Below are 72089 nucleotides of genomic sequence, written 5' to 3' on the forward strand. Positions count from 1 at the left end.
GCTGCCATGGGAAACAAAGAGAGAGAAAAAATATATCAGAGCAAAATATGGGCAGAGGTAAAAGTCTGAATTTGTTGAACTCCAGAGTTGAGTCCAGAAGGCTATAAAATGCCTAAGCGAATGATGAGGTGCTGTTCCTCGAGCTTGCGTTGAGCCTCATTGGAACAGTGTAGGAGTCCGAGGGTGGGGAGGTCAGAGTGGGAGTGGAGTGGAGAATTAAAGTGACAGGTGACCGGAAGCTCGGGATCACGCTTACGGACTGCATGGAGGTGTTCACTTTCCAATGTCAGAAGCTGAAGCCTTTGTGATCTGGAAGAAACTTTTGAGCTGTATGTAGATTAGAAGTGTTTGCAGTGAACTCGCTATTCACTGTCACCTCTTTGGAGCAACTTCTCTCACCATTGATAGATTGCTTCTGACTTCTCAACCTTACCTGTCATCTATTCCAGCATCATCAGTGCCCTTAAAAAAATCTCAGCTTGGCCCTTAGAATCCCAACGCGATCAACCCCAACACCAATGCCACCAGGCACACAAACATAGAAACATAGAAAATAGGTGCAGGAGTAGGCCATTCGGCCCTTTGAGCCTGTAGATGGAAGTGACCAGGACCCAGGAGAGGCGTGAGTTTGGGGCTCAGAAGAGGCAAGGGTCTCTTCAATGAGTTCATGGCTGAAAATGCAACTTCAGTACCCCATTCCTGCTTTCTCGCCATACCCCTTGATCCCCCTAGTAGTAAGGACTACATCTAACTCCTTTTTGAATATATTTAGTTAATTGGCCTCAACAACTTTCTGTGGTAGAGAATTCCACAGGTTCACCATTCTCTGGGTGAAGAAGTTTCTCCTCATCTCGGTCCTAAATGGCTTACCCCTTATCCTTAGACTGTGACCCCTGGTTCTGGACTTCCCCAACATTGGGAACATTCTTCCTGCATCTAACCTGTCTAAACCTGTCAGAATTTTAAACATTTCTATGAGATCCCCTCTCATTCTTCTGAACTCCAGTGAATACAAGCCCAGTTGATCCAGTCTTTCTTGATATGTCAGTCCCGCCATCCCGGGAATCAGTCTGGTGAACCTTTGCTGCACTCCCTCAATAGCAAGAATGTCCTTCCTCAAGTTAGGAGACCAAAACTGTGCACAATACTCCAGGTGTGGCCTCACCAAGGCTCTGTACAACTGTAGTAACACCTCCCTGCCCTTGTACTCAAATCCCCTTGCTATGAAGGCCAACATGCCATTTGCTTTCTTAACCGCCTGCTGTACCTGCATGCCAACCTTCAATGACTGATGTACCATGACACCCAGGTCTCATTGCACCTCCCCTTTTCCTAATCTATCACCATTCAGATAATAGTCCGTGTCTCTGTTTTTACCACCAAAGTGGATAACCTCACATTTATCCACATTATACTTCATCTGCCATGCATTTGCCCACTCACCTAACCTATCCAAGTCACTCTGCAGCCTCATAGCATCCTCCTCGCAGCTCACACTGCCACCCAACTTAGTGTCATCCGCAAATTTGGGGATACTACATTTAATCCCCTCGTCTAAATCATTCATGTACAATGTAAACAGCTGGGGCCCCAGCACAGAACCTTGCGGTACCCCACTAGTCACTGCCTGCCATTCTGAAAAGTACCCATTTACTCCTACTCTTTGCTTCCTGTCTGCCAACCAGTTCTCAATCCACGTCAGCACACTACCCCCAATCCCATGTGCTTTAAGTTTGCACATTAATCTCTTGTGTGGGACCTTGTCGAAAGCCTTCTGAAAGTCCAAATACACCACATCAACTGGTTCTCCCTTGTCCACTCTACTGGAAACATCCTCAAAAAATTCCAGAAGATTTGTCAAGCTCAAAAAATTCCAGAAGATTTGTCAAGCATCACCAACAACAACACCAACCTTCTCTGCAATCACCTGATGTTGCACAGTACACAGGGCAATTAGCACCCGACCACATTGTTGCCCAGGAGGTCAGGAATGGCCTCACCATGGCCACATTTACTTCACTTCACGCAGTACACCCTGACTGCCACATGATGCGCCAGATTGGCACCACTCCACACCAGCTCCGTTAAGCATCCCAGCAATGCCTAAGCCATTCCTTTCACACTCATCACCATTGTGGGGGTCGACTTATTTCTCATCATTCACTACAACTCACTAAGCCACTTCCACAGGTGCCCACAAATCTGTCCAAGAACGCAACGTGCTGAAAATAAAGATTTCAATGTTTGTCAACACATCAATATAAACTTTACATGAACATTGGAAAAAACACCTTAGTGCCTACTTTTGTGTGTTGTTAGTTGGTATGATTGGACAAGGATGAAGGTGAGTGTGAGGGGTGGCTAGTGAGATAGGGAAGTGATAATGTAGATAGAGATGGATGGGTGGAGGTGCAAGGTAAGTTGGTGTAAGGATGTGCAGGAGTAGAGTAGGGAATGCAGAGTGATGGGGGTTGTGATGAGTGGCACAGCAGGATGAGGTTGAGTGTGGGCTTTGCAGTAACATTGCAGTAACATTTCGTGATCTACTGAGATTATTGAAAGGTTTGCACCACTGCAGCCTGGTCCTCCTGCTTGTGGCCTCCTGGAGAGTCTGGAGGGAGTGATGCGAGAGCCTGGATGCAGCCGTGCACCTCTGTGCAGTGCTTGTCACTGCTTGCAGCAGCTCAATGCAAGGGTTAATGGCGCACCACATTAACCACATCCATTTTCCGGGCTTATTCAGTTTAACCCGGGATGTGTATTGTGTGTCAAGGGAAGGATGCAATGGTCCAATAAATGCTGACCGACTTGCTGAGTGCTTCCCGCATGTTCTGTTTTTGTTTCAGATATCCAGTGTCTGCAGTATTTTGCGATTTATTAAGATTGATTTTCTCTTTGGAGGCTTTAATTACATCGGGGAGCAGACATGAGAATCCAATTAAAGCTTAATCTTGTGTTGCTTGGTTAAGTTATTTACATTTGTGAGCTCTTTTTATCTCTAGATAGCCCCATTATAAGAAGTAATCCCAAGTGGGTTTGTTCAGATTAATGGAGAAGAATGCCATATTTTATAGCTCCCTATTCTACTGTGTCATCACATGGGTTGCATACCAATATGAACACTGTATGGTTCATTTTTCACTACTTCTCATCCAGAGTCAAAGCCCAAGTGTGAGCAGACGCTGGAAAGAGTGAGTAAAATGCCAACAGACAGGATTAATAGATGGTGGGCGTGGGAGGGGGTGCAGAGAAAATTTATCACAGAGTCTGAAAGTGGGATGATTTTTTTTTCCAATAATTTGAGAGTCTGTGGTGTCACATAGTTAGCAGTGACCAGTCAGCTATGAAAGAGGTTCATTAATATTTAAATTTTACAATCTTACATCTTTCAATATGCTATTACAGACACAAAACTTTTAATAATGTAACTGATTGTTAATGGGAGACATTAGAAGCATTTGGTTATTAATACAGTAAAAAGGAATAGATTCTGCCCTGTTGATTTACTGATATTCTTTGAGGAAGTGACTAAATTAGCATCTGACAACTATCCCATGGAGATAAGTTACTCCTATTTTCCAAAAACATTTGATAAATTTCTGCATTTGTGGCATTTGAAGATGATTTCAGCTCATAAAATTAATGAACAATATAAAGTAAAAGGCACTGATAAAGGATTTTGTCTGGAATATGGTAATTAGTGGAGCTCTCCAGGGTTCCAGTAGCATTCATGATTCATAAAGAAGCAGGAACAGGAAAGAGAAATACAACTTAAGGGGTGAGGCTTTAAATGGAGTAAGGACACCTTGGTGTGCAAACATAGGCCATTAAAGATGGCATTACAAGATAAGAACCCTTAGTTCTGTATCTAAAGAAAGAAGGACTTGCATTTAGATAGTGCCTTTCATGACCACTGGACATCTCAAAGTGCTTTACAGCCAATGAAGTACTTTTGAAGTGTAGTCATGTAGGAAACGTGGCAGCTAATTTGCGCACAGCAAGCGCCCACAAACAGCAATGTGATAATGACCAGATGAACTGTTTTTGTTATGTTGATTGTGGGATAAATATTGGCTAGGACGTCAGGGATAATTCCCCTGCTTGTCTTCAAAATAGTGCCATGAGATCCTTTATGTCCATCTGAGAGGGCAGACGGGAACTTGGTTTAACATCTCTTCCAAAAGACAGCAACTCTGACAGTGCAGCACTCACTCAATACTGCACTGGAGTGTCAGCTTAGATTGTTATGTGCTCAAGGCCCTGCAGTGGGATATCTAGAGGATAGAGCAAGGACATATTAGCCCGGATATTGCTCAGCGGCAGACGAATAGCACCAGCCATTCATTACACTGATCGTGACGGAGGTTTAGCGAATGTTTGGTGCGGAGGTGCGGCGGGAGATCGTGGCAGAGGTGCGGCGAGTGTTTTTGTGGCAGAGGAGCGGTGAGGAATCGTGGCAGAGGCGCGGCGAATGTTTGTGGTGGAGGAGCGGCGAGAGATCGTGGCGGAGGTACGGTGAATGAGGGTACGGGGCCCAGATGACCCAGGGGCAGCACGGGCCAGCCCACACTGCGATATGTGTGCACAATAGATTCGTGCAGCAGAGCAGGTCTCCAGTCATCCTGGTTCAACCCTTACCACTGGATAAAGGCCGAGCTCTGTCAAGCCCGTGTGGTGGCTGATGTGCAATTGTCACCAGACGTTCAAAAAATCCACGCACAGGTATCTTCCACCCTCTCAATTGGAGTTCAGGACTGGAACATCGAGTCCTTCATTGAAACATCTGTAAACTCTTGTGGAAGCAAGTCATCCTCATTCGAGGGACCGCCCATGATGATGATGATGATGACACTTACACTAGCCCACAGACTTTCTGTTGGATTTTCAATGCCGAGTCTCTCGACGAGATACCAATGTAGTGCAGTTTCTGGAGGAGCAGAGCAACTCAGACAGCAACTTCCCGATTTCTGCATTTAACTATTCACATGTACGGTCACTGGAAGTTGCTGTCCGATTTGCATTTTGATAACTGCAACTGCTGATGGCCTCACCGCTATTTCTACTGCAAAATACGGGCCAATATTAAAGCTGTGCAACAACAACAAGAACAACTTACATTTATATAGTGCCCTTCACGTTTTTTTTTACGTCATTGGGGGCGGAACCTGCCAGGTGCGCTATTTCTGACCATTTAAGCGAATTTGGCCAAGTACGATTTTTTTCTGAAACTGCGAACTGCACCCTTGTGAAAAACCTTCCCTACACTGAAGGAAATCGGTGCAGAGAAGAGAAAATGTTTTAGCTGAGCTGAAGACACGGCACCGGGTTGGCGGGGGGGCGCCTTTCGGCCTGGGATTGCAGCTGCACCGGGAGCAGGGGGGGCCATTAGGCCTAGGATAAGAACAGCACCGGGGGAGGGGGGCGGCATTCGGCCAGCAATCCTGCCGGCCGGCGCTCTGTGCCTCGAGCCCAGTGAGCATCAGAGAGGTGAGAAAACCAGTTTGTTGCAGAGCTAACAATAAATCTTGAATATTGCCCCCAGTCTTCATGTTATGTATTTTGTGCTGTATGTGCCCCAAATCTCTGCTTTGAGCGTCGGGTCACCATAGAAACCAAGCCTACTGATGCGCATGCGCAGACCAGGGTGTGGTCCATGGACTAGGGCGTCAACCTTCTGCAGGGAGAGGAAAAAGGTGTGAGTACTTTGTGAAAGTAGTTTCTGTCATGTATGTAACCAGCATACTACTGTAACCCTTATACAATTGTAATCCTCATGTAACCACTACATACTGTACATACTTACTAGAAATGCACACCTTGACCACAGGGATGTACTTGTGGGAGACACTCCTTACCTGGAGATTCAGGTATATAAGGGGAGGTCCCTCGCAGGGCCAGCACTCCTTGGTCCAGGTAATAAAGGTGAAGGCCACAGAGTGACTGGGTCTGCAGTACGTGTCTCGTGTGATTATGTTTAAGACTTAAGGACTCAACAGTTTCATTTCATTTGCAACAAAGAAAAAACAATGGGGGCGATCCAAGCAATGCCTTGTATCGTAAGAGTGTTTTGCTTCATGGTTATGCAAAGGAGAAGATTAATAAGACAACAATATACAGAGTGGTGTGTATGAATAAAGAGTCTGACTGGATACTGTGAGCTCAAAGTACAGTGTGACCTTAGTCTTTTATTGCAGGTCTCCAGAGTGCCTCTCCAGCCTGTGAGGCGTCCTTAAGTACCTGTGCTCCCAAGGGATTGTGGGATCTCTTAGGACTCCAGGGGATGAGCCCTCTGGTGGCTATACAAGGTATATACAGGTTTACATATATAATACACTCCGCCCCCAAAGTCAACAGTGTAACTATTTACAAGGTGAGTCGATCTGGGATCTTTCTTGCCCTGGTTGATCGGCTCGTTGCAAATGCTAGTTTTGGTGAATCGTTTGTTGAACCCTCGCTGGGCTGCTGTGCAGCTGGCCTTGCTGGGCTGCCTGGTGTGGTGAGTCCTGCCGGGCTGCTGCGGGCGATGGGTTCTGCTTCATGGCCAACCACGATATCGGTTGCCACTGGTACATATGTTGGGGGATCAAAGAAGGTAGGATCCAAAGTGGGTTGCTCTGGATAGTCCGTGAATCAGAATTTGATTTGGTCCAAGTGTTTCCAGTGAATGAGTCCATTTGAAAGTTTGACCCGAAACACCCTGCTCCCCTCTTTGGCCACGACAGTGCCGGGAAGCCACTTGGGACCTTGCCCATAATTCAACACAAATACAGGATCATTGATTTCAATTTCACGTGACACATTTGCGCTATCATGATACGTACTTTGTTGAAGCCGCCTGCTCTCTACCTGTTCATGTAGATCAGGGTGAACTAACGAGAACCTTGTCTTAAGTGCCCTTTTCATGAGCAGTTCAGTGGATGGGATCCTCGTGCAGTAGCTAAGCAGGACTCAGGATAGGCGAGTCTGCAGTGAACCTTCACTTACCATCTTCAAGCCCTGCTTGATAGTTTGCACTGCTCTCTCTGCCTGACCATTGGATGCTGATTTGAACGGGGTAGATGTAACATGTTTGATCCCATTATGGGTCATGAACTCTTTGAACTCGGCACTGGTGAATCATGGCCCGTTGTTGCTCACAAGGACATCAGGCAGTCCGTGCATGGCAAACATGGCCCATAGGCTTTCAATGGTGGCAGTGGACGTGCTTGCCGACATTATCTCACATTCAATCCATTTGGAGTACGCATCTACAACCACAAGGAGCATTTTACCCAAAAACGGGCCTGCATAGTCAACATGGACCCTGAATCACGGTTTGGAAAGCCAAGACCATAAACTTAGTGGCGCCTCCCTGGGTGCATTGCTTAACTGTGAGCATGTGTTATATCTGTGCACACAGAACTCTACGTCCGCATCTATACCGGGCCATCACACATGGGATCTGGCTATTGCTTTCATCATTACAATGCCTGGGTGGGTACTGTTGAGATCACTAATGAAAGTATCCTTGCCCTTCTTGGGGACCACTACCCGATTACCCCACAGAAGGCAGTCTGCCTGTATAGGCATTTCATCTTGGCGCCGCTGGTACGGCTTTATCTCTTCCTGCATTTCCACTGGGACATTGGACAAGCTCACATGAAGCACACAATTTTTTACGAGGGACAGTAAGTGGTCCTGGCTCGTCCAGGTTCTAATCTTTCGGGTTGTGACGGGTGATAGCTCACTCTCAAAAGCTTCCATAACCATGGCTAAATCTGCGGGCTGTGTCATTTCTACCCCTGTGATGGGTAATGGCAGCCTACTGAGAGCATCGGCACAGTTTTCTGTGTCTGGCCTGAGGCGGATGACGTAATTGTATGCGGACAACGTGAGCACCCATCTCCGGATGCGGGCCGAAGCATTTCTATTTATCCCCTTACTTTCGGAAAACAGGGATGTTAGTGACCTATGGTCAGTTTCCAATTCAAATTTGAGCCCAAACAGATATTGATGCATTTTCTTTACCCCACAAACACACAATAACACTTCTTTTTCAATCATGCTGTAGGCTCTCTCAGCCTTAGACAGACTTCTGGATACATAAGCCACCGGTTGCAATTTCCCAGATTCATTAGCTTGTTGCAATACACACCCGACACCATACAATGACACATCACATGCTAGTACCAAATGCTTACATGGATCATACAACACAAGCAATTTGTTTGAGCATAACAATTTTCTAGCTTTTACAAAGGCATTTTCTTGGCCTTTGCCCCATTCCCATTCATCTCCTTTACGCAGTAAAGCGTGCAGTGGTTCTAACAGTGTGCTGAGACCTGGTAAGAAGTTACCAAAATAGTTCAGGTGTCCTAGAAACGACCACAGCTCTGTCACATTCTGTGACCTCAGTGCATTCTCGATTGCCTCCGTCTTCGAATCGGTGGGCCTGATGCTGTCCGTCGCGATTCTTCTCCCCAGGAACTCCACTTCAGGCACCAGGAAAATGCACTTCAAGCATTTTAACCTGAGCCCCACGCGGTTGAGTCAACTAAGAACCTCCTCTAGGTTCTGCAGATGCTCAATTGTGTCCCAACCAGTAACCAAGATGTCGTCCTGGAAGACCACCATGCACGGGACCGACTTCAGTAAGCTTTCCATGTTTCTCTGGAATATCGCCGTGGCTGATGAAATTCCAAACGGTCATCTGTTATAAATGAAGAGACCTTTGTGTGTGTTGATGCAGATGAGGCCCTTCGATGATTCCTCCAGATCCTGCGTCATGTAGGGCCGAGGTCAAGTCCAGCTTTGTGAATGTCTTTCCTCCCGCCAGCGTAGCAAAAAGGTCATCAGCTTTTGGTAGTGGGTATTGATCGTGCAGGGAGAAACGATTGATAGTTACTTTGTAATCATCACAGATTCTGACGGCGCCATCACCCTTGAGGACTGGAACAATCGGATTGGCCCAGTCATTGAATTCGATTGGTGAAATGATGCCCTCTCCTTGCAGCCGGTCTAGCTCGATCTCTACCCTTTCTCTCATCATGTACGGTATTGCTCTTGCCTTGTGATGGATGGGTCGCGCCCCCGGAATTAGGTGGATCTGCACTTTTGCTCCTTGGAACTTCCCGATGCCTGGTTTGAACTGCAAAGGGAACTTGTTTAAGACCTGGGCACACGAAGTGTCATCAGCTGACAAGAGCGCTCGGACGTCGTCCCAGTTCCAGCATATCTTTCCCAGCCAGCTCCTGCACGTCTCAGAGTCCACCATCAAGGGTGATGAATGCAAGACCATTAACACCTTGTTGGCGCTGCGGGGGTGATCATCGTTTCCATTCATGCTGCTTCAAAAGGTACGTTTGCAAGGGCTGTGGAACAGTGGGACACCTCCAATGTATGTGCAGGCAAGCTGCAAACCTTGTTAATCCTGCAAACCACCATGTTGCAGATCCACGGCGGATCACGATGAACCAGAGCCTCAGACCGAGGAGCATGGGACCATCGCCCAGTACCACCCAGAGTGGTAGCTTGTGCACCGCTCCATCATAGGTGACCTTTACAGTAGCACTGCTGATTACGGAAATCAGTTCCTTTGTGTAAGTTCTCAGTTCGTGCGAATGGGGGTCAAGACTGGCCTTGAGGCCTTGCTGCACCACAATTTTTCGAAAGTCTTTTTGCTCATAATGGACTGGTGCGCCTATGTCCAGCTCCATTTACACCGGGTGTCCATTTAATTCAACCTTCAGCATTATTGGGGGACACTTTGTGGTAAATGTGTGCACCCCATATACCTCTGCCTCTTCGGTCTGAGGCTCTGGTTCGTCGTGATCCGCCGTGGATCTGCAACATGGTGGTTTGCAGGATTAACAAGGTTTGCAGCTTGCCTGCACATACATTGGAGGTGTCCCATTGTTCCACAGCCCTTGCAAATGTACCCTTTGAAGCAGCATGAATGGAAATGATGATCACCCCCGCAGCGCCAACAAGGTGTTAATGGTCTTGCATTCATCACCCTTGATGGTGGACTCTGAGACATCTGCAGACGTGCAGCTGCAGGCATGTGGGGCCTGCCCTCGACATTGCGATTTGAAAAGAACATCACTTTGTTCACAGTAATTGTAGCAGCACTCGTGTGCTGAGTGATTTGCTTAGTATTGTCACTGGTGGCAATGAATGCCTGGGCTATCGCTATGGCCTTACTCAAGGTTGGGGTCTCTACAGTCAAAGGTTTGTGAAGTATCATTTCATGGCCAATGCCAAGTATGAAAAAGTCTCTGAGCATGTGCTTCAAACGTCTTTCAAAATCACAATGTCCTGCAAGGCGACATAACTCACCACTTCCTGGCCTTCAGACCTTTTGTATGTGTAGAACCGGTACTGCACCATCAGAACACTTTCCTTCCGGTTCAGATGCTCCCGGACCAGTGTGCACAAATCATCGTATGATCTCCCTGTGGCTTTCGCTGGAGAAAGCAGATTTTTCATGAGGACATACATTGGTGCCCCGCAGAGGCTGAGGAGAATTGCCCTTCATTTGGCAGTGTTCGCTTTTCTTTCCAGCTCGTTGGCCACATAGCATTGGTCGAGTCGCTCCACAAAAGTTTCCCAATCATCTCCCTCCAAGAATTTCTCCAGGATGCCCACTGTTCTCTGCATCGTTGGGTTCGTCATCTGTATCTCGTCGCCGGTTGTTTTGTATGACTAAAGAGTCTGATTGGATACTGTAAGCTCAAAGTAAAATGTGACCTTAGTCTTTTATTGCAGCTCTCCAGAGTGCCTTTCGAACCCGTGAGGCCTCTTTAAGTACCTGTGCTCCCAAAGGATTGTGGGATCCCTTGGGACTCCAGGGGATGAGACCTCTGGTGGCTATACAAGGTATATACAGGTTTACACATATAACACAGAGAGCTTGAAGAATGATGGTGAGGAGGCCTTACCCGGATCGGGTGTTCAGGGAGAAGCGCTTATTCCTGCATTCTGAGGCAGACTGCATTTGCAGGCTGCGCTTTCGGAAGGAGGTGATCACCGAGATCTGCCAACTGATCAGGGCAGACCTGCAGCCTAGAAGCGGAAGGAGAACTGCACTACCCATAGAGGCTATGGTGACTGCAGCACTTGCCTTCTATGCCTCTGGCTCGCTCCAGGCTTCAACTGGGTATGTATGTTGCATCTCGCAGCATGTGACACATAGCTGCATTCGACAGGTCATGACTGCACTGTATGCCCGCAGGGACAACTATAACAAGTTCCCCATGATTGCCCAGGCAATGTGTGACAGGGCTGTGGGCTTTTCAAGGATTGCTGGCTTCCCCAAGGTGCAGGGTGCAATAGACTGTACCCATATCGCCTTGCAAGCACCTTTGAACGTTTCAGAGATTTACAGGAACAGGGAAGGGTTCCACTCACTAAATGTGCAGCTGGTCTGCAATGACATGCATCGCATCATGGCAGTTGATGCCAGATACCCAAGAAGCACCCATGATGCATTCATCTTTCGCGAGAGCCAGAAGGGCAGAGCCGGCTGCTGGGGTACAAGGGTTATGAGCTCGCCACCTGGCTCATGACCCCCGCTACGCAACACCTGGACAGAAGCCGAGCGACGGTACATGTCTCACATAACCACACGCAGCGTCATTGAAAGGAAAACTGGAATACTAAAGCAGCGTTTCAGATGCCTAGACTATTCTGGAGGCTACCTGCAATATGCCCCTGAGATGGTCGGTCAGTTCACTGTCGTGTGCTGCATGCTGCACAACTTAGCCGATCATGAGGCACTGGAAGTTAAAGAGCAACCTCAGGCGAGAGGGGATGAGGAGGACGACGAGCAGGCTGATGAGGAGGAGAAGGAGGAGGGGGAGGAGGAGGAGCAGCAGCAGCAGGAGGAAGCCATGCCACCACTTCAACCTGCAGGACGACGGTGGATGAGGCGGGGCCCTCGTGCACCTATAGCCATTGCAAGAGCCTTGTGTCAATTGCTAATCCTTGAACACTTTGCTGCATGAAGGCTGATCAGCACGTTTGATCATTCACCAGGTTGGCTGACTGTTTGTTACATTAAATTAATGTTCATGATTCTGGTTTAACTGAAAAAGAATTACGTTTATTAAACATTTTTCCACTTGTATTTAACTTAACTTTAATAATTTTTGCTTTTCAATTTACATGACTTAAAAACTTTAAACTTTTCAATTAAGATCAGTTAAATAACAAAAACCTAAGAACAACAGTAATAACAACAACAGCAAACAAACTTTAGCTGCAGCCATCTCTCCTTCCCCTTATTCTAAGACCTCCCGCCACGCTTGCCCATGTTGTCTCTACACTTGGCCAGTGACGCAGGCCTTCTCCCGCTCAAACCAAGTTGCTTTTTTCGAGCATCCCATGGACAACGATGTTCTTGTTGGCGGGCGTGGGCCCTAGAGAAAGCATTGTGGAAGGCCCCGCTCGGGCCCCTCAGCCTCTTCCTTGGACTGCGGATGCACCACCTGAGGTTGGTCTGGGGATTGGAGTGTGAGAGTCTCCAGTTGAATCTGTCATTCGCCACTGGCCAATGAGAGCCTGGGTATGTTCCCTTATTGCAGCAGCTACCTCCGACATTCCCTCCCTAATCTGCCCGACAGTGCATCAGCTACCTCCGACATTCCCTCTCTAATTTGTTGCGACAGTGTTCCCATTTCTCCAGAGAGTGTCGTTACTTCTGACGGCAATCCCGCCATCTCATGACCCACCCCACCCATGGTGTCCAGGAGTGATTGGGTGAGCTCAATGCTCTTCCCATTCATTGCCATGAGCTGAACCACGTCTGATGGATCCTGCATTTCAGGAGAGCACTCTCGAGCTTCCCCTTCTCACCCTGGGTGCAACCCACTGGGACCTGCAACCTCGGACTGTGGGGCACCATGAAATTTCTCCTCAATCGCAGCAGTCTGGAAAGGGGTTGGCACATCCACCTCCTCCAGATTCAGTGTCACAGTCTCAACATTGGGGCCTTGCCGCTCCCCTTGATCCTTCTGCTGATCTTCCTGTGGAAGTCCTGCAAGAAAGACTTCAACCTGGTCAGGCTCCTCTGTGAATGATTGTTCTTCTGCGGCAGGAGCTTGTGATTCCTCAGGGATGGGCGCAACTTCTATAAAATGTAACAGAGCAGGCGATCAGTTAGCTCAGGGGAGGCGGCATGAGTAGCCTCACACAGCGCAGGCTCATTTGAAGAACCGCGATAAATGATAGCACATTGCATAACCGCAGCGTGGCTGACAGATACATCCCATAAACCGAAGCGTGGCTAGCCTATGCAGTACTTAACATTTAGCCAAGCCGGACTGTGCAATTTGCAGGACTTACCCTCTCTCTGTAAGCTTGTGCTTACAGAGGCCCAGCTTGTGCACCGGTTGTTGACCTTCTCAAGCCAGCAGCATCATACCAGCGATCCTCGCTTCCAGGGGTGTCAGTGAGTGCGCACTTACAGAACCTTTTCGCTCTCTGTTGTTGTGCACCTCCTTCCCCTGCAAAGATGAAAATAGAACTTTTTAAGAGAAGGGGTCTGCTGTGGTGGCCACACACAGGTGGTCACATTTACAATTGTAATTCCAGTGCATAAATGAAAATATTACTTACACAAACTACTTGACCAAGGTCCTGCCACTTCTTTTTGCACTGCCTGCTGGTCCTCGGGGTGGTTACCATTGCAGAGAAATCATCTCCAACTTTGTCCCAACGATTGTTCATTTCTTTGGGCTTTACTTTAACTGGACCTTTGTTCTGAAGCTCCTGCCATCTGCTCTCAATAATGGAAACCAGGGCTTCAGTTTCATCTGCTTAAAATTTCCTGGTCTTTGCCCCATGATCCGTATTGCAGCAGCTCTGATTTTTATACTCACAAGCAGTTCTGAAATTGCGCAGCACAACACACCCATCACGTGCAAAACGGGCATTTTTCTTTTGGTCGGTACCTCTCGGCCCGGGATAGGAGTGACACCGGCTGGGTGGCGGGCCTTTCGGCCTGGGATAGGAGTGACACTGGCTGGGTGGAGGGCCTTTCGGCCCGGGATAGGAGTGACGCCGGCTGGGTGGCGGGCCTTTCGGCCTGGGATAGGAGCGGCACCGGCTGGGTGGCGGGCCTTTCGGCCTGGGATAGGAGCGGCACTGGCTGGGTGGAGGGCCTTTCGGCCTGGGACAGGAGCATCACCGGCTGGGGTGGAGGGCCTCTCGGCCCGGGATAGGAGTGACACCGGCTGGGTGGAGGGCCTTTCGGCCTGGGACAGGAGCATCACCGGCTGGGGTGGAGGGCTTTTCGGCCTGGGATGGGAGCAGCATCATTTTCCGTTTCCAGTCCAGCCTCAGCCCTTCGTCCGCAGTTTCCAGCCTCAGCCCTTGGTCAGTTTCCAGCCTCAGCCCTTCAGAGGGTCCCTCATTACCCTGGCAACATCAGTTTTTGGGGCAGGCCTTAAGCTCCACCCACAAAGTTTAAGGCCAATGTGCGCCCCGCCAAATTCAATGTTAAAACCGGCGAAAATCAGTCGGGCCACCAAAAAAATCGGACGTACCTCTTCAAATACGCCCAAAATCGCCCATGTGGAAAATTGAGCCCCGTGTTTCTAATGTGTGCTAGCTGGCCAATGTTAAAATGTAGCTTCACACTAGGCTGGTGTTAAATTACACATTGTACATTGTGTCGCTATTTGTTTGAGGTAGCCTCACACATTGACCAATATTCTCAGGAGTCAGTTCGGGATCTAACTCAAGTTAAACTGCCAGTTTGGCATTATTGCACTTTGCACTGACATGGAAATGGCGTGTGACATCAGCCTATATCGACAATTCTTCATTAAAAAAATCTAAGTGGCATGTGACTATGTCCCTGCACACCTGCCTGCAGCTGCAAAGTTCCATTGTCCTTGGACAGAGTGAGAGGGGAGCCTGCAGTGTAACTTGGATGTGAGACCTGCAGCTGTGATACAACAACGTCCTATCTGATCTATCCAGGTGGCCCAGCATCAACCAGTCAAATAAATTGTCGCCTTTTGACTAAAATGCTCAGCTATAGGTGAGTTCAGATAGAGAAATACTGCAAAACAAAAAAATTGCAACATCCATTGATCAATTTATTTCATTATCAGTTACAATGTCATAAATCAAACCACCTTCTCTGAAGATCAGCCATGATCTTATTGAATGGCGGAGCAGGCTCGAGGAGCCGAATGGCCTACTCCTGCTCCTAATTCTTATGTTCCCTAGTAGATTATGTGCTGAACCCTTCAATTGAGGGGAACACAATGCAGAATCTAATTCACTTAACAATGCTACTAGATAATGACAGCACCTTAGTAATATTAATCAGTGGGACACAAACAGAGCATTGAGCTTTCAATCTCCTTCTGCCTTCAGGTGGGTTTTCCGTGTTATGGAGGAATAGGGACAGACAAATCCCGTCAAATGTGTCATGAAACGTGTTCCCAATAGTTCTTAAAAAATTTTCAGTTCACCGATAATGCTAATAATGAATGTTAATCATAAAAATATCTTTAGCTTCTAATGGATTAGGACTTCAAAATAGGCTTTGTGTTATTTTCCTTAATCAGATTCCTGCTGCTGTGTGTGATTTTTGCTTCAGGAAGCCTCAGCAAAATAATGATGCAACTGTTTGTCATAATTATATTTAAATCAGAATCAAAATTTCCTTGTCCCACATATCATTCTCAATTTCTATCATTGTGACGGAAATGGGGACCTTTCGTTGTTTCAAGGTATACATTTCCATGTTGTATTTCTTCATTCACATTTTAGCTTGTCAAAATTGGCAAATTTAAACTAGTTCTGTTGTCTGCTCTCTGGAAGAGGTGTATTCTGCTGTTTCAACAAATATATATCATTCTATCTAGGACCATTACATATTAATGGCAGCACAAATTCCTCCTGGATGATGGAACATTTTCTCAGTATCTCACAGACCTATAGCTTGGCCGAGGGCTTAAATAAAATTTCATTGTAAAATCTGATATTCTTCCCTTCTCTGTATCTTCAACCATGTAACTCCTTCTCTTGCCTTTCCCTATACACTGTACAACCACATACTGCGGTACCCTGTGCAGAACTGGCCATCAGCTCCAAATTCTATCAGCTTCCACTGCCCGACGAAGGTAAAGCTCTCTGTTATAAAATCTCTTCAACAATCTGTTTAGTAACTTATTTTGTCTTTCAGCTGGGAGGGAGTAGCCAACAAAATCTGTTCAAAACCAATTAGATGATTCATTTACAGTGATTGTACGTAAAAAAAGAATGTCCTCACTTAAGCCAGAGGTGCAGCAAAGAAAATACAATTGTAATTATGCTTCTCATAAAACCCCAGCCTCTGGTTACAGGACATTGAAAACCCACAGAAGTTGAGCAACTGCTACATAGATGCAAGTGGCTGGGAGTAGACAAAAAGTCCAGTTAAAAGGCCACTAAAAATACATCAACATTTAAGGGGGAGTTTACGCCCCAGACAGAGGTACATTCATGTCATCTGTAAACATAAGAACATAAGAAATAGGAGTAGGAGTAGGCCATAACTGTCTGTAGCGAATTGTTGTTGGAGATTTTAAAAATATCCCAAAAATGCTCCCCATAATCCTTGACTCCCCTATCGTTCAAAAATCTGTCTATCTCCACCTTAAATATATTCAATGACCCAGCCTCCGCAGCTCTCTGGGGTAGAGAATTCCAAAAGATTCACAACCCTCTGAGAGAAGAAATTCCTCCTCATTTCCATTTCAAATGGGTGATCCCTTATTCTGAGACTATGCCCCCTACAGTATCCATGACAAAATTCCCCTCCCCAATCTTTGCTGTACTATGGACTTTGAAAAGTGTATTATAGATCTTCCTGATGAGTTATTGAGCAATACACTTCAAGTGAATGTCTCTCACAACTAAATGTTCAATTGACAGAGAATGCCGCCACATTGCTATCAAAACTCATGAATCATGTTATGTTATTTAACACACGCAAGCCTCTTTTCTTTATTTAATTGACGTGTATGTATATGAATACCTGCACATTTCAGGGGATTATTTTTTATACAATTTACTGACAATTGTAAAATAAGACATTCACTCAGAAGCAAGTTGTAATTATTGACTATTATCACCTCTGCATTGAAGATAAGGAGGAGAAATGAGATGCACTGCTGTAATTTGAATTTGTACCCAACTTCCAATTTCCTACCTGCTAAAAAGTAGTTAAGGATTTTACCAACAAGCTGGAGGATCATAATTACTTCCTGTGTCTAAGTCTAATAACAAAGGCCCCCTCCTATTTCTCATCTACATGCTGCCCCTCGGTGGCATCATCCAAAAACACAACATCAAGTTTCACATGTACGCTGACGATACCCAGCTCTATCTCACCACCACCTCTCTCAACCCATCACTGGCTCTAATTTGTCACACTGCTTATCCGACATTCAGTAATGGATGAGCAGAAATCTCCTCCAACTAAATATTGGAAAGATCAAAGCCATTTGGTCCCTCTCTCAAACTTTGCTCCCTGGCCACTGACTCCATCCCTCTCCCTGGTAACTGTCTGAGGCTGAACCAGACCGGTCACCACCTTGGTGTCATATTGAGATGAGCTTCCGACCACATATCCACGCCATTACAAAGACTGTCTATTTCCATCTTCATAACATCGTCCAACTCTGCCCCTGCATCAGCCCATCTGCTGCTGAAACCCTCATCTGTTTTCTTCACTCAGAGGGTTGTGAATCTTTGGAAATCTCTGTCGCAAAGGGCTGTGCATGCTGAATCATTGAGTATGTTCAAGGCTGAGCTTGATAAATTTTTGGACTCCAGGTAAATCAAGGGATACGGAGATCAGGCGGGAAAGTGGAATGAGGTCAAAGATCAGCCATGATCTTATTGAATGGCGAAGCAGGCGCGAAGGGTCATATGGCCTACTCCTGCTCCTAATTCTTATGTCCTTATGTGTAACCCTCATCCATTCCTTTGTTACCTTTAGATTTGACTATTCCAACATTCTCCTGGCCGACCTCCCATCTTCCACCTTCCATAAATTTGACCTCATCCAAAACTATGCTGCCTGTATCTTAACTCACACCAAGCCCTGTTCATCTGTGCTCACTGACCTACATTGGTTCCCCTTCTGTCAACTCAATTTTAAAATGCTCACCCTTGTTTTCAAATCCCTCCATGACCTCGCTCCTCTCTATCTCTGTAACCTCCTCCAGCCCTAAAAACCTCAGAAATCGCTGTGCTCCTCCAATTCTGGCCTCTTGCACATCTCCAATTTTAATCGCCCCAGCATTGGCGGTCGTGATTTCAGCTGCCGAGGCCCCAAGCTCTGGAACACCCTCCCTAAATCTCTCCGCCTCTCTACCTCTCTTTCCTCCTTTAAAATGCTGCTTAAACCTACCTCTTTGACCAAGCTTTTGGTCATCTGTCCTAATACCTCCTTATGTAGCTCGGTCAAATTGTGTTTGATAACGCTCTTGTGAAGTGCTTTGGAACATTTTACTACATTATAGGTGCTATATAAACGCAAGTTGTTGTTGTGGATCATTTCCCCTCAATTTCCTTGTCACATTCCTCTCCTATTCAATTGCATTTCTTGAGTACATAATTATCTTTTTGATGTATAACAGTTCCCTTCCTATCAGTAAAAATTTGGATCAGCCATCTTCAGGTAACATATTAAACACGTTCATTTGCTCATTACATTTTAATTGCATTCTTTTCTGATAGACTCTAGTTTTAATGAGTAAGAATTGTTGCATCTGCAATTAGATGAGGACTCTTGTTTTGCTGATAACGATGTGGTGAGGGCAACAGGGCATCTGGGACCTTGGTGAATAACAGGATCAACAGGGTGTCTCCTTAACCAATGAGATGTAAGGAGTGAGCAATAAGCGGACGAAGGACTGAGAAGAGGGTAAATTAGAGTGGGTGAATTCAATGTCAAATCCAGTATAGAAAGAGAAATAAAGAGAGGGAAAAAAGATTGGATTAAGAGAAAGAAAAGAGACAGAAAGGAAAAGTACGATTTTTTTGATATTTTAAAAATCTCCAACAACATTTCACTACAGGCAGTAATATGACTTTTAATTGTTCACTTTCTGAGAGAAGTTGATTTGCAGTCATTAATTACCACGTCGTTAAAAGGGTACTAACACTGTTAATTACGAGACTTCACTTTCTGTGCCGAGTTTAATGGGCAATTAATGTGCAAATCCAGTAACTTTATGAAACACACGAGGAGGTTAAGGGTGAGAGGCCATTTTCACAAAGCTAACGGTGGAGCGGCGCAAATTATCCTGTAACTTGTGGCGATTCGCAGTTCATGGGGTATCTATCTTCCTCACCACAGGTTGCTGGCAGATTTGCGCATTAATAATGGTGTGAGTCTTTCAGACACTGTTACTTTTTCAGCAGATTCGGGGCTAATATTGATCTCCTTGAAGCAGTACTTAGCCAATACTGTGGACACAATTGGACTAGTAAGACTGTCAGAAAAATCATAGCATGAAATCGAGGCAAAATTGAAGGATTTGCTTTTTCCTGACATTTCAATTTACTGAACATTTGCTCAGTAGATTTTAACGCTTAGAAAACACAAACTAAAAATCTGTCATTGGCAGGTTTAACTTCACAATTTAAGAATGCAAGCTGTCAAACAGAGCATTAATTGCAATCTGAGTATGTAAAACTTAAACAGGTTGGACAGGTAATGGAATTCCTTTCCGCACCCCACATACACCCACACCCACCGATGGACTGGTATTGAGCAGGTCCAGGGCAAAGTGCCCTTTGCAATTCAAAACTTATGTTACACAGAGAAATAGTCCAGAGCACAAAACCACATTACAAAAGTATCTTGCGAGCTGCACAAGGAACACAGTTTACTGAAGAAATCAGAAAAAAGCATAATTAAAAGATTTAAACACCATGATCAGTGAAAAACAACAGAGAGGAAACAAATACAGCAAAAGAGCTGGTAATACTCTGAAGGTCAAGCAGAATCTGGGGAGAAACAGAAGTCAGTTAGTCGACACTTCAGGTCTAAAGAACCTTCCTCCGGGCTGGACAATTGTACATACGTACAGCATTTAAAAAGGAATAAAACAAGGAAAAGGGAGAAGACCAAAACACACACAGAAATTGGAAACAAGATAACGACAGAAGTAAAAAAAAAAGAGAAAGGGAAACCGAAAATATGGGATCGGAGCAAAGGGAAATCCTGGAAGTGATTTGAATTAGGTGGTTTTAGGTTGACGGGAAACTATGTTCATGAAAAGAGATTTCCCATTTGTATCTAAACACACAATAGGATGGTGTAAATTGCATTGCATACTTTACATTTTGTAACAAAAATGACACATGGCTTCTTGACTCTAAAGCATCTAAACAACTGAGCTACTCAAGTTTGATTGTGTCAGTTTACATAAACTAGTGATGGGCAATAAAAGGCGGCCTTGCCAGTGATGCCCACATCCCCAGAATTCATTGTTAAAAGATTTAAAAAGACCTAAAAACTTAACAGTCAACCCCTTTTTGTAACTTCTATACAATCATAGGCCTGGATTTTAACATGGGCAGGTTATGTAAGCGAGGCAGGAGGGGTGGGGGTGAGAGGGGCGCGGTGGAGGAGGATGGAGTTTTGGAAGCTGTGGTGTTTCAATTCCAAAGCGTGCGGCTTTTGTCGTTGACAGGTTCACCTCCCAGAAGTCAGGCTGGGCTTTCAGTCGAGTGGCGTGGACTCCTGACCAGGTCGCAGGACAAGCTAGGTCCGATCCACGACCCTGCGAGATGTCTGATCCTGGGGGTGGGGGGGGGGGGGTGGGGAGGGGGCGTCCGATCCCCGATCCCAGGGGTCATTGTATGGTGGGGGGGGTGGGAGGTGGGTAGTTTGGACAGCCGGGAGGGGGTAAGCAATCCTGCTCCTCCTGGCCCACAAGCAGTGCTGTAAAGGCACATATCTTCACTATGTAGTTGTCCTCGCTACACAGCAGTGCCTCCCAGCCATCAAAATCCACGGTGCAGCCCTGGACAACATGGACCATTTCCCATACTTCAGGAGCCTCTTATCAACAAGAGCAGACATTGATGACGAGATTTAACACCGCCTCCAGTGCGCCAGTGCAGCCTTCGGCCGCCTGAGGAAAAGAGTGTTTGAAGATCAGGTCTTCAAAACTGCCACCAAGCTCATGGTCTACAGGGCTGTAGTAATACCCGCTCTCCTGTATGGCTCAAAGACATGGACCATGTACAGTTGACATCTCTAGTCACTGGAGAAATACCTCCGCAAGATCCTACAAATCCCCTGAGACGCACCAACATTAGTGTCCTCGACCAGGCCAACATCCCCATTGAAGCACTGACCATACTTGATCAGCTCCGCTGGGCAGGCCACTAAGTTCACATGCCAGACACGAGACTCCCAAAGCAAGTGCTCTATTCGGAACTCCTTCACGGCAAACAAGCCAAATGTGGGTAGAGGAAACTTTACACGGACACCCTCAAAGCCTCCCTGATAAAGTGCAACATCGCTACCAACACCTGGGAGTCCCTGGCCAAAGACTGCCCTAAGTGGAGGAAGTACATCCGGGAGGGCGCCGAGCACCTCGAGTCTCAATGTCGAGAGCATGCAGAAATCAAGCGCAGGCAGTGGAAAGAGTGTGCGGCAAACCTGTCCCACTGACCCCTTCCCTCAACGACTATCTGTCCCACCTGTGACAGGGACTGTGGTTCTTGTCTTGGACTGTTCAACCACCTAAGGACTCATTTTTAAGACTGGAAGCAAGTCTTCCTCAATTCTGAGGGACTGTCTATGATGATGAACCTGGCTGGCCACAATGAAACCTGTAAAACAGGTTAACTCAGAGGTTACCAGCCTCATTAAGATACTTAAATTGCCAACACCCGTCCTGATAGCAAGTTGGCTGCCCGCCCCTTGCCCGCCTCCATTAAATCCGGAAGAGGGCGGGTTAGAGGCAGGTTAGGGATGGGTTTGAGATTTTAAAAAATGTAGCCTCTGACACAACCCCAACCCACTTGCTTTTGGGTTCTAAAATCCAGCCCATAGAATCACACACCACAGAAGGAGCCCATCGGCCCATCCTTGCTGTGCCTGTAAAAGAGATGTCTAATTAGTCCCAATCCCCCGCTCATTCCTCATAGCCCTGTAAATGTTTCCCCTTCAAGTATATATCCAATGTCCTTTTGGAAGTTATCTTATTTCTTCATTACAACTTAATTCTTTGAAAGGGGTGGAGCATCATGGTAGATTTCATTTTTAAATTTAAAATATGAAGCAAAATATATTACCCAAATAATGTACAAACAAATAATCTAAGAGTAATATGATCTATATATCTATGTTGACAATAGACATTCCTTTAGCTAACTCCTTAAGCTCAGCTTGCTGCAACGCAGTAGAAATCAATCAGCAACTACCCTGCAAGTAGTGGATGATCCCTTTAAATAATGCTCGCGGGGGGGTTCTTCCTGCTGCTGAAAGCGTGATCAGCAGTGCGAGCTTAAGAGAGGGCGTTAGTTGGAGCGTGGAGCTGGTATCAAATTAACGTTGCACACTGATTGACATCACAATCTGCCTGCTCTGCATACTTCAGGCGCAGACTCCCTCCGCCCGGGCTAACGCCCTACCCTACCTAAGATGCCGTCTGGTGCAGCCCGCACCAGAAGTGTGCGTGCACGCCACGAATGCCATTTTGCACCCAACACGGCACCCGTGGTTCCCAAACAACAGGTGCTAAGGAGCCGAATTTTCCGGCCAGAGAATCTATACCTCGACAGGGATTTACGGTGAATCTTCCACAGAGGAAAGAAGACCATTATTGACACAGGACCTGGGGCGGAGATAATCACAGCGTCCCATTGGTAGGGTTGCCCCATAGTGTAAATGTAGTGAAATGTTTGCTTTCTGCTATGGTCATGTTGCTGCTTTGCTGGTATTTGACGTTTGTCATGAATAACGATTGCATTGATTTTTAAATATGTCTGATTTGACAGGTCTGAGCCCAAATTATATTTAGACATGGTAAATATCATTTGGCTACAGTGTCTATAAAATGTAATGTTTTATTACTTTGCATGCTGTTAGTCTGATACTTTCAGTTCTAATATCAGTAGGCAAACAGTTTGTACCAGTGAATACATTTCTGCAAGCTCATCCACTCTATCTCAATGCAGCAAAGAACGCTGCTGTAAATTTTTCCGAGATCATCTGTGGATTGACCATTCTAGCTTAGTGCAGGCCTCAGCTGCCCTCCTCAACATATTCAGGTGCAGTGACATAGCAGCAAGTCCAGGGCCCTCCCCTGCCCCATGGAGATAGTTCCACTGCCTTCCATAACAGCACCTCTCCGCCCCCCATCCACCCCAGCTAAAAGAGCATTTGAAGGCTCAAACCCCAGTGAGAGCATTGCAGAGAACACAAGAAGCCTTCTCATCTTCGTGTTGCTGAGTCCCTTCACCTCTCACCATGGCCGAGTTTTCCTGACTCGTTTGGTGCATCTCAACGTGGTTGTCAGGCAGTCATCACAATGTGGGATACCAACCGCCCCCCCCCCCCATCCATACTTTCCCAGACTGTTAGAGAATGGAATCTGTTTCAAGGACTATCATGTGTTAAATAGGCTTTCTCTTTACATTCTATCAATGCATGAGGACAGATTAGATAGGCTGGATTTGTTTTGCTTGGAACAGAGAAGGCTGAGGGGAGACCTCATTGAGGTATATAAAATTATGAGGGGCCTAGATATAGTGGATAGGATGGACCTATTTCCCTTAGCAGAGGAGTCAACAACCAGAGGGCATAAATTTAAAGTAATTGGTAGAAGGTTTAGAGGGGATTTGAGGGGAAATTTCTTCACGCAGAGGGTTGTGGAGGTCTGGAACTCACTGTTTGAAAGGGTAGTAGAGGCAGAAACCTTCACATTTAAAAGTACTTGGATATGCACTTGAAGTGCCATAACCTACAGGGTTACAGACCTAGAGTTGGAAAGTGGGATTAGGCTGCATAGCCTCTTGTTGGCCGGCACAGACACAATGGGCCGAAATGGCCTCCTTCCGTGCTGTAAACTTCTATGATTCTAGGATTCTATGATTCAATGGCTTGTTTTATACAGAAAAAAAATACTGTGCTGGGTAAAAAACTAGAAATAACTGATATATGTGTTCCGAATGAGGATTCCACTTTCCTTTCCCAACTCTCCATTCCTCTTGTGGATCCTCACTCCATTCCTCCCACCATTGGTGGCCATGCCATCAGCCAGCAATGCCCTATGCTCTGGAATTCCCTCCTGAAGTCCCTCTATATATCAACCTCCCTCTACTCCTTTAAGACTCTCCTTCAAACGTTTGACCAAGTATATGGTCGCCCCTCCTAATCTTGCCTTCTTTAGCTTGTGTGGAAATGTATTTATTATCTAAGCTATATCACACTGTTTTTTGTACCCTTTTTGATATAAAACAAAATGGAGTCCTGGTCCTTCCAGAAATTTCTGCAACAGACAGTCGGTTTGCATAAACAGCTAAACCTGGCCTGAAACGGCTGATAGCTAACCAATAGCCACCAGACAGCATGGCGACAGAGATAAGTACCACCTATGGTGCTCTCCTATTGTCCATACAACACCAGTTCCACTCCCCCCTTTTTGTGATACTCAAACCACCAGCCAGTATCTCTTGTACAGACCTCACCCACTTCATGCAAAAAATAACTGACCAGGAAACTGGACAATCCTGACACAATGCAATGCCGGTAATAGCTCATTACCACACTCTCATCGAGTAATGGCTGACTGGCCAACTAATAACCCTGATAAAGGGAAACATTTGGAAACCATGTCAGGACAAGGATGTAGTAATTAACTCTTTATCTGTATTCACTGACTGCAAGACAGAGCCAATACACAGGAAGAGGCCCTAACTTGGGTTTTTACTGTATAAATATCTCGTGAAATTCTACCATTTCGGAGGTCTCCACTTAGTCTTTGACTAGGTGAGACTTTTCCCTTGTTGCAAGTAAAATTAAAGAAACTTCTGCCGGAGCTGAAGGTGTCTGAGTCGTATATTGTGAGTCGAGATTTCAACACTTGGCAGTCATTTTTCTTTAGCCATCGTGAAGAGCCTTCAACATTATTCTGCATTAAATATCAATGCAGTTTATTAGCTCTCGGGGAAAATGAGAATACATAGTTAAAAATAAAATCACTTAAAAAACCAAAAAGGAGTCCTGAGTCCTGCTCGAAATTGGGTCTGCGACCTTATCTTCATACACACGCCAATCAAGGATCCCGATGCAGCTCGTTGTATGAGACCTTAGGAAATTTGGCGGACTCTGATGCTAAGCTGGCCCACAGGGAGGTCCTGGAAAGGGGAGAGACAAACAGAAGGGCTGGCGGAGGCGGGGGATTACAGAGCCCGGGGCAGCAACAGCCCACAGTATTTTTGTAGAGACAGGTGATAGTATTCCTGATCCTCCTGGATCCACATCAAATCAAACTATAAAAACGTTCACTTACCACTTGTGAGTAGCTGAAGACCCAGATCATCTGGGCGGAGAATGCGCAGAGCAAGCTCTCCCAGTTGACAATTCATTCCAATGGGCATCCTAAAACCGTCATCAGGACCCCAATTTGTCTATTCACAATGGCAGATGCCTATTTCCTAGGGGGAGCCCTGCACACTTGGAAATCGCCACCTTCCAAATGTGACTGCCAGCACAGAACAGGATGGGATTGAGTGTGAGAGATCCGACCCAAAACTCACCGCCCAATGCTCTTTTTTTGCCCCAAAAATAGGGGCGCTGAGTTCCAACTGCTTACCCCTAATCTCTTTTCTACTTATGCCTGTCTCACCAATTTTTTAAGCAACTTTATAAACCTATGTGTATATTCCTGTCTGCCTATCACTGAACCTGAAGATCGATGTTTTGAGAAATGCCCTCTATTTTTGCCCCTATTCAGCCAGTGGCTCAGTGGGTAGTACCCTCACCTCTGAGTCAGAAGGTTGTGGGTTCAAAGTCCCACTCCAGAGACTCGAGTGCAAAAATCCAGGCTGACACTTTAGTGCAGTACTGTTGGGAGTGCTGCATTGTCAGAGGTGCCATCTTTTGGATGAAACATTAAACCGAGGCCCCATCTTTCATCTCAGGTAGATGTAAAAGATCCCCTGGAAAAGAGCAGGGGAGTTATACCAGTGTCCTGGCCAATATTTATCCCTCTATCAATATCACTAAAAACAGATTATCTGGTCATTATCACATTGCTGTTTGTGGGAGCTTGCTGTGTGCAAATTGGCTGCCGCGTTTCCCACATTACAACAGTGACTGTACTTCAAAAAGTACTTCATTGGCTGTAAAGCGCTTTGATATGTCTGGTGGTCATGAAAGGTACTACAGTATATAAATGCAAGACTTTATTTTTTTCCTTATTCCTTACATCATTTTCTTTCTTGCCCACAGAGGTTTCCTCTTATTCCTGTTGTGTTTCTTGTTCAGTTGTATAAATTGAATTTGTAATTCCTGCATTGTGTTTTTAAAAGTACACCACATTTCCACCAAGCGTTGGCTGTCTAACAATATAATCCAACTAGCTCCATTAACTGTTTCCTCATTCTGCCAAAGTCCACCTAAAATGAAGAGCTTTTGTGGTACACATTATCCATGGTGAGTCTGATGTCAAACTCACTTAGGTACTGGTGACCCTTTTCAAGATGTGCTTAATGTTACCTTGTTCAATTGATATTCCTTGGGTGGGTCATCCTACGCTGTAACATTAGTGGTGTCATCCCTTTAATGGAAGGCACTTGTGCCAAGTGAGGTTGAGCTGTAACCTATCTGAAATAAAACACCGTGATTCTTGCCTTGGTGATCTTTGAATATCAACACACAGTGTCAGAATGCCTTCCATGTCCCTTGAATTTAATCCATTTTGATTTGTTTTTCTTATTCTGGTTTTGCCAGTTTGTTTTGTTTAACTCCTTGAGATCCTAGTTGTGTTGTTCCTTTAAAGAGAGGCACTTGTTGAAGCCCAGTGGGGTTAGGTTTTGCCCAGGCTCCATGTCCCACTGGCCTAACTTAAAATAGGGCCTATAGAATCTTAGCTATTTTTTTATTCATTTTCTTTAGCATAAGACTGTTTTGATTAGACCTGTAATTTTAAAAGTATTGCCCCTTTAAGAGGAGACACTTCTTACATCTGGAGCAGTTGGATTTAGTTTGATTCATCAGTCATACTGACTATTGAAAGTAAGACCCATTCATGTTATGCCAACATGCATTATTGCTGGGCTCACTGGTAACCTTCCATGACTGGTGGGAACCATGTGGAGTTTTCCTTTTGTTTTCATCTGATTGTATTCTTTAAGCTTGAGTTGGTAATTTAATTGGTTAACTTTTCTTCAGTTTCAGTGGGCCATGTTATGCTGTCATTAGGGGAGACCCACTGATACATGTCAGTGCAGTCCCGCAACCTCTACCACCGAAAAGGACAAGGGCAGCAGGCGCATGGGAACACCACCAGCTGCAAGCTCTCCTTCAAGCTCCGCACCATCCTGACTTGGAAATATATTGCCGTTTCTTCATTGTCGCTGGGTCAAAATCCTGGAACTCCCTACCGAACTGTGGGAGTACCTTCACCGCACGGACTGCAGCGGTTCAAGAAGACGGCTCACCACCACCTCATCAAGGGAAATTAGGGATGGGCAATAAATACTAAACAATTTAATGGCGCACTCAAAATAGTATTCATTGTTGTATAATTTGAAGGGTTTTTTTTCAGGACTCGAAGAACTTGAAGAACTCGAATAGAACTAAACAAGTTCTCCTAGACTACTTAAAAGGACACAAATTTGCATACACACAATCTTTGCTTCTTGTACCAATATGTGTAAACCTCCAGTTCCCTTCTCCTTTGATATTGTCTCTCAATTTGATGGATTTGCCTTGAATTTCTGACATTAATGTTTATTAGGAACAGTAGGGACCCTAACGCCAATGTAATATTACCAGTGCTTTCAGTCCCTCCGCCTTCGTTAGGGGGAGTCGGAGCGGAGGAATACAGCAGAGAAAAAAAAACAGGATCGCGATATTTAAACAATACATCACCAGCAACAGCCTTTGGATTCCACCCACAACATTGTTAAAAATTGTGCTCCATCTTTTTAATCCACCTTTCAGAAAATAGTAATTTAAATGAGCTACAAACATTCGGAACCACATAGGAAAGCCGTTGACAGGTCACTGACAACACAAATACAAACCAGCCTTTTACACATGTGCGCAGCTGCCATTCACAGAGATAAGTCAGAGCTGCATTTACTTCGACATTCTCCCCAACAAAACAAACTCTACCGTCGCATTGCACAGCTTCTTTCCTTTCTGTCTCATTGTTAGTTGCTCTTCATTTATCCGCTTGCCAATTTCAGCCCACGTTCTTCTTCACATCATCGGTTCTCAGACTTGTGCAGCCTCTTACAGATTTTTCGTTCATTTACTCACCATTCCTTTTTGATTCTGTTCAAAACCTTCAGTGCTTTTGTTGCACTCTTTCAATTGAATTCATCTTGTTTCTGAAACAGAACAAAGCCAAGAGGCTCTGAAATATCAAGGCAATCAGAATGAGTCAGCCCGTCATGTCTCGGCCTCCATCTGACAGAAAGTCATTAACCTAGAACAATCTTTATCTTTGTTCAATGGTGTTTTGATATAGAGCTTCAGAAGAGCAACTATGGTTGCGAAATTCAAAGCTGCAGCGCCGGCCGTTAAAGCCGGTTTTGCTGAAGAAATGGCCGCTACCTCGCTTCCAGCGCAGAAACCAGCGGTCACCATTTTGGGGAAGTCATTAGCGCTGCCGTTGCCTGCGCTCGCCTCCCACATGCAAACGGGGTGACTCATTCTGATTGCCTTGATATTTCAGAGCCTCTTTGCTTTGTTCTGTTTCAGAAACAAGATGAATTCAATTGAAAGAGTGCAACAAAAGCACTGAAGGTTTTGTGCAGATCATGACATCAATCGGCCTGAAAGGGCTGATTTGATGCACGACGGTGATTTTGGATTTCGTCATTCAGGATACCATCCTCTCCAAACTATACATGGAAGAACGTGCGTGCAGCAGTACAACTGAGACACTGTCAGTGCTTCTTAAAGGGACACACACATCTTTCAGGTAAGTTTCAGAACTTTTTTTTACATTTCATTGGATGGTGGCTTGGTGCAATACATTAAAAAAGTTGTTAAAGTGTACTGGGAGTGCAAGGATTGCTCCTAAAACAATGCTGAAATAAAAACCGTCACAAAGCAAACTTTCCAATCCAACTATATGCATCCAATATTACATCGATACATCAACTAATCACCCTTGCGCAATCCCTTAGTGAGTGTCTTGCATGTGCCTTTGCCTATCCTAGTGCTCATACACAATGCTACCCCAGTGGCTGCAGCATGGCTGCTGACTTTCAGTAGGGCTACTGCAGATGACCTTGCAGAATGACTTAGAGGAGCTGGTGGCTGGGAGTGTGAAATCGAGTGACGGTGTTTCTTTCTCTTCTTCCGTCTCCTCTCCCTCTGCTTGGTCAACCACTGGGTAGACTGTATTTCTTGGGTGTCTGAAATGACGAGGACAGAAGGGTAGAGTTGTGGTGAGGTGAGGGGGGGTTAAGTGGTGCATGCTTAAGCCATGTTTGGATGTGCAGAAGAGATTGTGGGATGAGGGGAAAGTGGGTTGTGAGGAAGATAACGTATGAAGATACCAGCGTTTTGTAAATTTGCAGCCCCGCCGCTAGCCAAGGGCTCAGTCATGCCCCTGCCAAGAATGGACAGCACCATCTCCTCTAAGGGGGTGAGGTGAAGCTAGGAATGTGAGTTACGCCTCATGTTTGGTAAAGATTGTTGGTAGGTGAGTGATGGCGATGGGGGCTGGGTGTAGGGGGGGGAGGCCGAGCATTGAGCAATGTTTGAGGCTAGTGGTGCAGTTGGGAGGAGATGGCTTTTAAAGATGCATTCACTGACCTTGACTACTGGTCTGAGGTCATGAAACTTCTTTGGGAACTGGAGCCAGGTCCTGGGGGGTGACACTACTAGCAGTGACCACCTCGATGATCTGTTCCTACATTCTTCTTTCTGGAGGGCTTCTTGGCCCACTGTGGGTAGAGGACTACTCTTGCAGTGTTCACTACCTGCACAAAGCTGGAGTGCTACCTCCAAGACCCTGGGCTCCCTTTTCCTGGCCTATTGAGCCACTTGTGTTAGAGCTGAAGCACTTTTACCATTTCTAATGTGCCAAAGGCAGTTCAGCTTTAAGAGCTGCAGACTGTCTTTAAGAGGAGCAGGCAAGCTTTAAGTGAAGCTACCCTCGCTCCAGCAACGTGAACTTTGGCCCCCTGTTGAGCGCAAAGTCTGTCAGCAGTGCGTTCAGCACTAGGTTCTGTGCTACGATCATGGTAACTAGCAGGCAGCACGAAGTTGACATACTGTCTGAGCTGTTTGAATGAGCAAGGGCATATCTCGCATCATGGTGCCCGCCCCTGTTTTCCAGCGGTGTCAAATCTCCCGTCTTTGGGCTTTTCTGTTTAGAAACAAGAGCTCTGATTTTAGTGAATCCATATAGTGGGAATAGGGCGGGTTCGGGCCCAACGGCCAATTTACACTTTGTCCGATTTTACTCTCCATTGAGTCAATGAAGAATAAAATCGGGCAGGGTGTAACATGGACGTCTGGCTCAAACCGTGCTGGATAGGTTAAATTGGGCTGCCTCTGATTTTATAGAAAATAAATTAGCCTGGAATATTATTTTAAATTAAATAGTGGAGAACAGCTAACTTATACTTCCTGCTTTGTAATTCCTGGTTTGAACTCTGCGTGTCTCAGTAAGGATTCTTCAGTCAGGTTAGTTGAAGAGACATGCTGTTACTTGCCTTGTAAAGGGCAGCCATGCTGGATCAGATGCTGAATTAATGCAAACTATGTTGAGAAGCTGAAGAAATCATTGTGGGTAGCTGACAGCGAGGGGACCTGCAAACAGCGTTCCTACGCCATTGAGAGAAATATCCAGGCCAATATTCAAGGTGAAATTGACCGGGGCACTATAAAGTTGGCTAATTACTTCCTCTGACTTTTATCCTATTGTTTTGGCTTATGTAGCTCAACAATCTGTTGGCTTTGATAATTGCTGCTCCACTTTGGTTGAACATGTTTAGTGCCAAATCTGCTGAGGCTTCAAGGTCTCTTTTAGTTTCCTCCTTAGTTATTTCAACACCATTCATGAAGTGCATGTCTTTCCTACTTTGTCCTTCTGATGTGCAATTTTACATATATCTGCATTAAATGTTATCTGCTGTTGTTTTGCCCACTTGAATATTTTGTCCAACTGATTCTGTAATTTCTGAACTGCCTCCTCCAATTTCACTCCCCTTCTTTTGTATTCCCCAACCTTTGCAGTGATTCAAAATGTTCATCTATTTAAACTTCAGGGAGTTAGCACATTCATTCCCTTTCCTTCCTTTGGAATATCCAATCAAATAAAATATAATGGCCCCATTAGAAAATGTTCATTAAAGAGCCCCTGTCACACAGACTCCACAGGATCAATGTGCTGGATTTTCATGGGGAAGGCTCCGATGCGGGCAGGAAACCCGGGAGAATGGCTTGCCCGCAGGGCCTAATTTGCATCTGAAGCCTCTGTCTCCTCCCATCCCCTGCAGCCAGCCAGATTGAGAGGATCAATCAGAGGATCGTGGCCAGCCTCAGGATGATCGTGGGGGGGGGTTCCAGGAAGGTGCTTGGTGGCATCGTGATGGGGTCTCCAATCGCAAGAGTGGATTAGGCATGTTATGTATGTAACTATGTAATACTTGCCACCAGAGGGCGCGACTGTTGGAGACCTAATGGTCACCTGCACCCACATGCAGGACCAGTATAAAAGGTTGGCTGCCATGTTGTTGAGGCACTCTGGAGTTGTAACAAAGAAGACTAAGTTCACATTCAGTTTAGCTCACAGTACTCAGCCTCGTGGAGTTCTTCTATACCCTACAAGGCAGGGACCCTGGATCCAGGAGGTAGGTTATAAAGGCACTTCCCTCCTGGATGCAGCAGTCCTCGCCTTGCTGTAGCTGCCGGGTTTTGCAAAGTGTGTAAAACCCGACCAGCTGGAGTTAAAAATAAAATGGTGGTTAAAGCAGAGACTTCCAGCGGGTTGGTCGTCCTCCCTTGTCCTGCCTCCCGTCCCGCCGCCAATAAAACCAGAAATGGGTGGGTTGGAGGGGGGTTCAAGTCGTGATTCTGATTTTTAACCATTTAATTACACCCACGCTCCAAACCCACCTGTCTTTTGAAGTAAAAATGCTCCCCAATATTTCCACACTCTTCTCCACAGAATGTACACATTACCTGCTTTCACAATGCTTCAGTAATTAAGCAATATATCGAACCACACAGATTACATGGACATAAAGCACAGAAACAGGACATTCGGCCCAACCAGTTCATGCCAGCGTTTATGCTTCACTCCAGCCTCCTCCAGTCTTGCCAATGAACATGATATTTTTCTGTTGTTAGGATCAAACAGACTTCAGTAACATGGCTGTGCAGTGATATAAAGTAAGAAACTACTTGCAAGGTGTGAGAACTACAGAGCAGTGATAATGGGGGACTTCAATTATCCTAATTGGGATAGAAACAGTGTAAAGGGCAAACAGGTGCAGGAATTCCTGAAATGTGTACAAGAGAACGTTCTTGATCAGTGTGTTTCCAGCTCAACAAGGAAGGAATCAGTGCTGGATCAAGTTCTGGGGAATGAAGTGGGGCAAGCAGAGCATGTTTCAGTGGGAGAAAATTTGGGAACAGTGATAATAATAACATCATCAGGTTTAGAATAGTTATGGAGAATGACATGGTACAATCATGCATAAAAATACTTAACTGGCAGAGGGCTAACTTCAGTCAGTTGAAAAGAGATCTAACGCAGATTGATTGGAATCAAAATTTGGTAGACAAAACAGTAATTGAACAATGGGAGGCCTTCAGACAAAATATGGTTTAGGTATAGAGTAGATACATTCCTATGGTGGGGGAAAGGAATGACATTCAAAGCTACAGCTCCCTGGATGACTGCATAGGATATACGGCACAGAAACAGGCTGTTCAGCCCAACCAGTCCATGCCAGCGTTAATGCTCCACTCGAACCTCCTCCCGTCTTTACTCATCTAAATCTATCAGCATAACCCTCTATTCCCATCTTCCTCATATACTTGTCTAGCCTGCCCTTGAATGCACCTATACTATTCGCTTCAACCACTCCCTGTGGTAGCGAATTCCACATTCTCACCACTCTATAGCTAAAGAATTTTCTTCTGAATTCCCTATTAGATTTCTTGGTGACTATTTTATATTGATGGCCTCTAGTTATGCTCTTCCCCACAAGTGGAAACATTCTCTCTGTATCCACTCTATCAAAACCTTTCATAAATTTAAAGACCTCTATTAGGTCACCCCTCAGCCTTCTTTTTTCAAGAGAACAGCGACACAATTTCCTGATACATATGTCCTTGCACAGCTTCTTTCATCCTTGTGAATATTCTCTGCACCCTCTCCAGTGCCTCTATGTTCTTTTTATAATATGGTGACCAGAACTGTACACAGAACTCTGTGTGGTCTAACCAAGGTTTGATACCGGCTTAGCATTGCTTTTTTTATGGCCTTGCTAACTTGTGTCGCAACTTTTAGTGATTTGTGTATTTGTACTTCCAGATCCCTTTGTTCCTCTACCCCACCCAGACTCACCCTCCAAGTAATAAGTGACCTCCCTATTCTTCCTACTAAAATGTAATATAGGTACAGCGTCGAGAATCTGGAGATCTGGAATCCATACTGATCCGGACACCGGGACGATCTGTGGCAGGGTCGTCCGGAATCCGAAAATGTTCCAGAAGACCGCTCCCCTGCCTCGGGCCGCCGCTGATCTCGTCCCCGCCTCAGGCCGCCACAAACCTTGCCCCGCTGACCTCTGACCCGCCTCGGGCTATCGCCAACCTCTTATCCGCCTCGGGCCACTGCTGATCTTTCCACTGCCTCAGGCAGCTGCCGATCCCCCCTCCCCCATCTCGGGCTGACCACCCCCGCCTCCACTCGACAACCCCCCACACCACCACTCGACCCTCCCCGCCTGCCGCTGCACAACCGTATCCGCCTTCCGCCACTTGAACCCTCCCTCAGTGCTGCTCGACCCCCCCATCCCTTCCCGGGCATTTCCAGACTCGGGACATCAGAAAGACGTTCCGTAGTCCAGAAATATACTGTGATATATTCACAGAGCGCAGCACACACAGCTTCCTAACATGGCAGGCAGCTCTCTTGGAAGCCTCCGGAATTGCCTGGTTCTGTTTAATGATTAACTATACAGTTGCAGTACACAATACGTCCACATCCACAGTGTAGCGCTACAAACATTACAAGCTTGCAGACATTACACTTCTCCCTCCTTAATGAAGAAGCCATCATAACAAACATCATACATAACTTCCATGTTTATACATAACACAGGATATAACTTATTTTTTTCCATATTTACAAATTTAACTTGACCACTTGTTTTCTGTTTCGAAGAGGATACCTTCGCCCTCGAACAGAACCTTCCAAACATGATGTTGAATCTAAACTCATTCGAGGTTCATCCTGAGGAACGTTTTCCTCCACAGAATTTCCTTGATGTTCATTTGAACTCACTCTAACTTCAGGCTCTTTGTTTTCCTGACTTGGACTCAGACTTTTATTCTGATTCACTCCTGGATTTGTTTCCAATACATTGGATTTAGGATTTGCTTCTGGTGTATCAAAACTATCTGATGAGTCAGAAATAATTGAATCATTCCCACCTTCAATGTCTGTAGGTAAAATATGATCAATATGAACAAACCTAACCTGTCCATTATCAAACATCTTTACCAAATATGTGCAAGGACCACATATCTTCACCACTCTTCCTGGTAACCACTTTAACCATTTATGGTGATGGTTCTTCACTCTCACCTTCTGGTTTAATTTCACACTTCTCTCTTTTACTCTTCCTCTATCATGATTCTCTTTCTGTCTTAATTGTGTCTCTTCTACGGACTGTGCCAAATTTGGCTTGAATAACGAGAATCTGGTTCGTGGCTGTCATTTGAGAAACAACTCTGCTGGTGTTCTATCAGTAGTTGTATGAGGAGTATTTCGATATGTAATCAAAAAATTAGCCAATTTGTGATCCAATGACAATTGTCGTTTCCTTGGATTTGGATCGAACATTTGTTTTATGAGGGCAAGTTTTATAATTTGTACAGTGCGCTCTGCTGCACCATTCGAAGCAGGATGGTATGGTGGAACCTTGGTATGTTTCACACCATTTTTGCTCGTGAATTGTGCAAATTCTTCTGAACGAAATTGTGATCCATTATCCGAAACAATCTCTTCAGGGAGGCCAAATGAAGAAAATAATTTTCTTAAAATGTCCAATGTTTTACTTGTTGTTATTTTCCACATTGGAAACACCTCAACCCACTTCGAATGGCTATCAATCACAATGAACAATTGTTGTCCTTCTAACTCAGCAAAATCAATATGTAACCTTTGCCACACCCTGGGAGGCAATTACCATGGTTGTAATGTTACTGGTGGTGGTTGCTTGCTTACCGATTGATATGTCGTACACTGATTCACGATGTACTCTATATCTTTATCAAGACCTGGCCACCATAAATAACTGCATGCAAAACTCTTGGTCAAGTACATTCCCAGGTGCTGGTCATGGAGGTCTCCTAATAATTTGGACCTGAATTTATTTGGTATAACCACTCTTGCACCCCACATGATACAATCTTTATCGACTGATAATTCATTCGAATGAAGAATGGATGTGTATCTTTGTCTGTTACCTGGTTTGGCCATCCATTTGCAATGTACTCATACACCTTTGAAATCACTGGGTCACGATTGGTTGCTCTACCAATCTCTTCAGCTATGACTGGCAGTTCATCAATGTATGAAAAATAAAACACTTCTTCCCTATCGGGTGTAACTTGTGATGGGGAAGGCAATCTAGACATTGCATCAGCATTATTGTGATCAGCTGATTGTCTGTATTCAATATCATATGTATATGCTGACAAAATCAAAGCCCATCTCTGCATTCGGGCTGCAGCTAATGTTGGAGCTGGGGACTTTGGATGGAGGATTGCTGTTAGTGGCTTATGGTCCATAACAATGGTAAACGTATGACCATACAAGTATTTGTGAAACTTCTTGACCCCAAAAATTAATGCCAAAGCTTCCCTTTCAATTTGCGCATAATTACTCTCACTGGCACTGAGATTGCGTGAAGCAAAAGCAATTGGTCTCTCCTCCCCACTACATGATACATGAGAGATTACTGCCCAACTCCATACGGAGAGGCATCACATGCTAGCTTAATCTCCTTAGATATGTCATAGTGAACTAACATGATGCTCTCTACCAATTTGCTTTTACACTCCTTGAATGCTGTATCGCATTCTTTTGACCACTTCCACTGGACCCTGTTTTTTCAAAAGTTCATTCAGTGGATGTAATACTGTAGCCAAATTTGGTAGGAACTTCCCATAATAGTTCAAAAGACCCAAGAATGAACGAAGTTCAGTGACATTCCTGGGAGTGGGTGCATTTCTGATTGCATCCAATTTTTCCATCTTTGTCTACTCTGTACCCTAAGTACTCCACTGAGTTTTTAAATAACTCACACTTACAAGCAGACACTTGTACTTTGTGTTTCTCTAGCCGTTTGAGGACTTCATTCAACATGTTATGAATTTGCCTATTTGGTGCTGAAATTAGTATGTAATCCAAATAACATACTACCCCTTCAATACCTTGCAAAATCTGGTTCATCACCCCTTGGAATATGGCAGGGGCGGAAGACACTCCAAATAGTAGCCTATTAAATTGATATAGGCCTAGATGAGTATTTATAGTCAAACATGACTTGGACTCCTCGTCTAGTTCAAGCTGAAAGTAGGCATTGGTAAGATCCAGTTTTAGAAGATCTGACCACCTGTCAGTGTTGTGAAAAATCTTCTATATTCGGCAATGTATTGGGGACATTACCCTCGAGAACCTGATTTACGGTTACTTTATAATCACCACACAATCTTACCTTACCATCGGACTTAGGTACAACAACAATGGGTGTAGCCCAATTACATCGATCTATCTTACAAATAATGTTCTCAGTCTCTAGGCTTTTGAGTTCTTGCTCAACTTTCTCCTTGAGTGCATATGGTATGGAATGTGGCTTGTAGTAAACCAATCTAGCGTCCTTCTGTACCCGGACACTCGCCTTGAAGCCTTGGATCGGACTGTCCGTTTCGCAGAACACCTTCGGACTTCTTGATAACCTCACCCGTTGATGAAAATCTCGCTTCCACACAGAAAATCTTACTCCAATCCAGCTTCAGTGAGCTCAACCAATTTCTTTCTCGTAAGGCAGACTTGTCTCCTTTCACTCCTATTAGAGGCAAGTTCGGAAATTGATCTTTATATCTCACCGGTGTCATGTATCTTACATTATTATATATAACTGTATCCCAACATGCTATACATGACTGTAATAAGATATGACCTGTAACCACCAGCATATCTTACCACCAGGGGTGCATTTGCAAGAGACAGGTATATAAGGACAGGTCTCAGGCAAGTGCAGCATTCAAGAGCTGTGAAATAAAGGTGCAGGTCCAGAGTGACCTTGACTTCACTACATGCCTCGTGTGAATCTGTACTGAGGGGACAGGACTTTACAATAGCGACGAGTTTACAGAATCCACAGAATGGCGAACAGCGGATCAGATGAAAAGTACAATGCGGGAGACAATTGGGAGGATTTTATAGAAAGGCTCCAGCAAAGCTTTGTAACCAAAGACTGGTTAGGCGATGATAAGGCAGACAAGAGAAGAGCCCATCTCTTGACCAGCTGTGGCTCGAAAACATACGCTTTAATGAGGGTTCCGTTGGCACCCGAGAAACCAGCAAACAAGTTGTTTGAAGAATTGAGCACACTGGTAAGAGACCACCTGAAGCCAGCGAGCAGCCTACACATGGCCAGACACAGGTACTACAACTACAGACGCTGTGTGGGCCAGAGCATACCCGACTTCGTGACGGAACTTCGGAGGTTGGCTAGTTTATGTGATTTCTCCGATGAATTGAGGAGAGAAATGCTGAGAGACTTTTTCATTGAAGGAATAGGCCATGCAGGCATATTCCGAAAGCTTATAGAGACCAAGATCCTGACCTTAGAGGCAGCAGCACTGGTTGCACAGACATTTTTGGTCGGGGAAGAAGAAACGAGGTTGATTTACAATACAGGTACGACAACTAACGAAATATCAGAACAAGAAGTTCACAGCACTAAACAAGCTGCTAACCCCACATACAGACAAAACCGGGAGAACAGGCTCTCGACAGCAGGCAGAAGCCATCAAGGGCCACAGGAACGGCCGTTCACACCTCACCAACCCACAATGCGAGCAATCAACTATAAACTGAGAGAAGCTCAAGAGAGATCAGCCAGACGCAGCTCATTCTTTGGGAACTCTTTGAACAATGGAACAGGTCTGTGCTGGAGGTGTGCACTCATCAAGGGGATATCGATTTCAGCAGGCTGTTTGCAGAAATTGTGAATATACAGGGCATTCGGCCTGCATGTGCAAAAAAACAGCAGCTCGGCTGGTATACGAATCGGATGGGTTGGAAAGCGGACCAGAAGATGATGGGGACAGTACCCGGGACACCGATGTACAGCCGGTCAACATGATCAATGGCCGCTGCTCCTACAACAAGACACCTTCTATAATGATGAGGGACCTACTCAATGGGATATCTGTCAACATGGAGCTGGATACGGGAGCGAATCAATCTCTCATGGGCGCTCAACAATTTGAACAACTGTGGCCGCATAAAAGAGACAGACCAAAACTCACAAGGGTCGACTCCAAACTAAGGACCTATACCAAAGAAATCGTCAGCGCCATGCTCTCTGTCACACACAAAGGGACAGTGAACCGACTTCTCCTGTGGATTGTGCCCGGAGACCCCCCAGCACTGCTGGGGAGAAGCTGGCTGGCAAAACTAAACTGGAAATGGGATGAAGTCCATGCCATGTCATTAGAGGAACGGACCTTCTGCTCAACAGTTATAAAGCGATTTGAACATCTCTTTCAGCCAGGTGTGGGCACTTTCAAAGGGGCCAAAGTCAAAATCTACATCACACAGGATGCTAGATCGGTCCATCACAAGGCCAGAGCTGTACCCTATGTGATGAGGGAAAAGATTGAACACGAACTAGACAGTCTTCTGCGGGAAGGCATTATATCACCTGTGGAATTTAGCGACTGGGCAAGTCCCATCGTCCCAGTCATGAAGCCTGATGGATCCATACGAATCTGTGGGGACTACAAATCTACCATAAACAGAGTCTCCCTACAGGACCAGTACCCGCTGCCCAGAGTGGAGGACTTATTTGCCACATTGGCTGGAGGTAAACTTTTCTCAAAATTAGACCTCACATCTGCGTATATGACGCAAGAATTGACCGAGGAATCCAAGTTACTCACCACCATCAACACACATCGAGGCCTTTTCATGTACAATCGATGCCCATTCGGCATCAGGTCGGCAGCTGCCATATTCCAGCATAACATGGAGAGTCTGCTCAAGTCCATCCCGGGGACGGTTGTATTTCAAGACGACATACTTATCACGGGCAGGGACTCCAACTCCCATCTCTGTAATTTGGAGGAAGTACTAAAGCTGTTGGATCGGGTAGGCCTATGAGTCAAGAAATCCAAGTGCCTGTTTCTCACACCCGAGGTTGAATTTTTGGGCAGAAGGATTGCCGCTGATGGAATCTGCCCAACAGAGTCCAAAACAGAAGCAATTCGCCTGGCACCCAGGCCCCGGAATGTCTCAGAACTGCGCGCCTTTCTCGGGCTATTCAATTACTTTGGGAACTTTATGCATAACTTAAGCACGCTGCTGGAGCCTCTCCACGTGCTACTCAGGAAGGGGTGCGATTGGTTTTTTGGGGACGCCCAGGAACGCGCCTTCAATAAGGCACGCAACCTTCTGTGTTCCAACAATGTTTTGACTTTCTTTGTCCCAGGTAAAAAGCTAGTTCTCACATGCGATGCGTCAGCGTATGGGGTCGGGTGTGTTTTGCAACATGTCGATAGTGCGGGCAAATTACAGCCCATAGCTTATGCCTCCAGGTCACTTTTGCGGGTGGAGTGCGGGTACGGAATGGTAGAGAAGGAGGCGCTCGCTTGCGTGTACGGTGTCAAAAAGATGCACCAATACCTTTTCGGGGCCAAGTTCGCATTAGAAACCGACCACAAGTCCCTCACGTCCCTCCTATTCGAGAGCAAGGCAATAAACGCCAACGCCTCGGCGCGAATTCAACGGTGGGCACTCATGCTGGCGTCCTACGACTATACCATAAGGCACAGACCAGGCACAGACAACTGTGCAGACACACTCAGCAGGCTACTCCTGGCAACCACGGAAGGGTCTGACGAACAGGACTGTGAGATAGTCATGGCAATCAATGCCTTTGAGTCCACAGGTTTGCCCATGACGGCTCGCCAAATCAGAGCCTGGACGGCCAGCGACCCCACGTTATCCTTAGTAAAAAGATGTGTCCTAACCGGTGACTGGGCAGAGGCTCGCGATGCCTGCCCCGAGGAATTAAAACCCTTTCACAGGCGCATGCATGAGCTATCACTACAAGCAGACTGCCTGATGTGGGGCAGCTGAGTAGTCATGCCTCTGCGAGGCAGAGAGGCATTGTTCCGGGAGCTTCACCGCGAGCACCCGTGGATCGTTCTCATGAAGGCCATAGCCAAATCCCACGTCTGGTGGCCTGGTATTGACGCTGACTTGGAGCTCTGCATCCGAAGGTGCACCATTTGTGCCCAACTCAGCAATGCCCCCAGGGAGGCTCCACTGAGCCCCTGGCCCTGGCCTACCAAACCATGGTCGCGGGTGCACATAGACTATGCGGGCCCATTCATGGGCAAAATGTTCCTCGTAGTTGTAGATGCATTTTCAAAGTGGATCGAATGCACCATTTTAAACTCAAGCACAACCTCCACCACTGTGGAGAGCCTCGCAACCATGTTTGCAACGCACGGAATCCCTGACATATTGGTCAGTGACAATGGTCCGTGCTTCACCAACACAGAATTCCAAGACTTTATAATTGACCACGGCATAAATCACGTCAAAATGGCACCATGCAAGCCGGCCTCCAATGGCCAGGCGGAGAGAGCAGTGCAAATCATTAAACAAGGCATGCTTAAAATCCAAGGTCCATGCTGCAGGGTCGCTGGCATACAGATCTCGTCCACACTCATTGACTGGGATCCCCCCCGCGCAACTGTTGATGAAAAGGACTTTAAAAACAAGGCTCTCATTAATCCTCCCAGACATGCACGAAATCATTGAGGCAAAGCGCCATAAGCTGACTGAGTACCATGACAGAAATTCGAGGGGGAGATGGAATGAGATAGGGGACAAAGTGTTTGTACTAAACTATGGCAGGGGTCCAAAATGGCTTGCAGGGGCAGTAACAAGCAAGGTAGTACAATGGACAATGGCAAAACCTGCCGGAGGCATGTAGACCAAGTCAAAAGCAGATTTACCAACAACACTGCGGAACCAGAGGCAGACTACAATGTGGAACTCGCATCAAACCTGGTGGAAAGACAGAGGGAACAACCTGAGGAAAGGGCAATCCCAACAGACAGCCCAGGCGAGTCAACAACAATCACACCAATCAAAACAGACATCCCAGGCAAGATACCAGCAATCACACCCAAAGAAAAACAGACACCAAGGCAAACAACTGAACCACAACTCAGACGCTCCACGCGAGAGCGTAGACCTATAAAGACAATAAGACCTTGGGGGAGGGTGATGTCATGTATCTTACATTATTATATATAACTGTATCCCAACTTCCTATACATGACTGTAATAAGGTATGACCTGTAACCACCAGCAGACCTTACCACCAGGGGTGCACTTGCAAGAGACAGGTATATAAGGACAGGTCTCAGGCAAGTGCAGCATTCCAGAGCTGTGAAATAAAGGTGCAGGTCCAGAGTGACCTTGACTTCACTACATGCCTCGTGTGAATCTGTACTGAGGGGACAGGACTTTACAACCGGTACGGTGATACGACCTACCACAGGAATTTTCTCTCCCGCGTAGCCTCGCAGCTCTATCTTGGATTTCTCCAGTTGGAAATCGCGCAATTTGTCGCGATATAGTGACTCTGGTACTACACTCATGGATGCACCCGTGTCAATTTCCATTGGTATCTTGAATCCCGCAACATCTATGTGAATTTTGATGCTTTCCGAATCGCTGTCCGTTAACCTCGTGCTCCTGGTGACGTGTAATTCTAACATCTCCTCGTCCTGTTGTTGTTCTTCCATGCTATGCAATCTCTTGGGATTTCTACTCATAGCTTTGAACGCTGGACTCATAGCTTTGGAAGCTGGTTTACCCTTCAGTCGGCATGCTTTCGCAAGATGCCCAGTCTTTCTGCAGAAGAAACACTCTGTCTTCACATATGGACAACTTTGAGCAATGTGTTGTCCCAGGCACCTGTAGCACAAATTCGACGCTCTGTTAGAATTTCTAGTTTCTGAGACTTTTGGCCATGGCCGTCTTTTACTTTGAACCTGCAGGTGATTTACCTCGGTTGACTGACGACTGTAATTATTATTTAATTCTCGGGAATATTGTTCGGCCATGCCTATCGATCTTGCTGTTTGACAAGTAATCTCAAAAGTCAAGTCATCCGTCGTCAATAACTTCCTTCTGATCGCATCATTTTTCTCACCACAAACAAAACGATCCCGTAATGCTCGGTTTTGAAAGTTTCCAAAATTACAGTGCATCGATAGCTTTTTTAATGTCACGATGTAATCACTGATAATTTCATCAGCCTTTTGATTCCGAATCCCAAAACGATAGCTTTCAGCAATTTCTAACAGTTTGGGGTTATAGTGCTGCTCCAGCTTCGTTAAAATCTCTTTTAGCGTTGTGTCCTTTGGCTCGTCAGGCACAAGCAGATTTACAAGGGTTTCATATAATGCCGGACCCGCCTCCGATAAGAAGATCGCTTTCTTACGTTTCAACACAGCTTGTGGACTGCATTGTCTGGAACTTCGATTATGTTATTTGCAGTGAAATACATTTCAAGCCGATCCACATATGCTTTAAAACGTTCCCGATCGTGTCTATATTCGTCCAAATGTCCGATTACACCTGCCATTTTAATCTCTAGCTGTTCACACCGTGTGCTGTATTTTACCTTGGATTTTTGTAGCTTTTTCCAAAAACAGAAACTTCCAAAGTCTTTCTGTCGGCTGCCTGAATCCTTCACCAACAAAATTTAAGCTTTACATCATCCGAAAAATCCCATCTCAATTGCCAAATGTGATATATTCACAGAGCACAGCACACACAGCTTCCTAACATGGCAGGCAGCTCTCTCTGAAGCCTCCGGAATTGCCTGGTTCTGTTTAATGATTAACTCTGCAATTGCAGTACACAATATGTCCACATCCACAGTGTGGCGCTACAAACATTATAAGCTTACAGACATTACATACACGAAGCTGAGTTCTGGCGTTTCCGGATTTGAGATGTCATAAAGACGTTCCAAAGTCCGAAGTACACAGAATCCTGAGTGGCCTTGGTTCCGAGGCTTTCAGATTCTCGACGCTCACATTTGTCTGCATTGAACTTCATTTTCCAATAGTATGCCCATTCTGCAAATTTATTAATGTCCTCCTGTAATTTGTTGCAATCCTCCTCAGTATTGACTATCATCCCCAATTTGTTGTCCTCTGCAAATTTAGAAATTGTGTTTTTGATTCCAAAGTCTAAATCATTAATATAAGTTGTGAACAACAGTGGTCCCAGCACTGAACCTTGTGGAACAACATGACCCACCTTCTGTCACTGTGAATAGCTACCTTTTATCCCTACTCTCTGCTTTCTGTCTTGAAGCCAGCTAGCTATCCATTCTGCTACTTGTCCCCTGACTCCCCATTCCTTGACCTTGTTCATCAGTCTATTATGGGGTACCTTATTCGAAGGTCTTTTGAAAATCTAGATAAATTACATCTATTGCATTACCATTGTCTACTCTCCCGATACCTCTTCAAAAAATTAAATGAGATTGGTCATACAAGATTTTCCCTTTAGAAATCCATGCTGACTATTCATTGTTATATTTTAGGTTTCTAGATGTTCTTCTATTTTCTCCTTTATTAGGGATTCCATTATAATTTCCTACCACCGCTGTTGAGCTGGCTGGTGTATAATTCCATGGACATGTTCTATCCCCCTTCTTAAATACAGGTATTACATTAGCTATCTGCCAGTCCTCTGGCACTACTACACCTTTTTCTAATGAATTATTAAATATGTGTAGTAATGCCTCTGCTATCTATTCCCTAGATTACTTTAAAATGCATGGATGCAATCTTTCCAGACCAGGGGTTTTATCCTCTTTGAGTTTGATTAGTTTATTTAATATGTCCCCTTTTTATCTTAAATGTACTTATCTCATTACTAATCCCATCATCCAATGTCATGTCCACCTGTTCTATATCCCTGGTAAATATTGAAGTGAAATAATTATTTAATATCCCTGGCATCTCTCTATCGTTACCAGTGGTATTATCCTGTCTATCCCTTAATGGCCCTATACCCATCTCAACTTTTATTTTTTTATTGATGTGCCTGTAAAATACTTTACTATTTTGTTTTATGTTCCTTGATAATTTAATTTCATAGTTCCTCTTTGCCTTTGTAATTGTATTTTTTGACTTCTCTCCTAATCTTTTCATATTCTCCCTTATCATACACTCTTCACCTGTCAATCTACTTAATGTATGCCTCTTTCCTTACCCTTAATTGTTCCCTTATAGCTGATTCATCCATGGAGTCTCATTAGTGTTTAACTTGTTCTTTCCTTTTAGCGGAATATATTGTTCTTGCACTCTGTTGAATAACATTTTAAATGTTTCCCATTGCTGTTCTACCTCATTGTTTGCCAATATTATTTTCTGAAGTTCTATTCTCAGCCCCTCAAAATCAGCTTTTCTCCAATCTATTACCCTGGTTTTTGTCACTTATGTCCTTCTCAATTATCATCTTAAAGCGTATTATATTAGGGTCACTATTGCCTAGATATTCCCCTACTTTGACTTCCCTTGTCTGCTCTGGTTCATTCCCCATTACTAGATCCAATAGTGAATCTTGGTAGGCTTTCTTACATATTTGGTGAGAAAGGAGTCTTGTACACATTGCAGGAACTCCATTCCCTTATCCCCTTTACCTACCTCTTCTGTCCAATTAATATCAGGGTAGTTGAAATCCTCCATGATTATTATTCGATGGTTTTTACTCATTCCCCTAATTTGACTGCATATTTCTTCCTCCACTTCCCTTCCACTATTAGGTAGTCTGTAGATTACACCTATTAGTGTGACTGATCCTTTAGTATCTTTTATCTCTATCCATCTGGATTCTACTTTTGCCTTGCTGATAGCTCCAACGCTGCCATTATGTTATCCCTCATAAGTACAACCACTCCACGTCCCCTTTTTCCCTCTCCATCTTTTTTAAATATGTTATAACCTGCAATGTTTAATTCCCAGTCTGGATTTTTCTGTAGCCATGTCTCAGTAATCCCTACTATGTCTGGTTCCTCACAACACATGATTGCCTCCAGCTCCCCTGTTTTATTACAGCCACTGTGTGCATTGATGTACAGACAATCTTACTCACTTTTAATAGGATTTCCTCTCACTTTATGTTGAACCATCGTTTTAGTCTCCTGTTCTATGACTCTGTGTATTCCCTTGCCATTAGTGTCTTCCCTTACTTTATTATTTCCTATCCTCTCTTTTCCTGTTTTAGGCTGGTTATGTTTCTTGTAGATCCCTGCCCCCATCTTACTAGTTTAAAGCCTTTGCCAACTCCCTAGTTACCTTTTCCACTAGGACACAGGTCCCATCCTGGTTCAGGTGGAGCCCGCCCCATTGGTACAGCTCCTTCCAGTCCCAGAACTGGTGCCAGTGTCGCATGAAAAGTAACCCCTCTTTACCACACCAGCCCTTTAGCCACTTGTTACTTCTCCTGATATATCTGCTTCTATGCCAATTTGCATGTAGCTCGGGCAATAATCAGTGATTATTACCCTCAAGGTCCTGCTTTTTAATTTAGAGCCTAACTCCTGATACTGTTTCAACAGGACCTCCTCCCTGTTCCTATCTATGTCATTTGTTTGAGCATGGACCACAACATCTGGATTTACCCCCTCCCTTTCCAAATTCCTCTCCAGCCGCAGTGAAATGTCCCTTACCTTGGCAATACACCCTTCGGGATTCTCGTTCTTGGCTGCAGAGGATGCTATCTATCCCCTAATTATAGAGTCCCCTATCACTACCACATTTCAATTCAGCTCTTCCCCCGCATTGGACAGCCTTCTGAGCCACGGTGCCTTGGTCTGCATTGTGGCTGTCCTCCCTGCATTCTTTCTCCTTGTCCTCACAGGTAGCAAGGACATCGTACCTCTTGGACAGGACCAGTGTTTGCGGGACATCCTTCTCCACCTCTCCTAAATCTCCACTACCCGGCTCCCTAACAGTCACAACCTCCCTTTCCTGAACCGGTGTTTCCTCTAGGGTGTGACTGGCTTCTGGATAAAATTGTCCAGAAATTCCTCCCCCTCCCTTATGTGTCGGAGTGTCTCAAACTCGCAATGCAACTCAATGTCTCTGAGCCAGAGAGATTCAAGATGGAAACGTCTCCTGCAGACGTGTTTGCTCGGGATGGTCTCGCTTTCCACAAACTCCCACATACTGCAGTCCGGACACACAACCTGCTCCGCCATATCGTAGTCGAGCCTTTATTTATTTATTTAATAGTTAAAGTCTTTATTCAATGATGATTTACAGTTATTTTAACTAGTATAACTAGTTAAGCTATAAGTTTAATACAGTACTTTATAGTTTCTCGCACCTGGTTTTAAAGAGATCGCAAAGTTGCTGTTTAAAGAATGGACTCAGTCGAGAATATTTCATGGACTTATGGCTTTTCTGAGGGTATTTTCTCTGTGATGGGATCACCCTGTGCAGATATGTGAAAAGCTGGTTTTGTTAAAACTCCAGGCACCACATGGAAGTTAGCTGTGACAAAAGAACTTTCAGTCATCCATTGACAAAAGAGCTGTCGGCCAGGAAGGGGGGCTATTGTCAAAGCCACTCTAATATGCAAAAGCACTTCTCTCCTCCAGCTCAGAAGGAAAAACAGGACAATGAACCTACTAGCCTGGCCAGTCAAAGAGGAGCCGGGTGTTTCCCAACACAAATACTCACAGAGAGGCCCAGATTAAGGGCCATCAGCCCAATGCATGGGTTGGATGGCTCATCACTGACTAAGTACCCGTGCTTAGAAACAAAGGGATTTAAAAGATTAGCGGGAAAGATAGGGGTAGCAAAACTCCCATAAAGACAGGGTCTTTTCCACTTTAGTTTTAGCCAAGCTTGGAGCTTGCAGATTGCCTGAGGCTTTGCCCGAAAAAGAGTGCTGCCTCTTTTCATGCATTGCATTCTCACTTCTCGGCCTTTTGGCTATAATCGAGTGTAATATCTGTTGATTGGGCATTCATATGCAAATTGACTGATTGCAGAAATTCGTTTTTTCCAGTTTTGCTGGCTCTGGCCTTTGGCTTGAGCCAAGTGCCAATTGGAGAGAAGAGGAAAATCTGCATGTCGACCGTCCATTCGGCGGGCCTGCAGGCCCGTCAAGGGGCGGGCCCAGAGGCCCGCCCAAGCGCCGGACTGGCGCAACGACAGATTGAGGGCTTCGGCCAAAATACACATCGAAAGGAGGAATCTGCAACCTGGATGGCAGCCAACCGAGCGGCGAACCAAGGTGTCCGAAACACCATCCGAGTGACGGTAAAGAAAGTGGATGGACAGACAACCATCAACCGGGACCTATTCGTGAAGAAAATCCTGCTGGGAACATGTGGCATGAAAGTCGCCGACATCTTCGCCTTGTAGGACCTCCCGAAGAGAGGTTACTTTGATGTGACCTTCAGAACCGTCACCCTCTGCCTAAAATTCCTCAATGGTTTGAAGGAGGCCAGTGAACCGCTGCGCTCAGTGCTAACTTGGGAGCCACTGTTCACCCTCCCGTCGCAGAGAAGACGCACTATCACAGTGCAGATGTACAACCCCCACATCCCGGTCATTGATGTGCTAACTTTCCTCGCCAGGTATATCGATGGGGCAGGAAACAGCAGCGATGTGAAAGACTTGCACGGGATATGGACCAGCAAGCGCCAGATCCAGGTCACCATGAAGGTGGACGCCAGCGGAACCATCCTGCACCCCCCCCCCCCTCCAGCTTTGCCATCGGAGGAAGTCGGGGCTACACGGTGTACGCTGGCCAACCCAACGTGTGCCGGACCTGCGGGAAGACAGGCCATGTGGCGGCAAGCTGCAAAACTCTCATCTGCCGAAACTGCAAGAACGAAGGCCACCAGACAAAGGACTGTAAGGAGACCAAGTGCTGCAACCTCTGTGGTCTGGCTGGGCACCTTTACAAAAACTGCCCCAAACGCAACTTCAGCTATGCGCAGGCAGCAAAGAACATTGCACCAGAGGAGGAGGAAGCTGAGGAACACAATGCTCCAGAGGAGAGCCACACCCTCCACCCGACCAACGCCCCCGTGGACTCGGAACAAGTCGGCGAGGAAGAGAAGCCTGTCACGGCGAGCTACGAGACACCAGCAGCCAGCAGCAAAACTCTCCCCCAGCGCACCGAGTCCAGCAACGAGGAGATAGCAGACGATGAAGCGGGATGGGAGACCGTCAAGAAAAAGGCCCCCAAGCGTAAGGAGAACAGGCGAGCAAGGGCCCCTGTGGAAACGACAGGGAAGAGGCGGCTACAAACCTCGACAGACAGCAGTGGCGGGTGCTCGTCTGATGAGGAAAGGTGAGAATAAGCCTCTCGCCACCGACACCAAAACAAGAGGCAATACGCCAACCCACAGCCACAGGCGACCGGGAGCAGTGAAGCGACCAACACAGCCCTGCTCCAGGAACCTGCGAGCAGCGAAACGCCCAACACACACGAGCTCCGGAACACCGAGAGCGAAGAAGCGACCAACGCAGACCAGCTCCGGGATAACGGGAGCAGCGAAGTGTCCAGCACACCCCACCTCCGGAATACCGGGAGCGACGCAGCGATCGAAGCACACCAGCTCGAGAATGCTGTGACGTTTGAAAAGAGGGAACCACCAACACCAGGCGAGGACAGTGGAGAGGACATATCGGACTTTATCGCAGCATTACAGCAGTCCCCTGGTCGAAACATTCCCACGGCAGAGGATGACGAGCACGCCAGCCCAGGTGCAGTAGACTTTTATTGTAATCACCTATGTATCCCGGAACCGGCCACTGGGCAGACCTCAGACTTAAAGGACGATTTACTTGAGTGTAATGTTTGTAACTGTAAACAGTAATGTTAAAATGGATTTAAAAATTGCTACTATTAACGTGCATAGCGTAAAATCCACTACGCGATGTGTTTCCACCTTGGGGTACTTCGCCAAGGTCAAAGCGGATCTGCTGTTTTTGCAGGAGTGTGGTCTGCCACACTCCAGCAGTTACCGGCAGTGATCACGATGGTGGGACCATGGACCATCCATATGGTCAGGAGGCAACGACAGCCAGTCTTCCGGCCTGGGCATTCTGCTGCGGGGAGGCCACTTCACCATCACTGAAGTTAAGGAGGTGGTGGGCGGCCGCCTCCTCGTACAGATGTAATGTATAAAAATTCCCCTCTAAGGTTAATCAATGTGTATGCCTCGCCTCTCAGAAGCGAGCGGCTGGCCCCCTTCCAGCAGCTCCCACTGCTGCTGGCGATATCCAGGCCGGTCATTCTGGGCGGTGACTTCAACTGCATCATCGATGCGGCTGGACGATCCAGCAGTGCCGACAGCAAACTGGACACCACATCCAAACTCCTGATGGATGCGGTAAAAGACGCCAAGCTGTGCGACGTCTTCAGCAACCCTGCAGACAGAGCACCGCACAGATACACCTGGTCGAGACCAGACGGGTCCGTCCGTTCCAGAATAGACTTCCTGTTTGTGTCCCACCACTCAAGGTCAGATCCACCGACGTCACGCCGGTGTTCTTCTCTGACCACTGCCTCCTACTGGCCGACTGTCACCCACAGGAAAACCAGAAAGTTGGCAGAGGGATATGGAAGCTGAACGTGAAACTGTTGACTCCGGAAAACGTGGAGGAACTCAAGAGGGATTACAAAGGTTGGAGAACCGTAAAACCCCTCTGCGATTCCCCCATGCACTGGTGGAAAACAATCAAGGCAAACATCAAGAGGTTCTTCGTTCTCAAAGGTGTTCAGGAGGCAAGAGGGAGACAGAGGGAATTGCCCCAACTCCAGAAGAGCATGCAAAACCTGCTCCTGTTGCAGTCGATGGGGGTCGATGTCGCAGAGGTGAAGGGCCAGCAAGCCTCGTACTTTGCCTCAGAGTCCTCCAAAATCATTTTCCGCTCCAGAGTCCGCTCCGTCGAGCAGGATGAGACGTGTTCGTGCTTCTTCTTCCAAAAGGTACACAGGGGGAGCTCTGTGATCACCAGCCTAAAGGAAGAAGATGGTTCTGTGACGTTTTCGCAGCCTGACATGCTGAGGATCAGCAAATCCTTCTATGCCGGGCTGTATGACGTCAAGCCCACAGACCACGCGGCCTCCCAGTCGTTCCTGTCGTCTCTGTCGTCTATCACGCAGGTCCTAAATGACAGCGAGCGGGAGAGTCTGGACCACCCGTTAACTCTGGACGAGATGACAAAGGCTGTCCGATCCCTTGCGATGAGTAAAACTCCCAGAAGCGACGGCTTACCGGTCGAGTTGTATTCGGCTCTGTGGGACTGGATGGGCCCAGACCTGCTAGAAGTGCACGAGGGTATGCTTCTGGCTGGCAGTATGTCAGAATCAATGAGGAAAGGCATCATCACCTACAAGCAGAAGGGGGAGAGGGAGGAAATCAAAAATTGGCAGCCCATTTCGCTGCTCAACGTGGACTACAAGATCCTGTCAAAGGTCATCGCCAACAGGGTCAAGTCTGCTCTTGAGCTGGTGATCCGCCCGGACCAGACCTGCGCTGTCCCCGGCAGGAAGATCTCTGATAGCCTGACGCTACTCAAGGATACGATCGCCTACGTGCGGGACAGTGGGGTGGACACCTGCTTAATCAGCTTAGACTAGGAGAAGGCCTTTGACAGGATATCGCACACGTACCTGATGGACGTGCTCTCCAAAATGGGGTTTGGGGAGGGTATCCGCAATTGGATCCAACTGCTCTACAGAGACATCAGTAGCGCAGTTCTAATCAACGGGTGGGAAACTGAAAGCTTTCCGATCAGATCTGGAGTCAGGCAAGGCTGTCCTCTCTCGTCTGTCTTGTTTGTGTGTTGTATCGAGCCCTTTGCCGGGTCCATCAGGAAGGATGCAGGCATCATGCGGGTGATGATCCCAGGCAGCGGAGGCGCTCAGGTCAAGATCTCCCTGTACGTGGACGACGTGGCCATCTTTGGCTCGGATCCGCAGTCGGTCCGCAGATTGCTCACAATCTGCGACCAGTTTGAACTGGCCTCGGGAGCGAAGATCAATCGCAGCAAAAGCGAGGCCATGTTCTTCGGCAACTGGGCCGACCGATCCTTTATTCCCTTCACCGTGAAGCCAGATTACCTGAAGGTGTTGGGAATATAGTTCGGAGCGGACGGGGCGTGCGCCAAAAACTGGGAAGAGCGTATCGCCAAAGTGAAGAAAAAACTGGGATGGTGGAAGCTGCGCTTCCTCTCCATGGCAGGAAAGAACCTGGTCATCAGGAGTGAGGTGCTCTCGGGGTTGCTGCACGTGGTACAGGTCTGGCCCATCCCTCGCTCCTGTGCCGTGGCAGTCACCCGGGCCGTCTTCCACTTTATCTGGAGGTCCAAAATGGAATGTGTCCGAACAGACACAATGCACAAATCTCTGGACAGTGGTGGAAAGGATGTTCCGAATGTGGCCCTCATCCTGATGACCACCTTTGTGTGCAGCTGCATCAAGCTGTGCACAGACCCCCGGTACCTGTCCCCGGCGTTGCGAAGGATGGGCCTGGCCATGCTGCCGCGAAACGGCCCCACCAGTTGGACCATGCCTGTCCACCTGTCCTTCGTGGAAAAGTTTTTCACAAAAAACCCCTTTGACCACAAGGCCATAAAACAGTGGTCAGCACATAACGTTCTGGATGCCCTACGAAAGAAGGAGAGGGTGGACCCTGTCGGGTGGTTCCCTGAGCGGACTGTCGAACTCGTTTGGCAGAACGTCTCATCGCCAGAGCTTTCACACAAGCACCGAGACGTAGCTTGGTTGGCGGTGAGGAGGGCCTTGCCTGTCAGAGCGTTCATGCACAGCCGGCGTGTCAGCAGCACGGCACGGTGCCCCCGAGTCGGCTGCGGGGCGGACGAGACTGTCACCCATCTCCTTCAGGATTGCGCCTTCGCAAGGCAGGTTTGGAAAGAGATGCAGTGGTTGCTGTCGAGGTTCATCCCAAGCAGCTCCGTAACACAGGACTCTGTGCTCTACGGGCTGTTCCCAGGGACACACACCGAGACTGACATCACCTGCTGCTGGAGGGCCATCAACTCGGTGAAAGACGCACTTTGGTCTTGCCGAAACTTGCTGGTCTTCCAGAGCAAGGAGATGTCCACGTCTGCGTGTTGCAGACTGGCGCAATCCAAGATCCAGGATTACGTGCTGAGGGACGCACTTAAAATTGGTGCAGTCGCCGCAAAGGCACGGTGGGGAAGGGCCACAGTTTAAAGCCCTTCTGCCACGGTAAACCCAGGGGGCAGGAATCAGTACAAAACTCCCCTCGGGCTGTACTTGCAACTTCTTTTTCGTGTACATGGAGCACCATGACCTGTCAACACCTATGTAGTGCCATGTACAATGTAAGATCTGTTTCGTAATGCACGTTGAAAAGAAAAAAATGTAAATGTACCGTCACCCATTCCGTGTACTGTATAGTGACACATGTAATGTAATTTTTGTTGAATGTAGGACAAGGTATCCCGTATTGTACCAAATTGTACTTGAACTGAAAAGCAAGGAAATGCATCGAACGGAACTGCCGTCAGCACCCAAATGTAGTGTATGGGATTGCTGACCGCAGCTAAATGTACTGAACTGCTTTTGAAAGTACTGTACAAATTTTTTATATGAATAAAGTATATTTTGAAATTTAAAAAAAAGCTTGCAGCTTGTAGAGAGAGAGAGAGCTCTCTCTCCCTCTCGCTCCACCAAGATCGATGTACCAGCAGTTCCGCAGAAGAAGCGGCCGAGACTGAAAACCAGGCAGTGACTGCCCAAAGCTGAGCTGAGCGAGGAAACCCACTGTGTGTGTAGTGGTGAGCATGATCGCGAGTGTCCCAAGCCGGTAACCAGATCCCAGGCGAGCTGGGTGAGACTAAGGGCTCAGGGTTTTCTCAGAAGTGAAGCTTTTCAGGGCTATTCTAATGAGGGTAATTCATTGGTAGGGGTAGAGTTAGAATCTGACAGGGAATTACTGCATGTTAATGGTCTCATTTCTGTACTGTATGTATGTTGTTTGTAACCTGGATTTCATTCTCCACAGAGACAGTGCTTTCGTTTAGTAGTGCATATTTTTAGCCAGTGTATGTTAGACCAAATAAATATAGGTGGTCGCTGAGGTGTGAGTTCAGGGATTTGAATGTAGAAGCAGGGAGGTCTTAATGCAGCTGTACAGGGCCTTAGTGAGCCCTCACCTGGAATATTGTGTTCAGTTTTGGTCTCCTAGTCTGAGGAAGGATGTTCTTGCTATTGAGGGAGTGCAGCGAAGGTTCACCAGACTGATTCCAGGGATGGCTGGGCTGTCATATGAAGAGAGACTGGATCAACTGGGCCTTTATTCACTGGAGTTTAGAAGGATGAGGGGATCTCATAGAAACGTTTAAGATTCTGACGGGACTGGACAGGATAGATACGGGAAGAATGTTCTTGATGTTGGGGAAGTCCAGAACCAGGGGACATAGTCTTAGGATAAGGGGTAGGCCATTTAGGACTGAGATGAGGAGAAACTTCTTCACTCAGAGAGTTGTTAACCTATGGAATTCTCTGCCGCAGAGAGTTGTTGATGCCAGTTCACTGGATATATTCAAGAGGGAGTTAGATATGGCCCTTACAGCTAAGGGGATCAAGGGGTATGGAGAGAAAGCAGGAAAGGAGTACTGAAGGAATGATCAGCCATGATCTTATCGAATGGTGGTGCAGGCTCGAAAGGCCGAATGGCCTACTCCTGCACCTATTTTCTATGTTTCTATGTTTCTAAGTACGATTTTTCACCAAAGCATTCCTGTCCGTGACTTATTTTATTTACACTCTGAATAATAATTCCCGTGTCTAGAACTTTCATAAAGCGGGGACGATTCAAACCGTCCATCTAACAATTGGGCTAGTATCAAAACCGCTTATAGTTTAAACCTCAGTCCATGGTTAGTCAGAAAAGAGAGAACAAAAACCATAATACTCACAACCAATCATCTACCTGCTGTCCTTGGTTTTTTTGGAAATCGTCGAAGGGTCCACCGCCGCTGATAGATCCCTCCAATTAGGAATTAGGTCCTTCCCCCTCTTCTCTGAATTCCCACTATTGCAAATTCCCAAATCAAACACTTTGGGAAAAGAGAGAGTACAGCAGAGAAATCGGATGCATTTGTGCCTCCCGTCAGTACTCTCGGGGGTGCAAACGACTTTGTGACCGGGCGCGGCGCCGCTAACGATTCCTGCTAAATTGGGCGAAAGTTTAGCGGCGGTGCTACAGCATGGCACCCCGATCTCCTGCGCCCGGAGATTGTGACGTCATCACCATGCGCATCATCCCATTAGCACCCCGGCCCCTCATTTGGATTTCGGCCCCTGAAGCAGCGCAGAACAATTACAGCGACTGCTTCAGGGGATGTGTGCCGGGCGGCCAGACGCTACCAGGACAAAAATGTAAGGGGTGGTAGCCGGCTGTTTTTTTTAAAAATTCTGCCGTTTTCGTTGCCGCTCCGGTCACGGATTGTTCGCGGGGTTGGTGTCCCGATCGCTCAGCCCAGCACTCTGCTGATCCCGCGGCACTCCCGCTCCTCGGTGATCCAGGCAGAGTATGCAGCTTGGGCCCTTCCCTTTAATTGAGGGAAGAGCACCTCGTACACGGCAATGTTACGCGGCCCAGTGTGTAGCACTGCTGAGGCGTGCGCCCCGTTACCCCCCCTTCTGGGGGCGGTAACCCAAATTTAGCGAGCGGGGCGGGACTTCCGCGCCTGTCACAATATGCCCCGCCTCCCGACTGTTACCGCCCCCAAACGGGGCGATAGCCAATTTCTAGCCCTATGGGAATAGATTAGCGGCTAACATAAAAGGAAACCCAAAAGTCATTTATAAACATATAAATAGTAAAAAGGGTGGTCAAAGGAAGGGTGGGACCAATTAAGGACCAAAAAGGAAATCTTCTTGCGAAAGCAGAGGGCATGGCTGAGATGCTAAATGAGTAAAGGTACAATGTCTCGATTCCAGCTGTCCGAAAACCGGACATTTTTGAGGCGACCAAGATGGCGACATGGGCGGCGAGGGACGAGGAAACTGGTAAAAACTGGTAAAAAATGCAGCAGTGGAGGGCCGCGGGCGGCGAGGAGCGCAGGTGCGGCGGGAATCGGCAGCCGGCGAGGATTGGTGGGCGGCGAGGAGCGCCAACAGCGAGGTCCGAAATCTGGAAAAATCCGGAAACCGGCACTGTCTCGGTTCCGAGGTTGCCGGATTTGAGACGTCATAACTGTACCCTGCATCTGTCTTCACTAGGGAAGAGGATGCTGCCAATGTAGCAGCAATGGAGGAGGCAGTAGAGTTAATCGGATAGCATAAGAAATAGATAAAGAGGATGTAGTTAAAAGGTTGGCCGTCCTCAAAAGTAGAAAAATCACCCAGTCCAAAGGGGGATGTATCCTGGACTACTGAGGAAAGTAAGGGTGGAAATTGTGGAGCCTCTGAGCAAAATTTCCCAATCCTCCTTGGATATGGGAGTGATGCCAGAGGAATGGGGGATTGCAAATGTTACATCACTGATCAGTAAATGGGAGAGGGATAAACCTGCTAACTACAGGCCAATCAGCCTAACATCAGTGATGGGGAAACTTTTAGAGACAATAAACCGAGACAAAATTAATTGGCATTTGAAAAATCATGGGCTAATAAATGAAAGTCAGCACGGTTTTGTTAAATGCAAATCATGTGTGACTAACTTATCCGAATTCTTTGATGAAGAAACGGAGTGCTTCTAAGCGGTGCTGCAAAAACCGACCCGAGGATCGCACCGGGACGCAAAACAGCTGACCACCCCATTTTTCACCGTGGTGGGTCAAAATGAGGCAAAATCCCAGTCGCAAACGACCTGAAAATCCAGCCCTATGCCTCTATTTATAAAGCCCAGGATCGCATATGCTTTTTAACAGCTTTATCAACTAATCCCGCCACCTTCAAAGATTTGTGTATGTACACCCCAGGTCTCGCTTTGCCTGCATCCCCTTCACCCCCTTTAAAATTAGACCATTTCATTTATATTGCCTCTCCTCAATCTTTCTTCCAAAATGCATCACTCCACAATTCTCTTTGTTAAATTTCATCTGCCACATGTCCATCCATTTCATCAGTATATCTATGTCCTCCTGAAGGCTGTTACTATCCTCCTCACTACTTACTATACTTCTGAGTTTAGTGCCATCTGAAAAGTTTGAATTATGTTCTATCTACCCAAGTCCAGGACATTTATGTATATCAAAAAGAGCAGTGACCTTAAACTGACCCCTGGAGAACACCACTGTACATTTTCCTCCAGCCTGATAAATAACCGTTCATGACTATCCCTGCTTTCTGCCCGTTAGACAATTTCATATCCACATTGCCACTGCCCTTTCAATCTCATAGGATACTTTTAACAGTATCAATACGTGTTTGAGATTAACTTTCTAGAAAAGTAGTCAGCTATAAATTGTAACTTGATTTTAAGATGTCAGAGGATGATGAGGTCAATATCAGTTCGAATGACATTTTAATTACAGTGAAAACCTTCCCATTATCATAGCTAAATTTGATACGAAAGCCTAGAATTTGCAGTCGATGCAATATTTGGAGGTTAACTCCAAGGCCGCGATTTCACCTACCGAGGCGGGAGCAGGCGACGTCCGTAGTGCATTCCCAACCCGCTGTCCATTACATCCCATTCTCTACAAGTTATTTTACCTTAATGGGGTTTTTTAAGCCTACCCAGCAAGGTTGCCAGTCAATTACAAGGAAGCAGGTCTGATGACATCACTTAATGATGCGTCTTCAGCCGGTTTCCTCAAAGGCACCATGACCACATTGATTTTGACAGTTGTGCTGTCAGTGTTCTACAGCACTGAAGTGCTGCAAAAACTGACACAAGAACTGCACAGAGGTGCAGGGCTGTACGCAGTCTCTCCCATGACACCCTCTATATGCCTATGGAGGGAGTCACAGCATGTAGGGAGGATCTTTTCCCTTCCAATGGGCAGAAGAGACCTCCCCACGAGACCAACGCAGCCCAGTTGCGCATTGCACAGGAGGGCACAAGCAGGGATGTCGTTAGGAGGATCTGGCTGCAGTGGTGCAAACCTTGCAATGATCTCAGTAGATCATGAAGCGGTACTGCAAAGCCACACTCACCCTGCTGTGCCACTCATCACATCCCCATCACTAGCCACCCCTCACACTCACCTTCAACCTGGTCCAATCATACCAAGTAACAACACACAAGAGTAGGCACTAAGGTGTTTTATCCGATGTTCATGTAAAGTTTCTATTAATGTGGTGTCAAACATTGAAACTATTATTTTCAATACTTTGCATTCTTGGACAGATTTGTGTGCACTTTTGGAAGTGGCTTAGTGAGTTGCAGTGAATGGTGAGACATAATGGTAACACCCGCAATGGTGGTGAGCGTGAAAGGAATGGCTTGGACAGTGTAGGGATGCTTTACGGTGCTGTTGTGGGGTGGTACCAACCTGGTGCATCATGTGACAGCCAGGGTGTACAGCGCCAAATGAAGTAAATGTGGCCATGATGAGGCCATCCCTGGCCTCCCAGGCAGCAAGTTGGTTGGGTGCTGAAGCCCTGTGTCCTGTGCAACATCAGTTGATTGCGGAGAAGATTGCTGTTGTTATTGGTGCTGCTGGTGTACCTGGTGGTATTGGTGTTGGGGCTGATCGCGGTGGGATTCTGAGGACCAAGGTGAGATTTTTTCAAGGGCACCAATGCTGATAGAATAGATTGCAGGTATGAGATGACAGAAGCAATCTGTCAATGGTAAGCAAGAGTAGATGGTGGAGTCAAGGACAGCTGAGGAGAGTCCATCTCGGAGGGCACAGACATAGAAACATAGAAACATAGAAACTTATAGCACAGAAGGAGGTCATTTCTGCCCATTGTGTCCGAGCCAGCCGACAAAGAAAGCATGACCCTCGGTCAGCAGCCCTGAAGGTTACATATAAACCTATGAACAATAACAATGGCGGAAAGGTAAAGAGCAGCTAACCCAACAAGTCTGCCCCACACAACTGTGACACCCCTTACTCGGAAACATTCAACACTCCACCCCAACCGGAGCCATGTGATCTCCTGGAAGAGGCAAAAACCATATTAAAAACCAAGGCCAATTTCGGGGGAAAAAAATCTGGGAAAATTCCTCTCCGACCCATCCAGGCGATCGAAACTAGCCCAGGAGATCATCCTGGCTGTCTTCGATTCCCTGCAGTACTTCCCATTATATCTGGCCAACAAAAGGTCATCCAGTCTAATCCCAATGACCAGCTCTAGGTCCGTAACCCTGCAGGTTACGGCACTTTAAGTGCCCATCCAACCATCTTTTAAATGTGGTAAGGGTTTCTGCATCCAGCACTCTTCCAGGCAGTGAGTTCCAGATCCCCACAACCCTCTGCGTAAAGAAGCCCCCCTTCAAATCCCTTCTAAACCTTCCACCAACCACCTTAAAACTATGTGCCCTCGTAATAGACCCCTCCAACAATGGAAATAGACCCTTGCTATCCACTATATCCAAGCCCCTCAATATTTTGTACACCTCAAGGAGGTCTCCTCTCAACCTCTTCTGTTCCAATGAGAACAAACCCAGCCTATCCAAACTGTCAATGGTGACTCCCCAGGATGTTGATAGTGATGGTAATGCCACTGAATGTCAAAAGGCCGTGGATAGACTCTCGTTTGTTGGAGAAAGTCATTGCCTGGCACTTGTGTAGTGTGAATGCTACTTACCATTTACTAGCCCAAGCCTGAATTTTATGCAGGTCTTACTGCATGCTTCATTATCTGATGAGTTATGAATGACACTGAACACTGCAATCATCAGTAAACATCCCCACTTCTGACCTTATGATGGAGGGGAGATCATTGATGAAGCAGCTAAAGATGGTTGGACCTAGAACATAAGAACATAAGAAATAGTTGCAGGAGTAGACCATTTGGCCCCTCGAACCTGCTCCACCATTTAATAAGATCATGGCTGATCTGATCATGGACTCAGCTCCACTTCCCTGCCCACTCCCTTATTGCTCAAAAATCTGTCTATCTCTGCCTTAAATATATTCATTGATCCAGCCTCCACAGCTCTCTAGGGCAGAGAATTCCACATTCCTAGTAATCTAGGACACTGCCCTGAGGAACTCCTGCAGCGATATCCTGTGGCTGAGATGATTGACCTCTAACAACTACAACCATCTTCCTTTGTGCTAGGTATGATTCCAGCCAGTGGAGAGTTTTCCCCGATTCCCATTGACTTCAATTTTACTGGGGCTCTTTGATGCCACACTCAGCCAAGTGCTGTCTTGATGTCCAGGGCAGTCACTCTCACCTCACCTCTGGAATTCAGCTCTTTTGTCCGTGTTTGGACCAAGGCTGTAATGAGGTCTGGAGCTGAGTGGTCCTGATGGAAACCAAACTGAGCATTTGTGAGCAGGTTGTTGTTAAGTGCCACTTGATAGCACTGTCAACGACACCTTCCATCACTTTGCTGATGATTGAGAGTAGACTGATGGGACTGTAATTGGCCAGATTGGATTTGTCCTGCTTTTTGTGGATAGGACATACCTGGGCGGTTTCCCACATTGTCGGCTAGATGCCAGTGTTATAGCTGTACTGTAACAGCTTAGCTAGAGGTGCGGCTAGTTCTGGAGCACAAGTCTTCAACACATCAGGTGGGATGTTGTCGGGGCCCATAGCCTTTGCTGTATCCAGTGCGCTCAGCCGTTTCTTCATATCAGGTGCTGTGAATCGAATTGCTGCTTGTCTTCCTGCAGAGGATTCTGAGGAGGCTCTGTGATCTGCGCTTTGGCCCTCCTGCAGGTCCAAACCTCACTGCTGGGCAATGTTGTGCAGAGCGCAGAAAACCACAACCATCCTGGAGACACTTACTGGTGCGTACTGAAGGGAATTACCAGATCTATCCGGGCACCGGAAGCGCATCTTTAGCATGCCAATGGTTTATTAGGTGACACATCTGGTGATCATATAGCTTTCATTGTAATGCTCCTCGGCCTCGTTCCTTGGGTTTCTGAGAGGTGTCATCAGCCAAATTTTATGTGGGCATCCCTGTACTCCAAGTATCCAGCCGATAACCCTGCTTCTAGGTGCGAAGGTATCAGAGGTTGGACTGCCGCAGGATGAAAGCATCATGGCAGCTGCCTGGAAATCTTGCACACACCTGCACAAATAACTTGGTGTGGTTGCACACCAGCTGCACCTTGATGGAGTGACAGCCCTTGTGGTTGACGAACACTCCTGGGTGACCTATGGGTGCCTTACTTGCCAGATGGGTGCAGCCGATGATGCCCTGCACCTGTGGGAAGCCAGCGAGAGCCGCATAGCCGTGCGGCCACTCATTTTGATTGTCGTCACCGCAGACAAAGTTCACATCATTGACAGCCCAGGCAAACACGCCATCAGTCACCTGACTGATGCATTTGTGTACTGCCGACTGGAGATCTTGCAAATGTCTCTGGCAAAGCCCTGGAAGGATCTAGAGGCAAAGCAGTTGAGGGTGGTGGTGACTCTGACAGCCACTAGTAGAACATGGCCACCAGGTCCAGCTGGCAAATGTCTGTCACCACCTGACATGACACCCTGAGCCTCCTGAGACACTGGTGTTCCCACACTGCCTGCAGACCCTGTGTGCTGGGTATGGCCTCCTGTGAGCTGTACCTCTCTGCTGCGTCCCTCTCTCCTGTTGAGCTACAGGTCTGTGACCAGCCAGCTGTTGCTGCTGCTGCTGTTGTGGGTCACCTTGGCCCTCTTCTGAGATCCAATCTAAGGCAGCATAACCGGCAGCCCTGTTGATCGATAGATCTGAGCTGCAAAGGGCAGTTCTGACCTCCAAACCTCCAGAGTGCTGAATAAATCTCCAAAGTGTGTAAAGTAACATCTCAGCACAAGTACAGTGAACAAACCCTTTCTCACCAGCAGGTAAGAAAGCAGCTGTGAGAGTACTGAATATTTATTGCCATATTTCCCTCAGATTGCCGCTGCGATCTCGCCTTGCTTTCACTGGCGAGTTCCAGAAAGCCCAGGAAACCCGTGGATCTAAAGCTAAAGTTGAAAATCAACGTCAATATCACTCTAATTGAGTGATTAATGTATGTTAAGTGGCAACTTGCATCTCCCGAGATAGTTGCTCACACGCAGCCTATCGCACTGCAGTGAAACCAGGAAGTTGGCGGGTTGAAGACGGCTTCCCGACGCACTGTCAGTTTCACCAGTTTTAGCCACTCACCTGCTCCCAAATGTGCCCCTGCACTTTAAAATCCATCCCTCCGAGGCACAATGCACTGCACTGCCTCAGTCCCACTTGCTACCCTCAGAACAACATCATCATCATCATAGGCAGTCCCTCATATCGAGGATGACTTGCTTCCACGCAAAAAAGGGATGAGTTCACAGGTGTTTCAATGAAGGATCTAATATTCCAGGTCCCGAACTACATCCTGAAGGGTGTAAGATGCCTGTGCGTGGACTTTTTAACGTGTGGTGACCGTTGCACACCAGCCACCAAACGGGCTTGACAGAGCTAGGTCTTGGTCCAGTGGCAAGGATTATCCAAGACATAGACATAGACATAGAAAATAGGTGCAGGAGTCGGCCATTCGGCCCTTCGAGCCTGCACCGCCATTCAATAAGATCATGGCTGATCATTCCTTCAGTACCCCTTTCCTGCTTTCTCTCCATACCCCTTGATCCCCTGAACCGTAAGGGCCATATCTAACTCCCTCTTGAATATATCCAATGAACTGGCATCAATAACTCTCTGCGGCAGGGAATTCCACAGGTCAACAACTCTCTGAGTGAAGAAGTTTCTCCTCATCTCAGTCCTAAATGGCCTACCCCTTATTCTAAGATTATGTCCCCTGGTTCTGGACTTCCCCAACATCAAGAACATTCTTCCCGCATCTAACCTGTCCAGTCCCGTCAGAATCTTATATGTTTCTATGAGATCCCCTCGCATCCTTCTAAACGCCAGGAGACCTGCTCTCAACATGTCCCGTTTGATGGCAGTCGGTAATCTGCTGCATAACTTTGCTCCACTACTCGGGCGACACACTGAGCCACCATTGAACAAGGGACTTCAACATGAATCATGCGAGGACAATGGTGAGGAAGTAGGAGGGCTCCAACATCTGCCTCCACCCAGAGCTGTTCGGCAGCAGCTCAGTGAAGAGCATTTCAGCTGAACAATCCCTGCTCCTCTATACTAACAATCATGGCCAACACTTCTCCAAGTCCTTCCAATATACTGCATCCAGCCAATAATCAACAATATTGTTATTCATATCCACCAACATTGCAGGATCACCAGCTGCTACAGGGGCACTCTCTTCACACAAAGATTTCAAAATTGATTATAATTATCACTGCTAATTTCAATTCCTGATGCAAATGATCAATCCCCATAGTGCCTGTGTTAAGTGCCGACTTACCTACCTCAGTGCTCCTGTGAGGTGCTCCACCCGTGGCTACAGCATGGGACGTGGAAGGCTGCTGTGACTTAGTCGAGGGCTTTTGAGATGCTCATGATCAGCTACCTCTCCGACCTTGGGCCTGAGAAGGCCTGGCTGAAGACTGCAGCAGCTCTCAGCCAGTCCAGACAGCTTTCTGGCACCATCAGGGGCAATAGTTGAAGGGTCCAAACGTGCTGTCACCCTGAGTGTGGCAGCATATTCCTTTCCCATTGTAGGACTGCCCCTGCTATCGGGCTGTGGGTCAGCTCAGCCACTGATCTCCTCCATTGCTTGAGCATGTGCATCAAGGCAGGACCTCCTCCTGTTCTTGCATGCTCCCTTCTATTGTGTGTGAGCTTCTCCTGCAACAAGAGTGGAAGTGGGTTAGTGTGTGGCCCGTTGAAGGGTTTTGAAGATCCTCGAGGCAGTTTAGAATGATGAGAGGAAGAAGTAGCAAGTGTAGTCAAGAATGAGAAGTAGTTTTGAGAGTAGCAGGTCCAGAGTGTGCAAGTGCAAGCAGAAGGTGGTGTAGCGAAGTGTTCTATTCTGATTGGAGTTGAGGCAAGGGAAGCGGGAAAGGGAAAGATTACCAGTGTTGGGGCCAATGTAGAGTGATACAGAGCTGTGCAATGAGTAAGAGAGTTGTAAAGAGGAGCCTTGCTTTGGCAGTCTTGGTGAGAACATTAATAAGTTTCTTCCTGCATTGCTATTGGGCCCTAGGTACACGGTTGCTGGCCTTGATGTGCTCTGCCATCTCTCTCCATTGCTGTTGGCAAGTTTGCCGGACATCCTCGGGCTGAAATTCAGCCTCCCGAGAAGGGTTCTGGCTGCTGGAAAGCGACAGCCACGAGCAGTGTTGAATGACTGCCGATTTGCGGCCGACTGGCCAATGCTTGCAAAATTCTCCTCGGAGTTTTTACCGGCGGTGACCATATCCACCCCGCTCCCCCAACTTCCGCTCCGCTACAGACGAAGCTTTCTAAGTGCGTCATCAGGGCGCACACCGCCAGTGTCCCACCCCGGAAGCAAAATTCAGCTGGAAAAGTCTTCCACCCGCCAGTGTTGCGGCCGCCATTAAAGGGGAGGGTGACTGCCGCACCGCCATCTTATTTTTTTGTGTCGGCCGACTGCCAGGTCGGCCCAACAATTATGGCTCAGTGGACCGAACTAAAATGAAAGCAGAGTTCGCAGCAGCCCTCCCCTTTAACTAAAGGGGAGAGACGTGGCGATGCGCCAGTGTGATGACGTCATCGACCCGGCGCTGAGGACTGACAGCGGCGGAGACTCCGTTCCCACCCCCACTTCTGCCCCGTTCGCGATGGTCACTTGGTCCCACCCCCACTTCTGCCCCCATGATGACCGACTTCTGCCCCGCTCGGAAAAAAATAACAAAGTGCTGAATTTCGCAGGATGGGCTGCCACATCCATTGCGGCAGCCAAAACACAACAAAAATGGTAGGCGTGCCCCGTATCCGGTGGGGGTAAATTTCGGCCCCCGTATGTCCATCAGAGGGAAAGAGGCCCTCATTCCTGCTGTTCATTTGCTCTATAAGCACCTCTATGGCACCATGAGAAAATCTGAGTGAAGTAATTTTGCCAGTCGATGCAGAACATCGGTTGGCACTAACCAGCATTGTAAAATGCTCCTCCCCTTTTCCCATCCGACCAATCAGCGAGCTGCCTACAGGGACCACAATCAGCATTGGCAGCTTTCTGATTAAATTTAAAGGAAGCCCAACCACAAACATGGATTAGGGCTCCCACAAACATCACTGATGGGGAAAGGAGAGGTGGGAGGCAGGGCAGACACCGGAGCCATTCCCGACCCAATCTGCGCTCCACACCAAAATCGACCCCCTTATTTTTAAAACTCGTATGCATGTGCTGCTTAACAATATTAAAGCACTGAAGATGAGAAAGAGAAGGGATGAGGGCAAAGCTCAGAGTGCAAAAAGAGGTATAAATAATCCAAGTTCAGATAATTGTATAGGAATTAACAATACACCTGATATAAATAAATCAGGAATGTGAAAAATATTAAAAAAGTGTGATCATTTAAAAACGGTGAGAAACAGACCATCATCAAATACAAGCAAGGAGGGGACTGTCAACCAAATCATAATCCTCGAAACAAATGCACATAACAGAAAGAGTAAAATGTGCATAGATTCAGCTCAGTAGTAGCCATTACAGAAACCTGGCTATAAGCTGGGTATTACTGGGAGAACATAAGAACATAAGAAATAGGAACAGGTGTAGGCCATACGGGTCCTCGATCATGGACTCAGGTCCACTTAACTGCTCGCTCCCCATAACCCCTTATTCCCTTATCGGTTAAGAAACTGCCTATCTCTGTCTTAAATTTATTCAATGTCCCGGCTTCCACAGCTCTCTGAGGCAGCAAGTTCCACAGATTTACAACCTTCTGAGAGAAGAAATTACTCCTCATCTCAGTTTTAAATGGGCGGCCCCTTATTCTAAGATTATGCCCCCTAGTTCTAATCTCTCCTATCAGTGGAAACATCCTCTCTGCATCCACCCTGTCAAGCCCCCTCATAATCTTATATGTTTAGATAAGATTATCTCTCATTCTTCTGATTCCAATGAGTAGAGGCCCAACCTCCTCAACCTTTCCTCATAAGTCAACCCCCTCATCTCCGGAATCAACCTAGTGAACCTTCTCTGCACTGTTTCCAAAGCAAGTATATCCTTTCGTAAATATGGAAACCAAAACTGCACGCAGTATTCCAAGTGTGCCCTCACCAATACCCTGTATAACTGTAGAAAGACTTCCCTGCTTTTATACTCCATCCCCTTTACAACAAAGGTCAAGATTCCATTTGCCTTCCTGATCACTTGCTGTACCTGCATATTGTAAGAGAAATTTGGCATTAGGGGTACCAGCGGGACAAGGATTAAAGTGCTGGTTCCTGCACTGACCCATAAGGAGGTAAAAGGCCTCTCTTTGGCCTTGTACATTCCAGTACCAAGGCTCCAGAAGTTATCAATTCAATAATATTTCGACAGGATACGATGTGAGAACCTAAACAGACATTGACAAGACCTTGCGAAGAGGCTCGAGGCAGACTCACGGGCATCAAGGAGAATCAACAAATTCTGACCTAATGAAGTCATTCTAGTCACGGCCTAAGGTGGTCACGAGGGTCTTGGCCTGTCAATCCAAAGTAGCACTGATAAGGTAGTCCAATTAGAGATCTAGGGAGGTCTTACCAGGGAACGGAGGAGTTTTTGAAATGTCTAAAAGTTGTATGATTGTGCTGTTCGGGGAGCATCTCCACTCACAGGTGGCTGTGATGAGAGGTGTTCCCAGATGTTCTTAATAAAAGATCGTTATACCTTGCCATCTGTCTCTGTCTGCTAACTCCGGGGGCTGTTACGCGGGTTGGGGCGAGCGTCGACCCTCTATATCAGGGGGCCCACTCGTGGGAGGAGAAGTCTTCCCATTTTTCCCTTACATTTGGCGCTGCGAGCCGGGTACGGACTTCCCGAACGGAACAATGACCCAGCTGTTGGGATGAGTATGTTTTAATTTACCACCTTCAAGTTAGAGCTGTGTCATTGTAAACCTCAAGAGAAGGACATCTGTACAAAGAACCATTTGTAGCAGGTCCAGGAGGGACGGAGACGAAGGACCGGGACGATCTAGAAACATAGAAACATAGAAACATAGAAAATAGGTGCAGGAGTAGGCCATTCGGCCCTTCTAGCCTGCACCGCCATTCAATGAGTTCATGGCTGAACATTCAACTTCAGTACCCCGTTCCTGCTTTCTCGCCATACCCCTTGATCCCCCTAGCAGTAAGGACCTCATCTAACTCCTTTTTGAATATATTTAGTGAATTGGCCTCAACAACTTTCTGTGGTAGAGAATTCCACAGGTTCACCACTCTCTGGGTGAAGAAGTTCCTCCGCATCTCGGTCCTAAATGGCTTACCCCTTATCCTTAGACTGTGACCCCTGGTTCTGGACTTCCCCAACATTGGGAACATTCTTCCTGCATCTAACCTGTCTAACCCCGTCAGAATTTTATGTGTTTCTATGAGGTCCCCTCTCATTCTTCTGAACTCCAGTGAATACAAGCCCAGTTGATCCAGTCTTTCTTGATAGGTCAGTCCCGCCATCCCGGGAATCAGTCTGGTGAACCTTCGCTGCACTCCCTCAATAGCAAGAATGTCCTTCCTCAGGTTAGGAGACCAAAACTGTACACAATACTCCAGGTGTGGCCTCACCAATGCCCTGTACAACTGTAGCAACACCTCCCTGCCCCTGTACTCAAATCCCCTTGCTATGAAGGCCAACATGCCATTTGCTTTCTTAACCGCCTGCTGCACCTGCATGCCAACCTTCAATGACTGATGTACCATGACACCCAGGTCTCTTTGCACCTCCCCTTTTCCTAATCTGTCACCATTCAGATAATAGTCTGTCTCTCTGTTTTTACCACCAAAGTGGATAACCTCACATTTATCCACATTATACTTCATCTGCCATGCATTTGCCCACTCACCTAACCTATCCAAGTCGCTCTGCAGCCTCACAGCATCCTCCTCGCAGCTCACACTGCCACCCAACTTAGTGTCATCCGCAAATTTGGAGATACTACATTTAATCCCCTCATCTAAATCATTAATGTACAGTGTAAACAGCTGGGGCCCCAGCACAGAACCTTGCGGTACCCCACTAGTCACTGCCTGCCATTCTGAAAAGTACCCATTTACTCCTACTCTTTGCTTCCTGTCTGACAACCAGTTCTCAATCCATGTCAGTACACTACCCCCAATCCCATGTGCTCTAACTTTGCACATCAATCTCTTGTGTGGGACCTTGTCAAACGCCTTCTGAAAGTCCAAATATACCACATCAACTGGTTCTCCCTTATCCACTCTACTGGAAACATCCTCAAAAAATTCCAGAAGATTTGTCAAGCATGATTTCCCTTTCACAAATCCATGCTGACTTGGACCTATCATGTCACCTCTTTCCAAATGCACTGCTATGACATCCTTAATAATTGATTCCATCATTTTACCCACTACCGATGTCAGGCTGACCGGTCTATAATTCCCTGTTTTCTCTCTCCCTCCTTTTTTAAAAAGTGGGGTTACATTGGCTACCCTCCACTCCATAGGAACTGATCCAGAGTCAATGGAATGTTGGAAAATGACTGTCAACGCATCCACTATTTCCAAGGCCACCTCCTTAAGTACTCTGGGATGCAGTCCATCAGGCCCTGGGGATTTATCGGCCTTCAATCCCATCAATTTCCCCAACACAATTTCCCGGCTAATAAGGATTTCCCTCAGTTCCTCCTCCTTACTAGACCCCCCGACCCCTTTTATAACCGGAAGATTGTTCGTGTCCTCCTTCGTGAATACCGAACCAAAGTACTTGTTCAATTGGTCCGCCATTTCTTTGTTCCCCGTTATGACTTCCCCTGATTCTGACTGCAGGGGACCTACATTTGTCTTTACTAACCTTTTTCTCTTTACATATCTATAGAAACTTTTGCAATCCGTCTTAATGTTCCCTGCAAGCTTCTTCTCATACTCCATTTTCCCTGCCCTAATCAAACCCTTTGTCCTCCTCTGCTGAGTTCTAAATTTCTCCCAGTCCCCAGGTTCGCTGCTATTTCTGGCCAATTTGTATGCCACTTCCTTGGCTTTAATACTATCCCTGATTTCCCTTGATAGCCACGGTTGAGCCACCTTCCCTTTTTTATTTCTATGCCAGACAGGAATGTACAATTGTTGTAGTTCATCCATGCGGTCTCTAAATGTCTGCCATTGCCCAGCCACAGTCAACCCCTTAAGTATCATTCGCCAATCCATCTCAGCCAATTCACGCCTCATACCTTCAAAGTTAGCCTTCTTTAAGTTCTGGACCATGGTCTCTGAATTAACTGTTTCATTCTCCATCCTAATGCAGAATTCCACCATATTATGGTCACTCTTCCCCAAGGGGCCTCGCACAACGAGATTGCTAATTAATCCTTTCTCATTACATAACACTCAGTCTAAGATGGCCTCCCCCCTAGTTGGTTCCTCGACATATTGGTCTAAAAAACCATCCCTTATGCACTCCAGAAAATCCTCCTCCACCGTATTGCTTCCAGTTTGGTTAGCCCAATCTATGTGCATATTAAAGTCACCCATTATAACTGCTGCACCTTTATTGCACGCACCCCTAATTTCCTGTTTGATGCCCTCCCCAACATCACTACTACTGTTTGGAGGTCTGTACACAACTCCCACTAACGTTTTTTGCCCTTTGGTGTTCTGCAGCTCTACCCATATAGATTCCACATCATCCAAGCTAATGTCCTTCCTAACTATTGCCTTAATCTCCTCCTTAACCAGCAATGCTACCCCACCCTCTTTTCCTTTTATTCTATCCTTCCTGAATGTTGAATACCCCTGGATGTTGAGTTCCCAGCCCTGCTCATCCTGGAGCCACGTCTCCGTAATCCCAATCACATCATATTTGTTAACATCTATTTGCACAGTTAATTCATCCACCTTATTGCGGATACTCCTTGCATTAAGACACAAAGCCTTTAGGCTTGTTTTTTTAACACCCTCTGTCCTTTTAGAATTTTGCTGTACAATGGCCCTTTTTGTTCTTTGCCTTGGGTTTCTCTGCCCTCCACTTTTCCTCATCTCCTTTCTGTCTTTTGTTTTTGCCTCCTTTTTGTTTCCCTCTATCTCCCTGCATTGGTTCCCATCCCCCTGCCATATTAGTTTAACTCCTCCCCAACAGCACTAGCAAACACTCCCCCGAGGACATTGGTTCCGATTCTGCCCAGGTGCAGACCGTCCGGATTGTACTGGTCCCACCTCCCCCAGAACCGGTTCCAATGCCCCAGGAATGTGAATCCCTCCCTGCTGCACCATTGCTCAAGCCACGTATTCATCTGAGCTATCCTGCGATTCCTACTCTGACTAGCACGTGGCACTGGTAGCAATCCCGAGATTACTACTTTTGAGGTCCTACTTTTTAATTTAGCTCCTAGCTCCTTAAATTCATTTCGTAGGAACTCATCCCTTTTTTTACCTATGTCATTGGTACCAACGTGCACCACGACAACTGGCTGTTCTCCCTCCCTTTTTAGAATGTCCTCCACCCGCTCCGAGACATCCTTGACCCTTGCACCAGGGAGGCAACATACCATCCTGGAGTCTCGGTTGAGGGGTAGAAGGGATCAAAAGGTGCATCCTAAAACGCGTGCATGTAGGTAGCGCGGCAGTGCGAGGGTACGATGCAAGGGAAGATATAGGGGAAGGTCTATTGACCCGAAGCGGTATGAGCGCACGGTGCAGGGACGAGAGAGTGAGAACATGGAGACGACGTCCCCGCAGTGATGGGATATATTGACCCAAAGTGTGGCAGTACGAATGTACAGTGCCAAAGGAAGACATATAGATATATAAATAACGTCCTGCATACCTAACACAAATTAAAGGGAGTGCCCAAGACCCTCATAGCCCCGAAGAAGATGGGTAACACGGCTAGTAAAAAGGCGAATAAAACCAATCATTAATTGTAACTTGCGTAACTATGTAATGCCATAAAAAAAGCTGATAGTGACTATCTTAAGTGACATATGGATCCAAAAATAGAGCCGGCCAAACAATTAATAAGCTTTGTTGAATGAAGAGAGACTTTTGTGAATGTCTGTCGTTGAGTGAGAGCCCTTGTGTGATTTTTTGACTGCGGAATGAATTTTTCATGTTTCTGAAAGCCTGTTTAGAAAAATAGTGGAGCTGTCTGTTTATTTTAGCTCCACACAGTCTTTCAGACAGAGTGAAAGTTTTTTTAACCCTTTGTAGTGTTGTCCTGTATGTAGGAAGTTTTAAGTTAGAAACGCAGGTGTGGATTTATTCGGATGATATTAAGAGAAGGCACCGCAAAATACTGAGATGGATGCAAACTAAAAAAAAATATTAAATTAAATCTGATCTCTTTAAAAAAAAAAAAAAGAGGAATAAAACTAAAAGGTTTGGAAACAATCTAGAAATACCTTCAGGGATCAGTTCAAACTCTTGGGCAAGTGGCGAGCTATCTGCGAAGGTGTAAAAGGGACTTCTGAAAACAAAAATGTTAAAACGGCAAGCTTTAGCAGTTTAGAAAAAAGAAGATTGTAACGGCCTTGAAACTGGAACATTTGAGATAACGAAAAGCAGCCTTCAAAGCCTACATGCTAGACTCCGTTCTAGTTATGGAGAAAAGAAAAAAAGATAAAGATGCAACTTTGAAAGAAAATAAATTGAATGAATTTGAAAGAAAAAGTGTCTTCGATTGCCTGATGATTTTAAATTAACAAATTTACGGAGTCATGAGTCCTCCGTGTAAAATACAAAACCTAATTTGAAGAAAGGAGATCTGAAAAAAAAGACGTAACGTACTAAATAGATGCTGAAAAAAAAGGGGTGTTTGCGATGGAAAAGGACATAACTTACTAAATATTAGTTGATATCGGCTGTGAAAAAGATATTGATTTAATTGGGAAAAAAATAATTTGAAGAGGTAAAAGACACTCTCCATTGATAATGATTTTAAATTATGAGAAAGTTTCACTGCAGTTTGAAAGATTTCCAAAATGGACGTTGTTTATCAAGAAAAGTCCCGAACAGTCTAAACAAGCAGGAGGGTTTTGAAAATAACGAGGAGAAAAGATCTAAGCTATGCGAACTCAGCACTGAAAGAAAAAAACTGGGAATTATAAAATCTTACTGAATCTTAAAATTCTTATAGGAAATGAAACTGTCACGGAAGTTTAGATTTTGTGCTGAGAGAGAAATAAAACACAAGATTTGTCCAGTGAACGGGA

Source organism: Pristiophorus japonicus, chromosome 7, assembly GCF_044704955.1.
Source record: "Pristiophorus japonicus isolate sPriJap1 chromosome 7, sPriJap1.hap1, whole genome shotgun sequence".
Lineage (NCBI taxonomy): Eukaryota > Metazoa > Chordata > Chondrichthyes > Pristiophoridae > Pristiophorus > Pristiophorus japonicus.